At 45.8% G+C, this 71936-nt stretch overlaps 1 protein-coding gene across 1 annotated transcript; it reads right to left on the reverse strand.

The window, feature by feature from the left end:
• Nucleotides 1-32672: 32672 nt before the first annotated feature.
• LOC131095731 (extracellular signal-regulated kinase 1-like) lies at nucleotides 32673-57837 on the reverse strand. Its single transcript, XM_058043791.1, has 9 exons — nucleotides 57700-57837; nucleotides 45497-45631; nucleotides 44893-45219; nucleotides 40662-40774; nucleotides 39875-39992; nucleotides 39091-39190; nucleotides 38491-38687; nucleotides 37007-37144; nucleotides 32673-33590 (listed from the first exon to the last, which is right to left on the reverse strand). The coding sequence occupies exons 1-9, from the start codon at nucleotides 57835-57837 to the stop codon at nucleotides 32673-32675; spliced, it is 2184 nt and encodes a 727-aa protein (XP_057899774.1).
• Nucleotides 57838-71936: the final 14099 nt, after the last annotated feature.

Raw genomic sequence — 71936 nt, forward strand, 5'->3', positions numbered from 1 at the left:
CCACTCGACTGGGGTCTCCACGGTGTGTGGAGGTCCCAATTTATCCCCAGCAATCTACTTACCTCTATTACTACTGTAGCTATGAAATGGGGTCCCCTATCTGATGATACCCCTAGGAGTACCCCAAATCTGGGAATAATCTCCTGTAGTAACCACTTAACTGTTTCCTTTGCTTGGTTTGTGCAACAGGGAAGGGCTTCTGGCCACCCAGACAATGTGTCAACCCCCACTAACAGGTATTTGTATCCTCGAGTCTCTGGTAGTTCTACAAGTCTACCTGCCAATAGTCTCCTGGCTCTATTCCTATCTGAATTCTTCCTAGCTGTGCCTGTCGCCTGGCCACTGGGTTGTTTTTCAAGCAGATATCACATTTTGACATTACTGATTTTGCCATTGTTAACATCCGTACCAAAATTAAACTCTGCTTTAGCATTTTTACCAATGCCTCTGCTCCCCAGTGACATTCGTTATGTTTAATCTGTAGAACCTCTCTCATTATCAAGGGGGGGTCCCACTATTTGTCCTTGTGCGGTTACATACCATCCTTCTGAATTCTTTTGTGCATTTAGCAAAGGTGCCAGTCTCTCATCTTCTACTGAATATTTTGGTTTTGGAGGCAAATTGAATTGGGATACATTAAGCTTCAAAGGTATCAATGCCATTGTTGTTTGTACCTCTCGAGCAACCTGTCGGGCTGCCCAGTCTGCCTTTCGATTTCTCTCACAGATTTTGGAGTTTCCTGATTGGTGTGCTTTGCAGTGTATGATTGCCACTTGTTCAGGTTTTTGTACTGCCTTTATCAATTGCAGGACTGCATCCTGATGTTTAATGTGTGTACCCCGAGAAGATAACAGTCCTCTTTCTTTCCACAGTGCTCCGTGTACATGCACCACTCCAAAATCATATTTTGAATCAGTCCAGATATTTACCGTTTCCCCTTCACTTAATTCTAGTGCCCTGGTTAAAGCAACCAGTTCTGCCTTCTGGGCAGATGTATTTGGTGGTAATGCCTTTGCCTCCACTGCTGTATTGACTGTTGGTACCGCATATCCAGCGTATCTGGCTCCGTTTTCCACAAAGCTGCTCCCATCTGTAAACAGCTCCCACTCCGGCTGCTCTAGTGGGACGTCTTTCAGGTCTTCTCTTGCTGAATAGGTGTACTCTATTACTTCTATACAGTCGTGTTCTAATGGGCCTTCTTCAGTTGTGGTACCTAGGAACAAAGCTGGATTCAAGAGGTTAGTTGTTTTAAATGTGACATCATCCTGCTCAGTCAGGACTACCTGGAATTTCATCATCCTGCTGGGAGATAGCCAATGGCTCCCCTTTTGTTCTAAGACAGTGGTTACCATGTGTGGTACATAGACATCTATGTGCCTTCCCACAGTAAGTTTCCTGGCATCTTGTATCAGGATCACAGTAGCTGTGACTGCCCGCAGACATGGGGGCCACCCGGCACTTATGTTGTCGAGTTGTTTGGAAAAGTAGCCCACCAGCCTTTTCCAGCTTCCCAGACGTTGACTCAGGACTCCTATGCTAGGCGCAGCCTCTCATGTACAAACAGCTGAAAATCTTTAAACAAATCAGGTAACCCTAATGCTGGAGCAGCTGTCAGTGTTTCCTTTAATTTTAGGAAGGCTTCTTTCTGTGGTTTGCCCCAGGTGAATGGCTGTGTCTTCTGAATTTCATACAGGGGTTTTGCAATCAGTCCATAGTCCTTGATCCACAAGCGACACCATCCTGCCATCCCGAGGAAGACTCGCAGCTCATGTAAATTCTGGGGCTCTGGAATAGCACAAATAGCTTGGATACGATTAGTACCTAGTTTTCATTGCCCTTGTGAAATTTCACATCCCAGGTAAATCAAGTCTGTTGTGTGATTTTTGTCTTTCCTCTGGATACTTTATAGCCTCCCATTCCCAGTGAATTTAAAATCTCAATGGTTACCTTTATACAGGTTGTTCTTTCTTCTGTAGCTATTACTATATCATCAACATACTGCAACAATAAGTATTGGTCTCTTGGTACTTGCCCATTTTCGGTCCAAATCTCCAGTTCCTTTGCCAGTTGGTTTCTGAATAGGGTCGGCGAGTTCTTATAGCCTTGTTGGAGTCATGTCCAGGTGAGCTGGGTCTTTCTTCCATTCCCTGGGTTTTCCCACTCAAAAGCCAACAGTTTCCTACTTTCTTTGTCAAGGGGGATGCAGAAAAAAGCATCTTTTAAATCAATTACGGTAAACCATTTACATATATCCTTTACGGATGTTAGCAACGTATAAGGATTTGTTACCACTGGATAAATGTCCTTTGTTATTTTATTTATTGCTCTCAAATCCTGCACTAATCTATATTCACCATTTGGCTTCTTTACTGGAAATACTGGTGTATTAAATTCTGATTCACATTCTTCTAAAATTTGGTATTTCAACAATTTCTCAATAATCTTTACTATTCCTTGCCGTGCTTCTGGTTTTATGGGATATTGTTTGACTTGTACAGCCCTTGCCCCTTCTTTTAACTCTACATGCACTGGTTGTGCCAATTTAGATTTCCCTGGTATATCTGTCTCCCATACAGAGGGAATCACTGCATCTTCTACCTCCCTAGGGATAGAGGGAACAGGTTTTTCTTTGATCATTAATATCTGTCGCGTCTTTCATTCAGGTATTTTCATTATAAGCTCTCCATTTTCAAAGGTTATTACTGCATCGAGTTTTGCTAGCAAATCTCTCCCTAAAAGTGGAATTGGACACTCAGGTACATATAAAAATTCATGTGTTATAACCTTGTTTCCAAAACACAAATTTAGGGGTTGCAGGAATGGCCGTTTTTCCTTTTCCCTGTAGTGCCGACTATTGTCATTTCCTTGTCCCCAATTTGTCCTTGCAAATCATTCAATACAGAAAAAGTAGCTCCTGTAGCTATTAGAAATCTGACCTCTCTATGCCCTAACTGTATATTTATAACAGGTTCCTTAACTTGTTCTACCGCTTCTACGTCTAGTCAGCTGGTATACTCCCCCAGGACCATCTCCTTGGTAACCTGCTGGAACTGATTGCCCTGGTCAAACTGGTTACTCAAACTTGGGCAATTTCACTTCCAATGTCCCACCCCCTTGCAATATGCGCATTGAGTCAGACTTAACCCATGGGTAACTGGTCTCCTACCCCGACCATTCCTGTTACGCCCCCTGAAATTTGGGTTCCCTTTCTCCTGTATTACTGCCAAAAGATTCTGCTGTTGCCTTTTAATAGCTCCTTTTTCCCGATTGTTATATATCTTCCAAGCAACCTCGAGTAACTTATCCAAATTCCTTAATTCTTCCCCTTCTAATTTCTGCAATTTTCTACAAATGTCATCCTGTGATTGGCCCAAGAATATAAGAGCGAGCTGAACCTTTGCTTGGTATCCATTTGGAGGTCTGTATATTTCCTTGCTACCTCCTTAAACCTCTCCAAAAACGCAGTGGGAGATTCCTTCTTTTCCTGTTGAACCTCATATAGTTTGGACCAATTTATAGTTTTGGGTACAGCATTCTGAACTCCTATTTGGATCCACTCTCAATATTTCCATAATCTCCTCATATCGCACAATAAATTAGGGTCCCAATTTGGATCCTCAGTTGGGAAATTCACATCTAAATTCCCTGTTACCAGCCCATTTCTAATATCTTCTCTTGCCCTCTCTTTGGCTGCCTTAAGTACCATTTCTTTATCAGTAGAATCCATCAGACTATCTAATATCACTTGTATGTCATCCCAGTCAGGATTTTGAGTTTTCATAACCATTTTTACTACGCTTGCCACTTTATCAGGATTTTCTCTATAAGTTCTGGCTGACTGTTTCCAAATAACTAAGTCTGCCAGGGAAAAAGGCACTTTTACAAATACTGACCCTTCCACTCTGACACCTTGTTGCAAGGGGGCAATCACAGTCTGTTTTTGTTTCCTTATGCCATCTCTATGCACAACTGGAGCAAGCTTTGCCCGACCCTGGGTTCTATGAGCTATTGTGGTCACTGATTCATTACCATTGCTATCTTTTTCACTTGCATATCTCTTTCCCCTTTCTATCACAGTTAGATTTTGCTCATCTTCCAAGGAAAAGGGATCGGGTGGTGATGGGAGAGGAGGATAAAGAGGGAAAGGTGTACTAGATGAGACGGGCTCAGGACTAGGTGGGTGAGGAGCAGGTAGTGGGATAGGGAGAGATGAAACAGGTGGGATAGGGTTAGGTTCTCTTGTTCCTATTGGAGCTACTTGTAAATCAATATCTGTATAATTTTCCCTACTCAAGCTTTCTCTTAACGCCAAGCGTTCTAAACAACCTTCCTCACAAACCCCACACTTTGCAGATGTTTTAGCCATTAATAATCCACATTCATCCTGCCATTCTGGCTTTCCCCGTAAGTAGAAAAACAGATCAACATGTGGGACTTCATCCCATTTTCCTTCTTGTTTACAAAACGACATTAACTGCAAAATAGTGTTATATTGCAGACTACTGTATTTTGGCCATTTTTCACTGTTCTCCAAGGCATATTCTGGCCATCATGAATTACAATAATCAATCAACTTCGTTTTACGTAATCGTTCCCCAAAGTTACCCTGTTTCCAATGTGCTAATAAGCACCCCAAAGGAGAATTTTGCGGGATAGGGGTGTTACTGCCCAAAATCCCTTTAAGTTTCTCCATTTCAAATACACCACAAATGCCGAACCCACAAACCTTTCGCGATTGTCTTACGGAACGGCGCCTAGGCTTACACCAACAGGAATTCCTTTAGCCCAACCAAGCGTAGCTTTCACCGTGTCTTATAGGCAGGCATCAAAACCAAAGTAAAAAGCACGTTACCTTTCTCCCGGGGATGTGAGCGGCAGAAGCGGTCGCAGCCGATGGGGTCCCTAAGAATCCCTCGGTGCCGGCTGGAGCGTGATCAAGTCGCGAACTCGCTCAGCAGCACTCACAAGGGGCCCATCTTCGGGTCGCCAAAATGTTAGTGTTCAAAAACACATAATCATGGGGGATTATACGCGGTGCTTTTTATTAAGAGTTCTGGGAATCGGGGCATATTCAACCCAAATCTGACTCCGACCATACATCCAAAATGATCATGTTTTATACTCTATCGTTACATAACTTTCATGTTAATTATTAAACTTATATTGTTCTATTGTATGCATAAATTTAGCCCCTCTTTGAATTTCCAACATAGTTTCTTACTATTCTTCTTAGAGTTACATAATAATTACATTTAATTACTACACAATCATCAGATCTAACAATTATATAATTTATCATACTGCTTACGCAGGTGCAGTTAATCTGGGAAAGCACAAAGCCTAACATTTTAGATTCTATCTTTAACTTTTTCCAGGGTTCCACTATCACCCTGGGGAAGAGCCGAGTCACTCTGCTCCGTCCCCTCCGAGAGAGCTGTCCCTGGACGGCCCCCGGACCCTGGGAGGCTGCGGTGGGAGACCGGGAGCTTTAAACTCCCCGGAGCCCCGCGGGTGGCAGCCGGGCACAAGTTGGAGGGAGCGGGGAGGGAATGATGCTCGCGGGATGGGAGAAGAGCCCCGTCGCGGGGCATCCTGCGGATGTCCCCCGCTCTGCCCCCTCTCGCCTCGGTGCGAGGGCAGAGCGAGGTGAATTTAGGATTTTTTGTTCAATTGGGCTTCCCACCCGGGACCCACCGGGCGGCACAGTGCAATTACGGCGCGTTATCCTCTGACACCTCTGGCACACCACAGACGTGCTGCACTAATGGGCACCCTGCCCACCCTGGAGATGGTGGGCAAATGTTTATCCTTAAATACAGCTATTAATTTTGTACAATTTCTCATTTAAAAATAATTTCAATTCTTATTCTAATAATCACATGCAGGGGTCTGCACATTGTACTTTTTCAGCAATTCCTTCAATTTGTTAAACAGTTATTTACACATTTTCATTTTGCATCTGCATTTCCCCAGCCCCTTCAGCTTTATTTAACATTTCAGCTTTATTTAACATTCCCTCTACCTTTTCATTATCTTTTCACCTGCTACAAAATGCTTCTAAAACTTTCCTGGATGTTCTCTAAACGCCCTTTGCCTCTGAAACGGAACCATTTAGCATCTTCACTTTATGGCGCACTACCAGCTTTTTAACTGTAAATTTTAGCAAGCTGGTTTTAGATCTGTGCTCCAAGACTGTGCTTCGTTCCATTTATTATGGAGTGACAGATATGCCTGCCTTACTCTTCACTGGCTTCTAAAACGGGAAAATAACCAAAACATACATATGAAACAATGAGAGGAGGAAAATATTTTAAAATATCATTGCTTCAGTGTCTGACATCTCACTCCCAGGTATCACCATGGGAGTGGATATGGTTCTGGACATCTCCCATGGACGCACAGGGACCAGGGGCTGCAATCACTGCCACTGCTCTGCCAGCTGTCAGAGTAGGAGCCTCAAAAAACAGGAATATGAATGGATCCATGAGAGGGGGAAAGGGCGAGTGTGTAGTAAGTGTACTAGAAATGCCAAGAGAATATCAATAAATATTGATATAGACTAGAACACTGATAAAATGGCACTGGAACACCATTCTCTTGCTCACCCACGTTTGCTTTCTGCAACATGGTGCAACAGCAGGTCAAGGTTCACCAAAGCCAAGGCAGCAACCAGGGCACGTGGTTCCTGTTAATTTTATTTTATTTTATTCTCTGCATGGTTTTCTCAGTGCTTTCTGCCAAAAATACAATTTCTTCACTTTCCTGGACAGATGCCTTAAAGATCCCTCTGATCCATTTTTAGAGCTGTTTCTGAGGCTTTATTTAAATGTGGCCACCTCACCAAGCAATTTCTGATTCCATGTGGGTTTTTCCTGTGTGAGTGTTACCTCCAGTGGTAACACAAACTGCTTTTTTACCTCTCATTTCTCATCACTGACAGTGCAAACTGGCATGGCTTTTTTGCTGCACTTTGTGTTAAGGAACTCTGCAGAAATTTTGTCTCCATACAGAAATTAAATCAGAGTTGTATGTACATATAATGACATTTTATATCCTCAAGTCTTTAAGTAGTAGTCAGAACATCTAGATCCACAGGAGTGTTTTGAAAGTCTAGGCACCCTTTTCTAAATGATAAATACATTCACATGTGTTTGGTTTTTTAAGAAATCCTTCCATGCAGGATGATGGGCTATGTACAGAGTTCGGAATTGTGCTGGAGAATGAGTCTGTGCCACATGGACTTGGTTATGTCATCCATTCAGGAAAGATGCTGTCCAATGCACTAAATTCCCATCTAATAATAGCACAATAAATAGGAACAGCTTGCTCAGCAGCATCAGGTGGAGTCATGATAATTGTTTTATGCTTCAGAAACAATTTAGGCTTGTTGTTTACCAGTGAAATATTTATTTAGTCCCTACTGCACTCGGTGGTATTCTGAGTGTAAGATCTGAAGCAAGGCTGGTTATGAAAATATTATTTCTCCTTTATAACTTCAGTTTAACATGAAATTCAAGGTAGACCTGCTTCCAGGGGGTCCACATCCCAATACAAACCTGGTGCAGAGGGTTTTTTTCAGTGAGAATAGTTACATTCCCCAAGCAGAAATATACCCTTGTAGACCTAGTGGAAAATATTCCTTTGCACATAGGTAAGATATCCACGAATACCGCATGTAACACTGAGGATGAAATCCTAAGTTACAAGGGCCAGGAGTTTACCTGAGTGGGTTTTTCTCCCTTATTGTCAAAAGGCATGAAAATATTTGAGGCTGTAGCTGTGCTTTTGTACCCACATTTCTGATCCTCCAAAGACCTCTCCATGAAAAAGGGAGACAGGCTGGTTTTGAAAAGCCAGGTATTCACACACAGCACCCCGTTTCCTTGTTTGTTAGCAGACATAACTTATTTAAACCTGGTAATCCTTATTCAAAGTTCAAGGCCATAATCTGGAGCCCAGCTCTCTGCTGGCTGCCGTGGCACCTCTCCAGACATCTGTTCCTGGTGTGGGGAGCATCACTCTCTGCAGCTGGTGCCCCGTGGCTTCACCATGTCCACACTGATGTCCAACAAACCCATCCCTTCAGTCAGAACTGTGCAGTGGGGAAGGCTGGAGGAGTTCAGGAGCTTCAGCTGAGAAGCCTCCACCTCTGAACAGTGGCCAGAGCTCTGTGACATTTATCTCTTACAAAGGTGGGAAGCACAGGCATGAAACCCTGCAAGCTGTGAATTGAGAAAGCTGTCACAGAAATGAAAGTACCCCAGGAAGGGATAAAGTGAGAAAGATGCATTTCTTCTTCTTCTGATACATTTCTTCTTCTTCCTTGTGCATCTTGTAGAAGGGGAGCAACTGTCTTCTTGCTGAGGCAAATAAGGAAAGAGCAGAGATAAACAGGAGCAGGACATAAGGAAAACCAAAGGCAGGTAAAAGCACTGTGGCGGTGTTCACAGGGGTCTCAGGTTGAGGGAAGAAATGAGGATCTGACTCCATGTTTCAGAAGGCTTGATTTATTATTTTATGATATATATTACATTAAAATTATACTAAAAGAATAGAAGAAAGGATTTCATCAGAAGGCTAGCTAAGAATAGAATAGAAAAAAATTATAACAAAGGTTTGTGGCACAGACTCTCCGTCTGAGCCAGCTGGGCTGTGATTGGCCATTAATTAGAAACATCCAACACGAGACCAATCACAGATGCACCTGTTGCATTCCATAGCAGCAGATAACCATTGTTTACATTTTGTTCCTGAGGCCTCTGAGCTTCTCAGGAGGAAAAATCCTAAGGAAAGGACCTGAGGAAGATCAATGAAGTGATTGAAGATATGGGGCCATTTCAACCTGGACTTCCTTCTTTATCAATGATCTCAAAACACTGGCTTCTCATTGTCATTGATTTAAAGGATTGTTTTTTCCGCATCCCACTTCATCCTGATGATGGTCCAAGATCCGCCTTTTCAGATCCAGTCATCAATCAAAGCGAGCCCATACAGAGATACCACTGGAAACCATTGCTAAAAGGAATGAAGAATTCGCCTACATTTTGCCAGTATTTTGTTGCACAAGCTTTGTCTCCAGTTCGACCGAAGTATCCAAGATCCATGATTCTACACTATATGGATCATTTGCTCCTCTCAGCTCCAACAAGAGAGCAAGAGATGGAGCAAGCTTGTCCTAGTGACGTTACTGAAATCCAAAATGCTGGACTTAAAATTTCTACAACAAAAATCAAAGAAGTTCCACCCTGGAAGGATCTGGGATGGAAGATGACTGAAAAAACAATAACACTGCAGAAGATACAGCTCCGGACCAGTGTCACCAACCTGCAACAGCTTCTAGGAGAAATGAATTGGGTCAGACCTGTTTTGGGAATCACCAATGATGAACTGGGTCCACTTCTCAATTTACTGAGAGGAAGCTGCAACATCAACTCTCCTAGAATTCTAACAGCTGAAGTTCGTGCAGCCCATGACAAGGTCATGGAAGTTCTCCAAAGACAAAAAACTCATCACTATATTCCAGAAAAGCCTTTCTTTTTTGCAATTTTAGGAGAAAAAATGCAACTTTGTGGTCTCATTTTTCAGTGAGACCCTTCTGAGACAGATCCTTTGTTGATAATAGAATGGATTTTTCTTTCCTACAGGTTTCAAAAGACTGTTTTTACAGTTCTAGGGATGATAGCACAAATTGTAATTAAAGCCAGAACCAGATTGTTAAGTTTAGCAGGTCAAGAATTTGTAGTTATCTATTTACCACTGAAAAAAGATTACCTTAATTGGGCAATGCAAAATTTGGATGATTTGCAGTATGCATTGTTGGACTTCCCAGGTGCTTGTTCTGTTCATTACCCAGCTCCCAAATTATTGTAAGAAAAATTGAGTTTTAGAGAGAAACCTATGTTAGGTAAAAAACCTTTAAACGCAATAACTCTCTTCACTGATGGCTCTGGCAAAAGTCACAAATCAGTCATAACTTGGCTGAACCAAACAACTAATGCCTGAGAATCAGACATTCAAATAGTAGAAGGATCTCCTCAGATTGTTGAGCTTGCTGCTGTAGATCAGGCTTTTCAGCTCTTCCCACAACCTTTTGATTAATTAACACATTTTGCTTATGTTGCTAATGTGGTTAAAAGAATAGAAGGATCAGTTCTAAAGAATGCTAGTAATGACACTTAGATATCATTGGCTTTCATGGCTTTATACAACTTTGCAATAATGAACTAATCCATATTTTGTTTCTCACATCAGGGCTCATTCTTTGCTTCCTGGATTTTTAGTGGAAGGAAATGCGAGAGCAGACAAACTGACAGTGATTATTTCAAACACTTTGCCAAACATTTTAGAACAAACAAAACTGAGTCATGCCTTTTTTCACCAAAACACGCAAGCACTTGTGGGAATGTTCAAATTTCCAAAAGTCAAGCTAAGGCTATCATCAATACTTGCCCTGACTGTCAGCTTGTGCAGCCTCCTGTTTCTACAGGAGCAGTCAACCCACGAGGTTTGCAAAGCCTGCAGTTATGGCAAATGGATATCACTAAATAGCCTTCCTTTGGTAAATTTAACAATACTCATGTTTCAGTGAACATGTTCTCTGGTGCAGTTTTTGCTTCTCTTCACACTGGTGAAACAGGTAATCATGCCCGTCAACATTTTTTGCAAGCTTTTCCTTCATTGAGTGTGCCCCAAGAAGTAAACACCGAAAATGGTCCCACATATATATCTCAAAAATTGGCCACATTTCGAAAAGATTGGGGTGTTCGTCACATCCTTGGTGTTCCTCACTCTCCCACAAGTCAAGCAATTGTTGAGAGGGCACATCAGACATTAAAACGCATTCTAGATCAACAGCGGCAGGGAGTAGAGATTCTCACCACAGATGAGGTTGAACAAAGCATTGTATGTTCTTAATTTTTTAAACAGCTCAGTTGCAGAACCCAATCCACCAATTTTTAGGCGTTTTTCAAATAACACACAGGCGAAACTGTAAGAAAATCCCCCTGTTTAATTAGAAACCCTGGGAAAGAACCAATTGAAGGTCCTTTCCAATTAAGCCCTTGGGGCAAAGGGTATGCTTCTGTCTCTACAGGTGCAAGAATTAGGTGGGTCCCAGCAGGAAAACGTCAAACCATAATGCAGCCAAGAATGTGTTGACGAGTCCAAAACCAAAGAAGCAAGTACACAGACGTGAGCCGAACACAGGGATCACAGGTCATGCCTGATGCTCCTTGTTCATCAGTGGAACCTGTAAACTCTTGATTTTATGTTATTTATAAGTGTGTCAATTGTTGGTTTCATAGAGCTGATTTTTGGAAAAAGCGTGGGTTTTGTTTTGTTATGTTAAAGATCCTGTATTTTGGACTTTCGAAGGTGAAATCTTATTTTAAGGTCAAAAAGCAAAGTTATTGATATATATGTGAGGATTTTTGCCAAAAGATTAGCTTATGAAAAGAATGGAGCAAAATCAAATTATATGCTGGTGTTGCTGGGTTTTAGTTACTTCTTGTAGTGCAGATTTGCCTGTGGAACAACCTAAACCAAATGTTTGGGTGATCTTAGCTAAGGCAGCAGGCCCAGATATCATATGTTTGTCGAACTGGGAACCAGAAAAGCCTTTCTCAACCTGTCTGGTCAATGTACCAGTAAAGAATTTGCCTTTGATCTAAAAACAATCTAATGGTGAGCCTGGTGAAATTGATAATGGGTATAATCCTGTATTGAATTGGAACATTTGGGCCAAAGAACTTCCCAAAGCTGTATCTGAACCCCAAGAATTAGAAATCCTTGCTCCTTTAACATTGGATTTTTGCTTTACATTTACAGTAATGGCTGGTGAGAAGGCAATCCTCCAAAGTACAATGTTTCTCCCCATTATTCTGCATACCAAAATTACAGTTTTTGGTGTAATTATTCAAATAGTAGGGACCAATATCCACGACAATTGCCAAAAGGATGTTTATTCATTTGTGGAGATAGGACTAGGCAGGGCATCCCATCACACCTTTAAGGTGGCTTATGTAGCAATGGAATGCTCACTGTGGTAGCACCTGCAGCTAAAGCAGTCATTAAGAAGAAACACAGGGGAACAAGATCTGCTCATCATTATGATGAGAACTGTAGAAGTGATTTCATGTCTTGGAAGGCTGCGAAAAGGGTTTCAGCAGGTTCGTTTTTACCCCAACTGGCTTCAGCAATGGCATTGAAACAATTAGATTGGCTTGGATGTTGACTGAGTAAACAAACTAATGCCACATCCACTGCAATCAGTGATATGTTGACCGATGTTAATAGTGTTAGACATGCTACCCTTCCAAACAGAGCAGCAATTGATTTTCTTTTACTGGCACAAGGATATGGTTGTGAGGAATTTGAGAGATTGTGTTGTATGAACCTGTCAGATCATTCTGAATCCACCCACAAAAGCATACAAAAACTGAAAGATTTGACAGCTCAAACTAAAGAAGATGGTGGGTCCTGGTTAGATTACTTGTTCCAAGAATGGAGCTTTGCACCTTGGCTAAGGGAACTTTGTAAGACAGGTCTCTAGGTATTGGGTGTTTTGGTAGTTATATTAGTAGTAATACCTTGCATAATTCAGTGTGTGCGACAAATGACGAACAAAACTATCAAAGAAGTTTTTATCATACGAGAGAGAGGTAGGAAATGCATTCACAGAGAGTTCTTGAAATATCACAGAGATGGTGGATGAAGGTATAACAGCCATAAGATAGGTCAACAAAAAATTATTTAACAAGTAGAAAGGCAAGGAGAAATAGAGCAATGATCTGTATATTAATGCTTGTCTAGAATTACTCCCTAAGCTACAGAAAAGTTTATCTAGCAAGGTATTAGGAAGTTTGAAGCTTAATAATGGAGCTCTGTGCATTGTGTTTTAAGGCTTACAAGCAGGTGTTGTATTTGGAATAGGCAGCCATTGTTTTAACCAAAGATACACGTGCTTATCGTGGTTGGCTAGAACTACTGTCAATATGCTTTTCCTTTTGTGACTAGTCAAAAGACTTATAAAGTAAGTTGTAACATTAAGTTCTTGGTCTGCTGCCTGGGATGTGAGCTGCTGGCATCTGGCCATTGTCATAGCCATATAATGAGACTGATGCTGAAAAACAGAACAGCTCAAGGCGTGTTCCACAGCAGTCCCATCCTGTTCGTTATTTGTATATAGACCCTCAGCCAGCAATACTTGCCATAAAGAAAAGACATTGAATAACCAGAAACACCAGGGATTTTGCGGGAGAAGATAGGAGAGATGAAATATCTTTCATTCTTTAAGTTCTCTTGAATAATTCTGCGAGTTTGCAAAGTGCACATAGATGCAGTCACTAGAAGGAGGCCAGTACTCTCATCTGGCATCCCTAAGCCTTTGCCTCAGAGTTTGCATACAGTTTGTAAGTGAGAAAGAAATGCAAGATTGGTCTAATTAGTAAGGGTAAAGGTTCACCTGGTGTTTGATCTCTGTGGAGATCTCTGTGTGGAGATCTCTGGAGTCCCAGAAAGCATGCTGAGACAATTTCTTTGGTTTCATTCCCTCACAGCAAAAAATAAAAGGAAAAAATTGATGAGGCTCTTTCTGTGCCACACTGTGGCAGCTCTGCCCTCTCAGCCTTTGCCTTGAGCCCGTTGGATTTTTCCCTGAGCCCTGATCCTTGTCCTCGGTCAAGGGCCCCTGGAGGCCTTTCCAGTGCTGCAGGAAAAGCTCCCTTAGCCATGATCACGGCAAGAGCTTCTGGAAGAGTAGATAGTCTCTTGCTGTCTCTTAGTTAGAATTGTTATGAATCAACTTGCAGCTGTAGAGGAACAAATTTTCAGGCACTATTCCTCTTCAAATTTATTTTGTTCTAACCCAGAAGGAAGACAAAGAGGAGGTTCGGTGTTGGTGCTAAGTTATGCTTGCAAGTAGTGTCACAGTAGTTATTAAGTTGGGGGAAGCAACAAGAGCAGTGCAGCAAGCACTTCATGCAATGCAAGTTAGAACCCAGCCCAAAAGATCCCAAGCTGATGCAGTTACACAGCTTGGTTTTGCACAGGAAGTTCGTGTTGTTTTCTTTTCCTAGGAACGGCCCCAGCTCCCTGCTAAAGATCAGAAGACCCAGTCTGGGTGTGGGGCACCTGCCAGCGGTTTTAAATTGAGATGTGATGATCATTTTTCACTTAGGCTCTGTCACTTTCAGCATAGATACAAGAGGCTTTTCTTTCCTTTTAATAATGGGTATCTAGTGGACCATATTTTCTCTTTTCTTTTTCAAAGAAATCTTCCTTGAGATGAGATCGAGCTGTGGCTGAGCCAATGAAATTTTGAATTGCCACCATAGTTGCGTCTATTGACAATTTTCTAATGTTTGTGACTTATCACAAGTGACATGTTGGGAGACCAAATAGGAGTCAAAAAACTTTGTTTTATTTTTTTAATGAAAAAAAAAGTGCTGTAGGAAAACTATGGATGTATAATTTTTCTCAACATAAACTTCTACATATTTGAAATCATGTTAACCTTCCCAGCTCTGCCTTGGGAGGTTTTACAATTATTAAAAAAATGTCTGGGTACATTTCTCAGATTTCTTAATAAGGAACTAAAGAATCCTAACAGAAAACAAAAAATGTCCCATGAGGAATGGTTCTCTTCACCTTCCTCAACTCCTTTTCGGTGGCTACGCTGTCACCTCAGCAGCAGTGCCATCACAGCAGTGAGTCTGAGAGGCGGCAGCTCTCTGGCCCACACGGGGCTGCTGGCAGAGCTGGCTGCTGCCTATTCCAGGCTCAGGCAGGCACTTGAGCAGCCTTGCTGCACAGCCAGAGTCATCTCGATGCTGCAGTACAGGCCAGAGGTGCCGCTCAGCAGGAAGCTGCAGGACTTGCCGCAGGGCAGCGCCGTGAGCTGGGAGTGGCGCGACTGCGGCAGGAGCAGCCAGGCCGACAGCACCAACGTTTGCACCCAGCGGGTCACTTTCTTGGCATCCAAGTACGAGCCTGTGCAGAGGGTGTCCATCAGGTACCACTCCTGATCCGTGGGCAGCTGGCCATCAGAGGCGTGCAGAAAGCACGTGTGCCCCAGCAGCTGCTCTCCGGAGCACAGGCACTCCAGGGCCACACGGATGCGCCTGGCTGGCGGCCACTTCCTGCTCTCCAGGCTGAAAGAGTGGCCAGGGGGTGGCCGCAGGATGACCAGCGTGTGGTAGGTGCTGCTGTTCTCCTGGATGCCGCAGACTGCAGGGCTGGTGTCCATCCCAACAGCTGGGTGCAGCTCCGGCATGAAGTTCCTCCGGGACAGCACTCGGCAGACACTGAGAAGCTCGTCCACCAGCTCCTGTAGCACCTTCGTGCTAGGAAGGCCCTGCTGCAGAATCACAGAATCACAGAACAGCTGGGCTTGGGGGTGACCTTTATGGACCATCCAGTGTAACCCCACAGCAATGAGCAGGGACATTCCCAATGAGATCAGGTTGCTCACAGCCCACTCCAGCCTTATCCTGGATGTGCCCATTGGTGATGGGCTGGGCACAGCCAAAATGCTGCCGCCCCAGTCTGCACCTTTGTCCTTCTCATGCTCACTGACCTTCTCCTTGCTGCTGAACTTCCCCCTGACAATGTTCCACTTGCTGCTGGATCCCTCCTGCGTCCTGCAGCTAGCAGAGCCACGGTTCCATCTCCTGACCAGCCAGAAGGCCAGAGAGAGCAGAACAGCCTCGGTGAGCAAAGACAGCCACAGCAGCTGCTGTGCAGAAAGGAACCAGCTTTCCATGACGGAATTGTTGCCATCCATCTCCTGCAGGAGCCGAATCCTTTCCTGAAGCAGAGACTCCTCACGCTCCTGCATCCATTCAGCTTCACTCTTTTCAGTTTCTGGATTCACCTTCTGCCCAGCGTTGGTGAGCCATGGCAGCCACAGCAGCTGCCGTGCAGAAAGGAACAGGCTTTCCATGATAGACTTGTTGTCATCCACCTCCTGCAGGAGCTGAGTCATCTTCTGATGCAGAAATTCCTCCCGCTCCCGCATCCGCCTGACCACATCCTTATCAATATTCATGTCTGCTTTCAACCAGCTGGGGGTGCATAACAGGGCCAGGATGAAGGCCAGTGCTGGAGACATGGCCTGGTGGGAGAAAGGGGGCTCAGCCTGGGAGGGAGCAAGGGGCTGGCAACACTGCAATGTCCCCAGAGCCTCTCTGAGCACCTGCCATGCTGAGAGCCCCAAGCCCCACTTCTCCCAGCCCTAGGGACAGTACCCTGCCCTGAGAGTCCCCACTCTCCCTGTGGCTTTAAATCCCCAGGGCACCTTTCCCAGCCCCCATCCAGCTCAGCTGTCCCCCTGTGTGTGCACTCACTGACTGCCAGAATCCAACTGCCCAGTGCTGCCCCTGGACACAGGTGCCAGCGTGACCTGTCCTCTGTGATGTCACGGCCATCAGAACCATGTCACTCAGCTGCCAAGCTGGCCATGCCCCTTTGCAGAGGATCAGTAACAGGACATCATGCCATGATCAATATGATCAGTTGAAGCTGATTTATTATAGAAAGTAAACTATATTTATGTCGTCCTCTATTGTTCACACCTCAAGCTAATACATGATTGGTTAAATCCTTTTTACACACTCATTTTAATATTTCAGTTAATTTTGGTTAAGTCTCTCTTCTTCATGCGTCTCACTGCGGTTTTCTTGTCTGCCTTTGCATCCTGAACTGTCTGCTTCTGAGTGTGTTCTTCTCCTTTCATGTCCTTTAAGGGCATTGTGACCTTTCTCAGTTTCTTTGAAGGCTGGATTGTGCATATGTTGCATATGTCTATAGTCCTGCAAAAACTCTCAACACCCCTGCTAACAGCTCCCACTGTGACCCATGTCCTGGCATGTCACAGCCCCCAGAGCCACACCTGCCAGGCCACAAGCCCCAGCCCTGGTCCCCACTGCCGGCCTCAGCGGCTCCTGGGCATCCTCAGCCTGGGTGCAAAGGCAGCCACAGGAGCCCCCCAGAGCGCTCTGGATCCAGGCTGCAGGCACCCTAAAGCTGCCACTGAAAGGGACATGGATGGGGACTGCAGCTGGATCTTCCAGTGCTCACCAGCCCTGTCTACCCTCTAGGGGAACCCAAACCTCACCTGCAGCAACTTCAGAAGTGTAGAAGAGTTTTCGCTCTATATGTGTGAATGTCATGAAAGTCATATACCAATGTTCAATTGCTCAAACACATGCAAGTCGTCTGATTAAAAAAAAAAAGGGCAAGTCAAAGAAATACAGAAATATCAAAGCAAATGCTCTGTTGCTTTGGTACTTCTGTATTTCTCTGACTTCATCTATCATGCCTAAATGTTTTTTTCTTCCATTTTTGAACATCCTTCCTTGACACTCGCTCCCTTCTCTTTGGTCTGTCTGGTGTATCATAAATGAGAGCATCCAGGGGAAGTATGTTGTCTTCAAAGGGACGATTATACTCCTCCAGGATACGGCTCATGGAGGCCACGCAGCGGGTGTTGCTGCACCGCAGCCCCTCCTGCACCGCAGCCCCTCCTGCACCGCAGCTCATCCTGCACTGCAGCCCCTCCTGCACTGCAGCCTCTCCTGCACCGCAGCCCCTCCTGCACCACAGCCCCTCCTGCACCGCAGCCCCTCCTGCACCACAGCCCCTCCTGCACCGCAGCCCCTCCTGCACCGCAGCCTCTCCTGCACTGCAGTCCCTCCTGCACCGTTGCATTGCACTCCATCGTGTGGAGCCGCTCCTGCCACTGGAGTGGCTGCACATGAATGAGACTCTTTGTTCTATATGTGTGAATTTCATGCAAAGATATATTCCAATGTTCAACTGCTCACACACAAGTCATCTGATAAAATAAAAAAAAAAAATTTAAAAGGCATAGGTTCTTTTATATCTATTTCTTGTGAGCTTTTAAGAATGCTTTCCATTTTCAAAATTCTGTTATATTCTAACTGCACAGCTCTGTCTCCTTTTTATAATGGTAATTCAAAGATCCAAGTGAATTCGTCTTCAGAGTAAGGAGTCTTCAAAGGCATTGAGAAGCAGAGAGCTAAAACACTCTAACAGCCTCACTAAAAGGATGTGTAACCAAATACAATTTTGTCTATGTATTCTAGATGTAGCCAATCCGTGAACTGAAATTTTCAAATACTCAGTCTTTACTAAATCTTGCAGCCTATTACAATTTAATTTTTTCTTGCAGATGTATTCTATTTACAGGTTGTTTTCAAAGAAGTTACCTCCAAGGCAGCCCTGCTTGCCCATGCAGCCTCTTGGAAACTTTACTGCCCACCAGCAAATAAATGGTCCCATGGCCAAAGTGACCCACGTGACTTGGGGAGGCCTGCTCTGCCAGCACCTAACACTACCATAATTTGTGACCAAAAAGATTAGCTCAACAGATTTGTCCATCAGTTTAAATCTGGCTGCAGAAACAAAATTGATTTCGAGATAGAAAAAAGAAAATAGCAGCCTCACTATTGGTCCCTGGGGTTACTGCTGAAAAAAATGTAAAAAAAAAAAAAAAAAAAAGCTAAGAGAATTGAAACTCCTAGCTCAGGAAACAAACCAATGCGACATCCTAAGCACCAAGTGAGCTGCTAACAAATGCTAATGGCACCAAGCACGTAACACTATAAAACCAGCAGCAATAGACTTTTCACCGCTTGCCCGTGGACACAGCTGCCACGAATTTGAGAGGATGTTCTGCTTCAACCTTGCTTCACACTCAACATCTATGCTCGTAAATATCCAGGGCTGAAGGAGCAAGTAAAGGACTTAAAAGTTGAGAAGAACTCAGATGACATCAATGAACTGTTATGTCTGCCCAATTATCCCATCATAAAAAAAAAAAACAATATCATAGGTAGTAGCAATTTTGATTGAATGGGTAAAAAAATATATAAAATTGGATACAATGATTGGATACAATAAAAGTGATTAAAATAAGGGATAATTTGGTTACAATCATAGCACATAAGCAAAAGGTAGCAGCGGGGTACGGAGAGCAGGGCTCATGGACCCGTGTGCCACCCAACAAGCTTGCCAAGCGAAAATCACCCCTTATATGCCATGTATTAATACCATCTCCTCCCATTTTTGGTTCGTCATATTTCTATCTCCGCCCTCATTATCACCTTTACCGTGCATGTGCCACCACTTAGTTCGGTGGTTGCACAAGTCTTTGGGGGGTTGTCTGATGAAGATTTTGTAGTGTTCCTCTGTGTCCTTTAATTCACCTTTGGGTTACACACGCGCACCAAGCCAGTACAATGTAAGCCAGGACTAACATATCGCTACATCTACATATAAAGGCAAAAAATCCCTTATAATTAGCATTTTCTGGGACCCAAATAGGTTTTGCTCATTTTTAGCAACTGTATCTTCAGCCTCTTCCTGTGGCCCTTGAGAACATCTACCAGGAGGGGGGTGAAGCCCCTCCTCTCCCTTTCTGTTCTTGGCATTACAACTTCTAACTGTTTTATTATTCTCAAATATTAATTACGGTACCAATATTGATTACTCTTTCAATTTTATCAGCACGAATCATACCTATTTACCACAGAACTTTTTGGACAATGAGGATTGACCAGATAGGTTTCATTGTTTCTTAGAGGAACTTTTTGGAATGTAATCATTGTTTTTACCCCTGTTTCCCTGTTAAGTGCCTGCAGAGGTCCACTGGGGAAGTCTTCATAGTCAGGAAAAACAGAGGAGTTGTGGAATCCTCTGACTCTCCCCCCCAAACTCAGTATCATAGTTTTCCCCACCTAGGCTGATAGAGAAGACTTAACCCATGATGCTGTGCAGCACTACTGCCAATCTACATCAGATTGCCTCCCCCATTGGCCCGTTGACACTGCCCACCCCAATTATTCATCCCTCATCCCCCCTACAGGTTGTTGTTGCCCTTGGCCCTGCCCTTTGCCCGCCCCTGTGCCCTCAGGTCATTGGTCACTGACCCCACACTTAGGTCGTGAAAAACAGATGGTTTGCTCCTTTGTCTCTGATCCCTCTGGTGTGAGGGATGCAATAAAACCCTCCCTGGAATATCTCATGAAAAGACCTTTGCTGTCTTTCCTCCGCTGAGCTATCTGTGAGTCCATGAGTCCATGTACACATGGACTGGAAATGGCTGTTCTTGTGGCCTTCCTCTGAGCAGCTTCTGCAGGAGACACCTCAAAGAAGGCTGCAGCATTTCTACCACCCTGCAATTCTGTGAAAGTAAACAAATACACAAAAATCAACTTAAGTTTAAAAAATGAAATTTTTTATAAATTACTACACCTGCACTGCCAACATACAAATATCAATTTAAGGTTACAAAATAAATTTATTGTTACTATCATGCAATGGAAATATTTACAAATATCAAATGCAGTTAAAAATGTACTGAAACTATCTACAAACACTAACTATAAGCAAATATCAATTGAAGTCTAACAAATTTATTACATACTACTACAACTGTACAGCCCATATACAAGCACAGAAATATCAATTTCCTTCTCTAAATACCCTAGGCCTAGAATTAAAGGAATACAATTTCAGAACTATACAAATGCATATGCATTTCAATATAATAGAAGTAAACACACAACCGCAACAATGTAGAGTATAAATATATATTAGGTATTACATATTACATATAACAAGACATATATTAATATATACATAAGAATCTTATCTATAAATACAAATATCAATGTACCAATATAAAAATCCATCTAACTTTACCAGTAGAACTATACTGCTGTACAACTGTACACATATGTGAATATAAGAAAGCAGGGATGTAAAGTGAACACAGACAGGTATTATATATATAAATATAACTAGATACATAGGTACACATATAAATAACTACATACATATCTATGTTTTTATATATATTTACACACACACATATATATATGTACACATAACATACATCCATAAACGTAACTAGATATACATTCATAATATCCCCATAGAAACATCAGTCAATGTATGTAAATATCCCTACACTTGTAACTATCCAAGTCTAACTCTACACATCCATAAACAGCACGAGGTCAGGAGGGATTGCAGTGCCGATGTTCCCAGGATCTCCCTCAGGCTCCTCCTCCCGTGCAGAGCAGCTCTCCTGGACAAGAACAGCAGATGGGACATCTGACACGCAAAGGGAACACTGAGTGAGTATGGGGACGTTTCCCTTGGCAGCAGCTGCACTTCCATCAGGGAAGAGGAAATGTCAGAGCCTCCCCAGGAGGGTCAGAAGGAAAAGCAGCCGAGCGGGCCGGGCTGTGGTGAGCTGTTCACTTCTTTCAGGCATCCCAGTTGCTCTGAGGGAACTCCCTCATGTCATGTTACTGAACCACCTCTGCATTTACCAAGATGGTGGCCCCCAAATCAATCAGTATTTATGTCTCCAGCTGCTTGCACCAATGACAGGGAACGTCCTCTAACAGTGCTGGGGCACAAAGTTACCTTCCACAGGTCATCTGACGGGGCTTTGTGCTTCCTGTGCTGCCTGTCTTTCTCCTTATCTTCCACTTGGAATTTTTACAGCATTTCTGTTTCTTTCCCCTTGATCAGTGTTAAAATGCATGTTTCTCTTCCAAGCTTTAGTTTGTTCAGTGATCCTGTCAAACCTTTTCTCAGAAGCTTTTAACATGGAATTGAGGGTTAATTTCAGCAATTTTGGTGATTTTCTGTGAGATTTATGCAAGTCTCCTGTTCATTAGGACACCACTTAGGAAGGTACCAAGAGAAAAGGATGTTTCTACATGTCAGTTCACTAGTGGAATATTCATGGACAGAGAGAGTGATTAGCTGAATTTTACATCTACTCCTAACCTGAATGTGCAACAGGTAACTTGGGGAGAGATTAAAGCCAGATCTCTCCTTCTACCAGCCTGTATTCAAATGTCAACTAAATAGAGCAGAGTGAGAATGTTAGTGTTCGGTTCCTAAAGTGCCTTATTAAGGTGTTCTTAAAGTAATGGAGATAAAATCTGGGTTGGCATTCCTAATTTCCAGACACTCATTGTCAGTTTCATTGACGCTGAAAACAGCAGAGATGTGCCCCTAATACCTTATCAACCCATTTGGGGATGTTTTAGGTTCAGATTCTCTGAGGCTTTAGCTTCTTAGATCTTTAGAAAATGCTTCCAGGAATCTGAATGGCTTTCAGAAATTAAACTTTTCTCCTTTTTTCCTCAGTCTTAGCACTCCTGTGCACCAGAAACCTTCAGTGAATGGATTTCACTCAAGTACGTCTACAAGCTGAATCTCTCAGCTGTGTTTACACTGGTGGTTCGTGTGTCTCTTCTGCACAGTGCAACTTTAAAATATTCATTCCTTTCGATCTCTGCCCTTCTTTATCTGTTTTAGCTTGCAAATGCATGCAGATGTATCAGATATTATACACTTCCTGTCTAGCAATTTCATTTTATCCTGTTCTGATGTTATGCTAGCCTCATATGTTTTTTTCTTAGTGCTTCCTGTTTTCTTGAATGTGGAAGTTTTATAATCCAATGCTCTCATTCACCCGCTTTCATGAAACCTTTCATTAATATTAGCGCAAGTAACTGTGTGGTTTCCTTCTACTTTGTAGAAGATTTGGGAAACTCAAGTCCTGCTGAGCTACAAAAAAAAACATTTATGGTGCTAGTTAATTCCCCTAAGAGCTTAAATTAATGGTTAAACAACTGCAGCTTATTCACTTCACAGAAATTGGGAGAAAAGACATTGCAAATATTGAGAAATGCAGTGTAAGGTTGATGGGCATCCCTCAGTTATCCAGACAGACTGATGTCACTGGCAAAATTCCCTCTTTTCCAAAGGTTTTCATTTGCTTTGAGTGTACTTTGTATGGCTTCAGGTCACATTTCCCTGGATTTAAGGAAGTATCTTGATAGGTATTCTTGGCAATATATCTTGCTAATTCTGCCCTTGGAGGAATTACTCAGTTCTGCAGTCCTTATTACACACCCTGTTCTAAAAGACTTTTATACAATTTTTCCCTCTGTTTTCACACTTGTTCAACAAGGTTTTCTTTCTAAGAATATTAATCACAATATCCCAAAGGATTTTAAATGCTTGGGTATTTTTTCTTTAATTATTTACAAAAGAAAAAAAAATCTGCATACTTGCTGGATGTAAAATGAAAATAAAAATAAACTTGAGAATTCTCTCAAAAACCTTAAGAAAAAAACCCCATGTATTTTAAAAAACCCAGAGTATTCATCTACAGAATACAAAGACAGGCACGTTCTAGAAGAGAAAATTTGTACAATGGTTATGCACAGAACTATATGCTTTCAAGCTTTTTGCCCTTCAGGGGCAGTGCCATTCTCTGAACTGGAATGCTCTGAGCATGTTCTGCTCACCACAGCAGCTTTCTGCTCTCCCCTGGTACAGATCATCCTCCCAGCAAAGGGGGAGTGCAGCCACCACAACTCGCAGCACCTTCCCACACAGCAGGAACCTGAAGGACAGAGATGGCTTTCACCAGCTGCTGTGGGTTCTAACAGTGCCACCTCAGCTGCTGAAAGCCTGAATTTCTGTGTCGCGATGTATTAGTTTATTGACTTAAATCTTCTGTTACCTTGTGGTGTGTTCAAGCCTTCCCCAAGTTACTACAGTTAGTTTCTCCCCTACGTTATGCCCTCCTACCCAAATGTCTCTCAAGGAATCCCCTCCCTCCTCACCAGATTTTTCCCTGTCTCTCAAGACAACCCGGCCCCTTGGGCCCATCCATCAGCCCAAACCCTACCCTTTGTTCCACAAAGTTCCCTGTTCCTCACCCTAAGATCCAATCCCCACCCCAACCCTCTCTCCTCCCCTTGTTCTGATTTGATGTAGCCTTTGAAACCACACCCTGAGAGTCGCTTATTGGTTAGTATATCGTGTCCACCCCCTGTTTTGAAAGATTTTAAAAACCCGTGGACAGGGCTGCTGGGGTTAACTTCTGTTCTCCTTTGGCAATTCTTTCGTATGTGCCTTCCCTCTGCCTCTCCTAATAAATAAGCTGCACTTTACACTGCAGAAGAGCTTCCTCTGCCTCCTTCACTCGGTCCTCGAGGGGTCTCTACTGCTGGGCAGCTGGCCTAGAGGTTCTGGCTCAGGCAAAACCCCAACCTAGCCTGTTCCTCATTCTTGCCACTGTCCCTGGAACATCACAGAGCTAGCCAGGGCTTCAGAGGGCAGTGACAGTGACCCACGCTCTGGCATGTCACAGCCCCCAGAGCCACACCTGCCAGGCCACAAGCCCCAGCCCTGGTCCCCACTGCTGGCCTCAGCGGCTCCTGGGCATCCTCAGCCTGGGTGCAAAGGCAGCCACAGGAGCCTCCCAGGGCGCTCTGGATCCAGGCTGCAGGCACCCTAAAGCCAGCACTGAAAGGGACATGGATGGGGACTGCAGCTGGATCTTCCAGTGCTCACCAGCCCTGACTGCCCTGTGAGTGAACACAAACCTCACCTGCAGCACCATGAGCACATTTATCTTTCTCATCCATCCTGGAACATGGTGTTCCCACATCATACACTAGCCCTTTGCATGGAGTGAGCAGCTTCCAGCTGCTCTGCTACGCTGGCTTTACTTTCTGTTTCCCAGCAATGAACTTAGATTCACTCATGAGAATTCTAGCACAAAATCTGCTTCTTAGGAGCTCTTATGCAAAAAGCCTCCACTGATGATTAGTTTTTGCTCAGAGAAGGAGGTGCTGACAAGCATAAGGCACAAGCAGCGCTCTGGCATTCCTGATCCACAGGATTCCACCCATGTCTGTTGCCAGCTGCTTTCCTCATATGTTAGAGCCAGTTTGGGACAGGGGCTGCTGCTGACAGGGTAGGAAAATTTGGAGAAATAAAGGTGCAGGAGAGAAGCAAAAAAAAAAAACCAAGGGGGAAAACCCTTAGAAACACAGAGCAAAACAGAAGTCCTCGGAGATGGTTCAATAGAAAATGCCACCAGCAGTGAGCAGAGCTCTAGGCTGCTCACTGCCACCACAGGGGCTCCTCAGTCCCCTGCTGCTTTGTGTCTGATCGCTGCTGAGCTCTCTCTACCCCTTCAGCAGACACAGCCCTGCCTGGAAAGGGCTCCATGCTCTGGTGTTCCCTTGCTCCAGGCTACATTCTTAGCAGCACTGAAAGAAAAGGTGAAACAAAGCCACTTTCTGTCTTGCCTGCAAACTCCTCTCCTTCAGTGCCACTGCGAGAGATCATCCCTTTGTCAGCTTGGCGCTGTGACTGCTGCATCCTCGTCCCTGTTCCCTCCATCAGCTCCTGCACATCCGCACTCGCTGTCCCACATCATGAACAGAGAGCTGTGTCAGAAGAGCAAAGACTGCATTTTCTTGGCCTTTCAAACAGACGCAGGAAGCATGAGTCCAAATAACTTTGTTGCTTGTTCCTGACCTCCTTTTAGATAACTCTTTTCTGCTTTAATGCAAAAGTCTCTTTTCCTACGTGGATGGAATGTTCTATAATTTGCAGTTGTTTCAGGCTGTCAGGCACCATCAGAGTTTTCTCTTATCTCTGATGGGGATGTGGTGAATTTTCCATTGGCGCTTGTTAGTGTCACTATGGGCTGAGCTCAGCGGCCGACTCTGCTGTCCCCAGGGGATGCACTGGGACGCCAGGGCTGGAATTCGGGGTTGGGCGGGCTTGGAGCGCCAGGAGCCTGGGCCCGTGAGGAGCTGCTGCTGGCGCTGGCTGTGCTCAGCCCGCTGTGCCGAGCAGCCGCGGCCATGGAGACACGGGCGGGAGCTGTGGCCGAGGCCGGCAGGCGGCCCGGGCCGGCTCGCAGCTGCGAGGACGCCGACAGCCTGTGCCCTGAGGCCGAGGCGGTGGCGGGCGCTTTGCGGGCAGGGCTTTTCCGAGCCGGCCGCAATGTGCTGCCTCCGGTGTGGGCCCGGCTGCGGCAGAGGCAGGCGGGAGCGCGGCGGGGCCGGCAGCGGCGGGCAGAGGCCGCAGAGAGCAGCAGCCCGGCCGGGCCCGCTGCGGAGCGGCACGGAGCTGCCGGGCAGCCCTCGGCCGTGGCTGTGCGCACAGGGCAGGAGCAGAGGCCGGAGCAGAGGCAGGAGGCGCGGCAGGAGCCGGCCATAGCGGCAGCTCGCCGTGCCCGGGGCCGCTGCCGCAGCTCTCCCCTGCTGGCCACAGCAGCAGCCGCTTTCCTCCGAGGCTCCGGCGCTTCCTGAGGACGAGGGCCCCGGCCCCCAGCACAGCCTGGAGCCCCGCAGCGAGAGGAGCCGCCGGCAGCGCAGAGGGCGCAGGTTGAGGAGGAGGACATGAGGCTGACTGTGGGCTGCGCTGGGGCAACTCTGCCCTCTCGGCCTTCGCCTTGAGCCCTTTGCTTCTTTTCCAGGAGCCCTGATCCCCGTCCTCGGCCAAGGGCCCCCAGAGCCCTTTCCAGGGCTGCAGGAAAAGCTTACTCAGTGACAGAATCACAGAATCAGTGGCTTGGAAGACAGACACCTTCAAGATGATCGACTCCAATCCCTGTCCTAACATCTCAGGCACCGAGTGCCACATCCAGTCTTCTTTTAAAGGCTTGCAGGGATGGTGAGTCCACCATCTCCCTGGAAGGGTCTGTCCCAGGAGGAACCAAGATAACACTGGGGCCTTCTAACCCCCGGAGCTTGGAGTTCTGGAAGTTTGTCTTTCTGCTTAGGCAAAGGCCATGGAAAAGGACTGGGAAAAGTCGTCACAAATAGAGTACCCTACAGAGCTCTAAAGAGATGTGCAAAGAATACAGAAAAGGTAGAAAAGAAAAAAAGGCAAAACCCAAATGGCATCAGCAAAGATTTTGGGCATGAACACATAGATGCAGATGGTCTTCTCAGCCCTTTTTGTTTGTATTTCTGAGAACCAGAGGAATCCTGATTGAGCCTCTGCGGAGATGGGTTTTGGAGATAAAAGTTGATTTCTTTTTTTCTCCTTGGGGCAGCTCCTGTTCCTAACATCAGCTGAGCCTCTCTCCAGCCTGATGCTTGTTCTGATTGTTGCCGCAAAACAATTGATGGCAGACATAAGACACTGACACTGGCAGAGAGGTGACTTTTTCCAATGCCAGCTGTGAGTGGGAGTCAGAAGAAAAACTCCAGAAAGCACAACTCCATTGGAAGATTGCCTTACTTTTCATTCTGTAAAGAAGCTCTAGATCCACTTGCCAATTGTCAGTTGTTTGTTAAGGATGGGGAGTTCTCTTTCATTATTTTTTTCATGTGGTTTGGAAGTGGATAAGGCTCTCCTTCATTCACAAACTCCAGACCCAAGTGCCTTTGGAATATGGCCCACTGGGCAGTTTTTGCCCAGCCATGGTACTTGTGGATATAAGAAAGCAAGGGCAATGGTATTTGCAGCCAAAACCCAGCAAAGCTTGGCTCAGCCAAAACATCCTGGGGAGACAGAGGCCTTCAGCTGTTCCTAGAAATCAGCAGAGTTCCAGCCAAATGGTTCTAAGTGCACTCTCTTTGCCTGGATCAGAGGCTTGCTCAACTGAAGAAGCAGAAAGATCAGCAAGGAGTTCCCAAAGGCCCATCCCATTATTTTGATTTTGCTCTTTTGTAGGTTTGCAACTAAACATGTGTTTGCAGCTGAGCTAATGAGAGGAAAAATAACAGTAAACGAGGCTTTATGGCAGGGCCATGACATTTCACAAGAGGGATCACTGGTGTGCATTTCATGGACCTCTCTTGATCCTGTAAAAGTATTGTAGCCCTGATTTAAAATAGACCAGTGTGAACCAACTTGGAGAGACAGAGACTAAACTGGCGTATGGGGTTTTTTTAAGAGTGAGGAAAACTACCCAAAGGGTGTTGGTTTGTGACATTTTAAAATATACTACTTCAGAATTACCAAATGCAAAAAAATCAGGACTTAAAAAAGTGTTTTGGTATAGGAATAATTAGAAACACAAAAATGTGAAGATAAGAATGCATGTTTTCATAAAAATCATGAAATTCTAGACAAAAAAATAGATGCCCTGAACTACAATAGAAAGGCAGGTAGAACTGGACTTGAATTAGCTCTTTTTACATTGCTGGAGTATTTTCCTTCTGAAGAGGAGCTAGTATGGTATTCCTGAAGAAAAGTGACCCAGGCAGAATGGGGCAGCGTGCCGTGCTCCGTGCAGAGGCTGTGAGGGGCTGCCCGAAGAGCGCCCTGCTGCAGCCAGAGCCCTCCTGGCCTGGGGCCTGGGAGCAAAGGGCCAGGGCAGCCACCTCCTCCTCGTCCTGACCCTGCCACTGCTCCTTGCTGGTGCTGCTGCTGAGGGAAAGAGGCTCTCCTAAGGCCCCATGAACACATGCACTTACACAGCCCTGGGGATGCCAGTGAAGGAAAGCATGTGTCATGTAATGCATGTGTGACCAGAGTCACCATACCACCTCCTAAATATGGAATTGTTGCACGTCTCTAGGACAGGCAGAAATTTAAAGAATTACCTGGGCACTTGAGGGCAGAAGAGGCCGGAGGAGGAAAACAACTCTGAGGGGAAGAAACCATCATATCTGGAGGGGGAAACATCTCTGCCTGCTCAGAATTGGTTGAGGGAACATGTCTCTAATCCTCTCCTCAAAGGGATGCTTTAGGTGACCTTTGCACCTCCAGCTGCCTTGGACCACAGCCAGGAAGATTCAATTATGTCAGTGTTGTATAGATAGATAGATAGACAGACAGGCAGATCTCATTACTGAAATCTCTCTTTACTGTCCTCTCTGTTGCTACACACATCAAAACTTGATACCAGTGCCCCGCTCAGCAACAATCCTGAGATTGCTTTCCTGTTGCTTCAATAAAGCACACTCTTGGGGAGTCTGGAGCATGTAGGTCCTTATGGAAAGGGGTCAGACCCAGAGCATTGCACTGGGAACTGCACTCTTTGTGCATCTGTGCCTCGATCAAGTTCTTCTCTTGGACTCAAGCACACTGACGGTGCTAAAGGGGCTGGAATCAGAAATGCAGCCCAGCCCCTCCCAGCTCCTGTGATCTCTGAGGAGCAGCTGGAATGCAAGGGCATTGATCTCCTTCTCAATTCCTAAACACAACACACACTGATTCCCTGGGCTGCAGAAAGGCACGGGCACTGCTAAGCTCAAAGTGATTTTTAAGGCCATGCTGGCTGGCCTGGAACCACAACAGCTCCTGTACCAAGGTACCTGCACAGAATGATGTGTTCTCATGGAAAAACACTGCATTCTCCAGAAGTGACACCTTGGAAATTAAAATTCTAGCAGACCCAATCCCAGTGCTGTAAAAGGGAAGGAAATGATGAGGAAAAGCACTTTAGAAGGGAGAAAAAGAAAATGATTACTCCCCATCATCCAAGCAAACAAAAAAAAAAAAAAAAAAAAAAAAAAAAAAAAAAAAAAAGAAAAAAAAGGGGAAAAAGTCACTTCTAAAAGTGACTCAAATATTCAGATGCACTGAGGAGATGCTGAAGATCTCTCAGGAGCCTCCCATTGTCCAAGCTAAAGGTCCCTCAGCACCTCCTCAATGGCCTTGTGCTGCACTCCCTTGCCCAGCTCCCCTGTCCTTCTGTGCACACGCTGCAGCCCCTCCATGACTTTCTGCTCCCCAGGGCCCACAAGTGCACACAGCACTCCGGCTGTGGCCGCAGCGCTGCCCAGCACAGGGCCACGCTCACTGCCCTGCTCCTGGTTCCACACTGCTGCTGACACAGCCCACCATGCCCTTGGCCTTCTTGGCCCCCTGGCCACACGCTGCCTCATCTTCAGCTGCTCAAGACAAGAAGCACCCCTGGCTCCTTTTGGCCCACGCAGCTGTCCAGGCACTAAGTGCCTCTTTGAGTTCAAATGCATCATCCATCATTTCAAGTTGTCCTTCCTGTTCTACAGGTGCATCTTCTAAGGAGAGATCATTAAATTTATAGGAATAGAATTCTCAGTTCCTCTGACTAAATATAAATGAGCTAATTCAACTCTCTAGAGTAAGTTTCTCCTAGTTCAGTGTTCCCCTCTGGCTGCTGTCAACAAGCAACATTGTCTCTGCCTAACTGAATTTGTAGTTCTTCAGGGTTCTGAGATGAAAATTTAAAAATATCCACTTATGCCTTTGTTATTTGTGTTGAAGGCATGAAAATGGATTTTATTTCAGCCTCCCTAGCTGGCCCTCTACACTCTACTGCCATTGGCCAAGCTAACAGCTGGCTCTACAATTCTTAAACACCAGGAACATGTAATGTTCCTTTCTCACTCACCTCAAGATCAGCACCGCTGAAGACACTCTTCAGGTGACCTGTAGTGGGCAGGGAAGATGAACAAGATGCTGTGAGAAAACTGCTTGGGCTGCTGAATTCCCCTAAAAAAGTAAACCCAAACAGAGATGATTTCCCTTTTCACAACTTCCCTCCAAGAGACACATTTCATTCACACAGGAGATCAGGACAGTATTGTTGATTGTGCCTACACTTTGGCCTGTTTTGCCAGCAAATTAATACAAACATGCCAAAGAAAATGCAGATTCTTCTTCAACACTCCATGCTGCTGTTCTACCAAAGACATAAAACAGCTTCTAAAATCCTCTCCCTCAGGCACTTTTTTTAAAAAAATCAATTGCACGCACTAATTCTTGTTAACTTGCTGGAAACAGTTGCCCAGAAAAGCTTCCCCAAAATCCACCTGAGTTGTGGCAGTTCTGTTGTGAAATAGCACAGCAGCAGCTCCATGCTGGGGTGGTTCCCCTAGCGGGGGAGCGTCCTGTGTGGGTGTGGGCAGATCACTCCTTCTTGATCCCATAGGAGCGTCTCCACCTCTTCCACCGCACGCACAGTCCCGGATGTATATCAAAAGCACCGCCGGGGAGAAGGAGGACTTGAGGCACCGGTGCAAATCCAACTGGGTTTATTAGCAGATGGTCCGAGCTTTAAGGAGGGACGGAAAGCTGAGGTGCCACCCCAGTTGAAGGGAGCCGGTGTCTGGATGAGCTCAAGCCCCAAACCAGGGTGGGACCGGGGTTTATAAAGGGGAGAGGGTAGGCAGGGTCAGGGTACAAATCAACCAGTGGAGAAAGGGCTCAGAGGAGGGGACAAGGTGGGGTGATCGGGGGTACAACTGTAGGAGTGTGGGGAGATGCAGGGGACGGGACAGGTGAAAGTCCAATGGTGTCAGGAACCCACGCCTTAAAAAAGGAACCCACTAGGCCGTGGCAAAATATCCAAATATGGATAACATTGTAACCAGACCAGTGAAGAGATTTTTGCTTTTATTTCCAGCACATCAGTCTCAAAATACAAAATGGAGACATGACAGCTCACTGATCCACACCAAAAATGTCTCCTCCAACAGTGCTCATACAGCAATACATAAAATCATCTCAGACTAGAATTCAGCCAATCAGACACAGAAAACACGTATTGACAATCATTCTATCCAATCCCACAAAGCACACGCAATGATAGTTAAAACAAAGACTAGTTCATAAGAGACAAAGAACAAAGTTCTATTCATGCTAACCTTCTAAAGATATACATTAAATAACCTTGTTGCCATCCTAAAGCCAATTCCACAGAGACCTATTGTTATTTTGTCACGTCTACAGCTTGGGAAACTTTTCTGCTTGCATGGGAAACTTTTCTGCTTGCATGGGAAACTTTTCTGCTGTATTTGCAATGCTAACAAAACTTCAGTCTGAGGCCTACATACTTCTTTTAACCATTTCCTAAAAACCCTCTAACCTTATGGATTCCAACAGGGAGAGGGTGCTCTTGTGGCGAGGTCCAATTGGGGAGTGGGGAACAGGGAATATTCCAGAAGGGAAGGAGTGGGCTACAGCTGATTGATGTTAGAATCATCCCAGGGCACTCTTGTCCCATCTTCCCTGCCCTCTCCTCCCACAGCTCCAGGGTTCTGCAGCAGACACTCACTGATTTGGAGTTTGCACTTCCTTGCAAAGGGAATTACTGTTTTAGCATTCAGTAAAGGATCAAGTTAGACAGTCAAATCCTTTCAGAAGAAACTGTAGAAAGAAAGCAGTTTTCCCTGAATTCTGGAAACAACTGCAGAGTTTTTGGAAGGTGTTGCAAGAAAGTCTTCCAGACTACATTTTCAAGCTGTCTTGCTTGTCCCAGCAAACTGAGGAAATGACAGACTCTGTTGCCACAGACTCTCCTGTGGAGGGAACAGAAGCCCTGCAGGTTCCCTTGCAAATGCTGCCACTGCAGCTACAGACACCCCCTTTTTAGCTGAACGCCTTGACAGGAGCTTTGCCAAACCAGTGGCCTCCTAATGTTCTTTCTGTTTCAGAATCAGAAACTCGGTCACTGAGAAAGAGCAGGAAGATGTACAAAAGCCAGGTTAGGATACACCCAGGGAAAACCTCTACATACGTGCAAAGTGAGTCACATAATAGATGGAAAACCAAAGTGAGTCACAAAATAGATGAAAAGGAAACGCCATATGGAGCAAAAACTGCAGGAGCGAGATGGTGAATCATTGTAACACTGCTCTGCAAGTTTTCAGGCTGTGCTTCAAAATCAAAAAAAGCAAGGATTTTGTCAGTGTGCAAGTGCCCACCAACAAATGCCTCAAGCAGGACGGTTCTCCTGCACGGAGCACGGCCTAGGGCTGCTCTGACACTCAGGCCTTGCGTGCGCCAAGACAACCTTCTGATGTCAGTACAACGAGGTGGCAACCATGCCCCAGCAGAACAAAGCAAACGCTTTGTGTTGGTCTGTGAATTTATGCCAAGCAATAACCAACCTTCCCCACAGCAAACAGAAAATAGCCTGGGAAGTTCACCTCTGTCACAAAGTGTTGTGTTGTATTTGCTTTGCTCTCCTTTTTAAACTTCCAGAACTCCTTCCGCACGGTACAGTCAGGCATCCAGTGGCCCACATTCCCACATAGATGGCAGGGGGAAGTGCTCTTGTGAACCGATCCAGGGGTGTTTGGTCGAGGCCGGTAGTCAGCTGAAGGAAAAACAGGATCAGAGCCCACTGGGACAGCTTCTGGGATGTCAGCAGCAGCAACGCAGCGGGGCAGCGGTCTAGCCTGGTGGTCGAGGTCTCTGGAGGGCATGGTGACCTTTCGAGAGCAGATCTCGATCATCCATTGCAGGGAGATTGGCGGATCCATTGGCAGGCTCGGGATGGCATCCCTGCACACTGCGTTGGCATTAGTGGTTGCTGCTTCACACAGGAGCTGCTTCCTGGCCTCTTCTCCCTGCACCTGCGCCTCGATCGCCTTCTGGAGATGCTCAACAAAGAGTATGAATGGCTCGTCTGTGTGCTGCAAAATCTTAGAATACGAAATCTGGGGTGCGGTAGCGGGAAGCCTAAGAAACGCCCTCTCTGCTGCCTTCTGGCCTTCTTTAAGGGTCTCAGGCGGGATAAGTCTTGCCTGGATGTGCCTTTCTGCCAGGTCTCCCTTCCCGCACAGGTGCTCGATGGAGATGGTATCACCATTTAAGTTTTGCCCTGTGTGGGGATCGTCCCACAAGGAGGGAAGGATCTCCACAACTTCCTTTTCCCATGCCGCCTCCCACACAACAAACTCGGTGGGGTTGAGGAGGCATGAGAAAATGTCCCGGAGGTCACAAGGGGTGACCTCCGACCTTGCTAAAGAGGCCCTCAGGATCCCCCGGGAGTCCTCACTCTCCTGGGAGTAATCCTTTTGGGACTTACAGAGGTCCTTAATTTGTTATTGTGTCAAGAGAGACCATTGGGCACTCGTTCCCCCCCCTCCCTCGGGATGGTATGAGACCGGAGCTGCTGATGGAATACAAACTGGCTCTGGACCTTCCGTGCACCAAGGCAACCTTGTGATGTCACTACGACAATGTGGCAACCATGCCCCACAGGACAAAGCAAACGCTCTGTGTTGGTCTGTGAATTTATACCAAGCAATAACCAACCTTCCCCACAGCAAACACAGAATAGTCTGCAAAGTCCTCCTCTGTCACAAAGCAGCACAAATTCCCCTCATGGGCCAAAGCCTGTTGTTCAAGGGATCCAAGAGGAACTCCAAGAGGGCCCCAAGCACCTACAGCCTGTACCCCAACTGAGCACTCAGATGGGACCCAAGCAAAGGAAACCAGACCAAGAAAATGGCCCACAGCATTGCCCATCTAAGAAAAGACTCTTCACTTTAACCTTTTTAAAGGTTTATTAAACCCTAACAAAAGATTGAATAAGGAAAAATTGGAGTAATTGGTGGAATACAGGGTTCAGCACTCCTGTTAAAGCTAAAGGAATTCACAAGACTGAGCCCTGTTTTTTACACTTAACGCCTCTCTTTCCTGTTCTGGGAATCAAACACAAGCATTTCATCAATACACCCTGAAAGTGCTCTTGCTGACTCAAGCCACATTGCTGTGTCAATAAAGCAGGTGGGACTCAGTTTCTTCATGAAGGGAAAGCTAATTCTTTATTCACATAACTTGTTTTTATATTGTTTTCACAGACCTTGTCTTCAACTCCAGCTGGCTGGGAGTTTCCTTGCCCACAATTCGTTGCTTAGAAGGTGTTTTGGTGTGTACATGCTAAGACTCTCTCTTTTTAAGACTCACTCTCACTCAGGTGATTACATTTTTCTTTCATGGACGCTCCTGGGACAGATTTCTTGTTTATTACAGATGCAAACAGTTTTCTTAGCACAATAGCTTGTTCTGCTAACTGCACTCATTCTTATGGCTATTCCCATGGGAAGTTAGCTGGCTGCACATAGAAGTCGTAACAGGCCAGGTGGGAATTTACCATGGCAAGGCCTGAATTTATAAGGCCTTTCTTTTCTAATCCCCCTACCTGTGTGCAACACATTATGACTTTCTTTAAGAAATTAATGAAGAAAACACAAATTGCCTACTGAATTTTATTCTGCTGTCTTCCAAATCATTTCACTCCTCAAGCAAAACCCTCAGGCACTTCCCCGATTCCCTCTCTCCCAGCAGCTCAGAGCTGCTTTTGGAATTGTGGGAATTGAAATGGTAGATCAAGGACCTCCTTACTGCAAGTCCTCTGCCAGGGCTCTGCTGGGGCTCCACCCCGGCCAAGGCCGGGCCCGCTCTCACCTCACAGGCGCTGACAGCTCTGCACCACAGGAGACCTTCCCGAGCACTCTCTCTGATCTTTCTGCTTTCTCCCTTGAGCAAGGCTCTCCTTCTGCCAAAGCCATTGCACTTAGGGATACAGATCCAAGTGGTAGGAACCCAAATGCTCTTGAGTCACAGCTCAATGCCTGCATCTGCACAGGACGTCTTTGCTTCCCCACTCCTTTGGTTTTTCCTGCAAATGCCATTGCCCTTTCTGCCTTAACTAGAAATACCCCTGCTAGGCAAACACCAGCCAGTGGGCTGTGGTGGTGTTCACAGGACCAGGGAAGAGATGAGAATCTGACTCCATGTTTCTGAAGGTTGATTTATTATTTTATGATATATATTATATTGAAAGTATACTAAAAGAGTAGAAGAAAGGATTTCATCAAAAGGCTTAAAAGCAAAGGAAAAAGAATGGAATGATAAGGGGTCAGAAGAAGGGGAATCTTCCAAATGTGTTGATGTTTCAGAAACTTTATTTAATTACCATCCTGATCTATAATTCTATTCTGTAAAACCCTTCAAAAATCCTATTCTGAATCCTACTCTATAATCCTACTCTACAGAAGTCTTCAACAATCCTGTTCTAGAATCCTACTCTACAATCCTACTCTACAAAACTCAACAATCCTATTCGAGAATCCTACTCTACATTCCTACTCAAAATTGGCTATGAAGATATCATCTTGACACGATTGATACGTTCTCGTCTCCTACTTCCTCTTCTTGACTGAGTTGATGAGTAGTGCCAGGATGCATGCTGGCTTGGCTGAACGTACAAATGGATGCTGTCCACAGGAAAAAAAAAAAAAAAAAGCACACAAAGAACAGTGAACCATGACTTTCCAAGCTCAGTGCTTCACAGACTCATATCAGGATTCCTTTGGTTCTTAGAAAGACCCAGAAAGAGGACCAATGGGGCCATTTGTTCCCCATTCATCCCTATACGCAGGACCTTGCCATCACAGACAAAGGTGGCCCACAACCCCTCTCATATGTTTATAGTGATATCTTCATCTTGCTCAGATTTTTGCCCTGCCAGTGCTCTAGAAATGGTGCTTTCTGTCCCTGGCATTTCTTCCTTTCAGGAAACTCCAATGACTGACACAGGTCCCTGCCTATGCAAGACAGGCACTGTGCTGATTCCCACAGGGACAGAAAGCAGTGTCTACCTTTCCATGCCCTGCTCATCGTGTGCTGGATGGCACCTTCCTTCCCAGCAGGGCCAGCCCAGTGGCACTGGGCCCTGCAGTTCCCTCTCTGCCACACAACCTGGCAGTAACCCTGGCACAGTTCCCGTCTGCTTGAGCGTGCCAGGCAGCAGATGGGGCTGGGACAAGTCCCTCCCAGCTGTCCCTGTTTGCGTGGCAGAAACCTCTAAGGGTGGGCTGGGGGGCACAAACCAGGGCCCCTCAGAGGCTCACAGTGAGCCCCCCAGAGCCCCTCCTGCCCACAACCAACTCTCAGGAAATGCAGAGAGAAATGGAATTATTGAAGTTAGTGAAGACCAGACCACAGGGAGACTTTATTTGCCACTTTCCAAGACTTCAGAGTGGTTTTGAAGAAAGTGGTGCACGCCTTTTTTTACAGGGCCACTTAGAGTAGGATGTGGGTGAATATTTTTAAACACAATGGAGATCTAATCACAGTAGGTCTAAGGAAGAACTTGGTGACTCGGAGCATGCTGCCAACCCTGGAACAGATTATCGCGTTCCTGCAACCATTCCGGCTCCGGTGGCAAAGGGCTCTGAGCAACCGGATCTTGTTAAAGATATCCCTGTTCATTGCAGGAGACTTGGACCAGAGGACCTTCCCAGGGCCCTGCCAGCCCAGCCCAGTCTAGGATTCCTCACCATTTTCATTTGAAGAGCAGCAAGAGTAGAGGTGAGGAGGAAGGGGGCTCATCTGATGCCTTGGACTTGAGTGGAGGAGGAGCCCATCCCTCAGAGCCTGTTTCACCTGCAGCCCCTTCACATTTTACCTGCAGGAGCTCCTTGGCAGACCAGCGCTGATCCTCGTCTGTCTGCAGGCAGCGGCTCAGGAAATCACACAGGCAAGGTGAGAGGTGCTTGGCTTGTCGCAGCTTTGGGGTGCCTACTGTGGCTATCAGTTGTTTAGCCTGGATAAAATGGAGACACGAGGCTCCACCTGCTGCTTTCACATCTCTTAAATGCTCTCCCAGATCCCTTTGTTTAACTTCTGTTCTTCAGTGGCAGTTCCTACCCTGGCAGAGACCCAGAGATGACTTTCCTTTACCAACCAAAAACCCAAACCCTAATGCAGCCACAGCTTTTCCACCATCCTGCAGATCTTGCCTTGGCAGCTGATTTCATTGACTGACCTAGTTAGTTGGAACTACATCAACAAAAGCACATTTACTTCTCTGAGGACTCACACCAGCTTGACAGGCTTTTTTTTGGAAGAGAGACTTTGCTATACTAACTAATTTCAAGGATTAGTACATGAAAGGCATCTCTGCAGTGCTTGTTGGTCCCTTAAGCACAGCTGCCGTAGAACAAAACTCATAAAGCTTTTTGTGCTATTCTTGAAAACAATGGCAATTGGAAAAAAAGAAAGGAAATGCACCACAAATTCCTCAGGTTAGGAAACAAACATTTACAATCTCATCTTCAACACATACACATTAAGATGCCTGCACAAATGTATTGGGACCAAAATGCCTGCTTGGGCACACAGGAGTCACCTGCAACTCTGTCTCTCAGAAGTCTGAAAATTTCAGCTTCCCATTATGCAGCAAAAGAAAAATTATCATGGTCAAAAGAAGGAGACGTGCCATCCCTGTGGTCAGCCTCTGCTCATTTGGCTACTCAAGTCAATGCATTAACGGTAGGCTCGTCCCAGATAGTGCCGGGGAACACTGGGAGGTTTTGGCAGGCTCTCCGCATCACCAGGCTCTGGCTTGGTGACACAGAGAATGTGCCTTTGGCTATGGGAGAAAGACAGTCACTTGAGGGTTTCAGTAACACTGCACAAGAAGCAGAAGAGACTCTGTGGCCTTTACACCCTTATGCACAGGTTTCAGGCATGTTTGCCAGTGAGAAGAAACTGCACAAGGGGTTAGGTTCCTCTCTAAAAATCACAGTTTAAGATACTTTGTTGGGCTTGGGTTTCCTTCCTTCATTTCTGAAAAGATAACAGCAGTTCTAAGGTGCTTATTTGCTGTTACTGGGGACATCTACACAGGCAAAAGAGCTGGAGCCACTTATAACCCAAAGCAGAGTGTTGCCTGAGAATGGAGTTTGTTTTCATGTGGTAAGGCTTGAGTTCCCCCACTGATGCAACCAAAACCACAGCAGATGCTGATGTGTTGCAGGGACATTTTTAGGAGGGGACCTTGGTGTTAAAGCAGTTCCCGCAAATGGCAATGGGATTTTGTCCAATGTCCAACACAGGACTTGAGACAGGTGAGAAAGACAGTGGGATCAGTGAGTATTTGCTCCTTACCGAGGCAGGACTTTCATTGCAGTAAGGAGGTTCTTGATCTACCATTTCAATCCCCACAATTCCAAAAGACCATATGTCTACTTTGGGGCCATATGGTTGATCCTTCACCATTTCAGGTGCCATCCACCAAATAGTCCCGGCTAGCACGCTCTTTCTATTCTTCTCAGGTGTGAGCTGAGTAGAGAGGCCAAAATCAGCTGAGGAGAAAGCAAAATTTTGATTTTATTTTAATTCTGTGCAATTAGGAAAGAAGCAAAAGAATTCCCCAGTAGAAGTTTAAAAATGTGCTGTTGAATCTCCTGGCATTGGCGACTTAAAAAATCCCCAAGTTTTTAACACTGCCTCCAGCAGTGGCTTTTGTTCTTTGGAAGCTTTACACTTGTAGCTCCTTCCCTCTGGAAGGGACACACACAGACCAAGAGCAGTCTTGACTGCTTGTGATTCTCATACCTCTGTGAACGTTGCAACCATGTCACCAGCTCATGGTTGACATGATGTCCCTGCGCTGCCACCAGCACCATTTAGGGGAGCTGGCTGTCACTCAAAGCAGCCCCACACCCACATCCCTGGAATGCTGCACCTGACCAAGAATACACTGACCCAGCTTTACAGAACCATCGGTTCTGAGAAGGATGTTGCCGCTCTTCACATCTCGGTGGATCACATGGTTTGAGTGAAGAAAATCCAGTCCTCGCAGGCACTGAGAGAGAAACGAGAAAGAGGAGGGAAAAAATAAGTGATGGGATTTCATCACACAAGAAACCAAACAATCTAAAAAGATTTGCCCTGCAGGGGAATGGGGAGTAATGGCAGAACACAGTGCCACTGAGAGGAAGAGCTTGCTGCTCCAACACTTGCAGAGCAGGACCTTTCTGAGGAAAGGCACGTCAGCTTCTGAAAGAGCAACAGCACCTGCTGTTGTAGACTGTCCCCAGAAAACCAGCCAGGATGACTGCTGCTGCAGTGCATGTGCTCAGAAGCAAAGAGCATTTGGGCTGTGCTCCTATCCTTTTCAGCTGAGGACTGAGAGAAACGAGTCTCACTCTTTTTTCCTTTGCTGTTTGTTTCAAATCGTGCCACCAGCACCTTTGCTTTCACAGGCAAAGAGTGCAGTGAAGACAGACAAAAGTTTAGTGAGGCAAGATGGACAACAGCAAATAAATGAGACAGAGCGAGAATACAGCAGCAGGAGAGAAGAGTACTGGACCTGAGTACAGTGAGTGCAGGGGCACTGGCAGGCCTTTCACTTGAAGTGCTTTTACTTGCCCATAGCATACCAGCCACACAGAAACAAAGCTTGGCACGTGAAACTTCTCCTGATATTAGCCCCTGTTTCCCAGACAATCCTGCCCAAGTCCTCGGAAACACAGATGGGATTGCTGACCTCCCGACAGATGGCTGCCATCTCAACTTCAGAGAGGTAGGTCTTGCTAATGACATCACTCAGGGCGCCTCCATCCATGTACTCCATAACTAGCCAGAGTTCCTCACCCAGAAGGTAGCTGAAAGAAGGAAACAAGGGTGTGGAGATAGATAAATATGCATGGCTATCATGATTTTTTACTTCTGGGTTTTTTGTTTTCAGGTTCCTTTGTGACTAGGAGAGAATCAAAGGAATAGACATTCCCTCTCAGCTGTGCATTGTTTGCAGTCTGTGCAGTCTGGAGGAGAAAGACACAGCTGTGAAAAAGGAGATGTCTTAGATGAGCAGCAAATGAAAAGTGCAGTTTAGTAATAGCCCAGATAAAAATATGTCAGGCACAGTGTTTCTGGAAATAAGCACCTAGTCTTCCTGGCATGCACAGCAATGGCAACGAGTGCTAACGATCTAAGGGAAATCCACTTCAGGATGGTTCATCAGCATTTAAGAAACTTTAGAAAATCTATCTGGAAAAAATTAAGAGGCAATCTACTTCGAGGATATTGACTTAGTAAGATACAGCTGATCCAGGTTTTGAATAATTTTGGAATAATTTTTAAAACTAGGTGTGCCAGGGAAGACTCATGCTGACAAGATGCACTCTCTTCTCATCCATTGGAGATGAATAGACAAATACGAATGAATCAAAATTAACAGCTCTACTTTCTGCCACTGACCAAAGTGGGTTTTTAACCTCTCATGTTTGCTGTATGTAAATGCCCATTGATGGGATAAGACCAAGACCTCTCACCTGTCTAAATAATTCACAACACTGAGACTCCTATATCTCTTCATAATCATAATTTCATTAATGGTTAGTTGCTTCTTCCTCAGTCCTTTTAGATTTATTTTCTTTATGGCCACCTAAAATGACATTGAAAATCAGTAACTTGAGAAGTTGGTGGCACGAGACCATAACGCACACGGAGCGAGTGATTTTGCAATCACAGCTGAGCTGTGCCAAACTGCCTTGTGATTAGGCACTGCAGTAATTAGGAACTGACATTCCAACAGCCCATTTCTCTGCTCCCTTAGGGGCCAGCTACAGGACACCTGCAGCCACTGACGTTTTGCCTTGTCCACTTGGTAACAGTGGTGTCTCAACTATCACCTCCAAACCTCTGACCACAGTCTCTGCTGCTTTGTTTGGGATTCAGAAGAGGTAATCCATGCCTTAATACTCTGTGGATACATCTTGGGCCACGGGCAGGGCTTAGGGCTTTTAGGGACACCTCGCAGATCTCTCCCTATGTGCAGTTCCCAAGTGCAGCACTGCAGGTGGCTAAGGAACTACCAGTAACTTTCAGATGGATTTGCTGGCAGCCAGAAATGAGAATGCAAGACTTCAAGCTGCAGCCCCAAAGAGCAGGGAGGTGCTCTAAGGCACCACCTTTGTTTTAGCAATGGAGAGCAAGTGAGCGCTCTGAAAGAAAGCGCTGCCTTTCCTTCTCTGAAAGAAAGCGCTGCCCTCCGTGCCTTCCTTCTGGCAGCTGAGGAGGACAAAGACTGTGCCAGATGTATTTTGCAGGCTGGCACCACTCTGAGCTTCTTGTGCCTTTTCAGCACAGCTCTACCCAAAGCTCCAGCCACAGCTCACACCAGAGGGGAAAGCCCCTCAAGAGCAGCAGAGTCTGTGGGGCCTGTTGACATTTACCTCTCCTCCTGTGGCATTGTTGAGTGCTCTAACCACATGTCCAAAAGTCCTAGAAACAAAACAGAAGCAGAAAAAGGAGAAGCTGTTTAGGTCCTAAAGTGAAAGCCAGCCCACACAGGAGATCTTTGCTGGTAGTGTCAAAAACCTGCATCATGCAGGAGGGCTCTGCCAGAAGTCAGATGATGGATTTTCCTCTCAAGTGCAGGCACTGGGCCTGTTCCTGAAGAACTGGGCTTCAACTTCTAAAGAGATTTTAGTCTTTCCTCTTGGGTTTCACTTTCTAAACTGAGTGGTTCCTATCCTGACCACAGAGTATTTCCTTCTGCAAACCAGGGGAAATAAATGTTCCTGGCAACTGCTATCTCACTCAGCTTTGATAGGGGATAGGTTGCTCTTTCAGGAAAGCAAGTTTCTTCTTTTTTCATTAGTGTGGCAGCATGATTTTGAGACATGTAAAATTGCTAAAGAAATTAACAGAGAGCTGTCCCACACTTGAGAGAAAAGGAGGTCTTCCGGGTCCTGTTCTTTGATGCAGACAAGACCTTGGCAGCATAGAGATGTCTCTGACGGTGCCTTCTAATCATATTCACAAATTCTGAGCAGCACTGAGAGATGGCACCATCTATCCCCAGTGTCTGAACATGTGTGTAGCTTGCCTGACTTCACGCTGGATAGACATTCCACCAGAATAACACCTGGCCCATCGCTATGCAGGAGTATCTGCGGTAGGACTCACCCGCTGCCAATACGCTCCTTTTCAGTGTATTTCATCAGGGGATTTTCAGTGGGGTTCACCATTCTCCCTGAGGGAAATGAAATGCAAGATGCTGACTTTAAAGAAGAGATGCCAGCTTCCAGGAGATACAAAAGGCAGCCCCACTCTGGGGCTCTGAGCCCTTTGGGTTCAGCTGGGTAACAACCACTACAACAGCAAAAGGACAGGTAGCCCTGCAGTGCAGATGGCTGGCACAGAGACTGATTTTGTAATTTCCTTTCAGGAGTTCTCTTAACAGGAAACAAAGCACGGGGAGATGCATTTTCAGGAGAGAAGGACATCACTACCTTTCAGCAGTTTGCCAGATGAATTCTTTTCCATTAGTAAACCAGAGCAGCTCAAGCTATAAATGATCCCAATGGGGCTTTCAACATCAGGACGCTGACCTGTTTATGAGCAGGCTGAGCTCAAAGATGCCCCTCTCCCAGCTAAGGAAGGTTCCAGCCTCTGCAGTCCCTCCAGCCCTCAGGGACAGGGCAGCTAGCACAACAAGGCTGGCAAAGCCCAAGCATGAGCACTAAGAGGTAGTTGGAAGAAGCCACAGCCAGCCTGAGCCCCATACAAGCTGTTGTCCCCATTCAGGACACAACAGGATGGGCTTTGAGATCAGCCCCACCGAGGTGTGGATCAGTGCTCTTTTTGTCCCAACAGGTGATGGTAGACACAGAATCCCCTGGGCTCTGCTCTCAGCCCCACCAGGTCTTATCTGAGAGCACAGCACTGGCAGCTGTTATGGGCAAGAGGCAGATTCATTGGATTGTGCTGCAGAATCACAAAGGACTTGATGTGTTTTCCTAGAGACTGATCTGAGCAGGGCTTGGGCCAATACGTAGGATCAGGGGCCAATACAGTCAGGGGAAAGAGTGGGAATTGGGTATGAAAAAGTGCCATGGATCTGAGGAATATACCATGGCTGGGCTGGAGGCTCCTGAGAAATGCCTGCAGTACAGTTTTATCTGATCACTTGGATGTGTCTCTTGGACACATCTTGATAAGCATAAAACTAGAAGATTAAATAAAGGTTGTTCTAAAAGTATCTATTTTTTCTTTGGGGGCAAATGGAAAACACCTTGTGCTCTCTGTTTGTCCTGTAACCTGATCTGCTTTCAAAGTAGTTCCTATTATCAACAATATAGCATTCTCTTATTGACAAAAAATATATCATTCTTATGAAAATAAACTGCAGATGTAGTAGTGGTAACAGTAACAGTCATAAAAATGCCATCAGTAACATGTGGGGCAGAAGAGCTCTTTCAGGATGGAGAAAAACCAACTCCACCAAAAAAACTCCACAAACCATCAACCTAAAAACCCAAAACACAACAAAAAAAAAACCCCACAGAAACAAAAATCTCTACAGAAACAAAAAAACCAAAAGGCCCCCACAAAAAATAAACAACACATAAACAACCCACTCCCCCCCCCCCCCCAAAAAAAAACAGTCCCCAACCAAATACACAAAACTCCAAAATCAGTCCATTTCTGTGAAGTTTTTTTGCTCTGATGACTGGTTGGAAGTCAGGAGTCTAAGGAGAATTTAGGAAACTGAAAATTCTGTTCAGTTTGGCCACTAGCATACAGGACTTGCCTAGATCATTTGCTAGGTCACAGCCTTCTGCTGATGCAAGAACAATCCCTGCTTCAGCCTTTAGCAGAGAGGGAAGCTCAGGCAAACCCAAGCCAGTTCAAGGTGCCCTCAGAGGCAGCAGGAACACCCAGAGCGCTCTCTCGCTGCCTCAGAGCACAGCACTGCTCAGGGGAGTCCTAAATGGCCCTGTGGCACCAAACTCAGGGGGAACATTTGGTACAGCTCTGCTGACACCTGCACACAATGCACTGTCCCTGAGACAAGAAACATCCCAAACGTACCCAGCATTTCCAGGTACTTCTCCTCAGTCTCCTGTTTCGGAGAGATGAAGGAACTGCCCAAGCTTGAGGTCCCAGGTTTAATAGAAAGGCTTCCTCTAGGTAACACTGCTACAGCAGCAGGTTCAGAGCTCATGATGTGCTGGACCTGGAGCACTTCTGGTGGGCACTGTTCCTGTGTCTCACTCCAAACCTGGGGTCCTTCATTGCCAGACATTTGCTGGAAGTCTTTGCAGGCTGCCCGGCCAGATGCCAACTCTTGCTCCTCAAATGAAACAGAACAAAGGAGTCAGACACTCCAGCTTGTCCCTGTCAGCCAGGAGTCATCGACTCTGAGGAAAGGGAAAGAACAGATTAACAAGAGATACAGACAGCTTGTTTCAGTCCTCCACCTGGGTCACCATGTTCCACTGTAAAAACACCTCAAGAAACCAAGAGAGCAGGAACAGACCAGCAGGAATCAATTTGGACTGCTGGCCAAAAGGCCAAAGGACAAGTTACATTATCCAGGGCAGCAGAAGAGATTGAGCACACCAGGAAATGTCCTTCAGAGTGACTGTGATACACACTAGAGCAGGATGGCACTCAGAGGCATCACCCCACTCCCTGCTGCTCTGAGTGGAAAGGCAAGAAGGGCAGAAACCACCAGTTTGGTGACTGCAGTGGCTGCATCCCTCTTTCACTCACTTCTAGAGCCTGAGGGAGGTGATTAAGTTTCTCTCTGAAGATTTTCATTTCTTCCTCCAGCCTCTTCTCCCTTGCCTTGTTGCTAGCCTCAGAGTCCTGCAGCTCTGCCTGCATGTGTCCCTTGGTAGACTGTAAAGAAGAAGGGAGAGGACATTTCATGAGTGGAGTGGCTGCCACTCTTTCACTCACCTGGTTTTGTTGATCGCCCCTCTGCTGATGGAGATTCTCCTCTTGAATACTTCCCATGTCTTCTTTGTTATTTTTCTTCATGTCCATGATGGCACTCTGAGCTTCGGGCAGCTCTGCTTGTGGCTCCACCTTGATCTTCTGTACACACAAATGCAGAGCAAGTGACTGGGAGCTGCCATCAGCCTCAGCTTATTCCTCTTGCAGCCTCAAAATCACATTTATTCAGCCACTTCTTTCTACCTCCCTACCCACCTCTGCTTCCATTGCAAACCTCCTGTCCCAGGACTGATCTCTGCAGATTCCAAGGCTCTGTGCTTCCAGTGCCTGTGGGATTCCTGGCCTCCTCAGTCCCAAGAGCTCTGGTTTATGCCCCTCTTCCTACCCTTCCCTCTGTGCCCTGGCCAGTCAAGCTTACCTGGCCATTCTCCTGTGGCTCTTCCACCTGCTCCCTGAGCTGTTTTTCCTGCTCTTGGGCTGGGAACAGCTCTCCCTTAGTCTGCCATGGCATCTGTGTTGAAGCAATCTGCTCCTGCTCTTTCTCTAGAAGCACCTGGACAGAAAGCAAGAGAAAATGGGTTTCAGCTTCCCATACAACCTTTGTGGGCCAAGACACAAAGACTGCTGGGCTCACACGTTCCCAAAGCACTGTGCTGCTGCTCTGCTGGGTCATTCTCTGTTTGAGAGGAGGCACAGATTCCAAACTGACCCTGGCCCTACAATCAGGGGCCATCTGAGACTGAAGCTGCAAGAGCCTCTCAGGCAGCTGACAGGGAAGGTGTGGCATTTTTCTCAAGGGTCTGGTGAGGGCCTCCCTCTGCTTCTGCCATGTCCTGTTTGTCTTTCAGTAGTGACTGACAGCCCACCCTGTCTCACAGCTCCATCCTGGCTCTGCAGGTGGCTTCATTCCTTGTGAGACACTTCTGGAGTTCATACTTTCTTCAGGCCTGCACAAGCATTCCTGCCTTTCTGACATCTACACTCTTGTTAGAAAACCTGGCCATTCAGAAGATGAGGATGCATGTAAAGTTCTCTGATGGATGTCACAGAGCCTCTATGGCCACATCAGAAAAGTGTTTCTTCTCCCTCTTTTGTCAACTGAGAATTCTGACCAGCAGTAACAGAGACTCTCCTAAGGCCCCATTAAGGAATGCAATTATACACCCCTGGGGATGCCAGTGAAGGAAAACATGCGTCATGTAATGCATGGCACATATGAGCAGCGTCACCGAACACCACCTAAACCTGGAATGTTTCCATCTCTCTAGGAGAGGCAGAAATTTAAAGAATTAACTGGGGACTTCAGGGCAGAAGAGGCTGGAGAACTGGGGGAAAAAACACCATATCTGGAGGGGGAAACATCTCTGCCTGCTCAGAATTTGTTGAGGGAACATGTCTCTAATCCTCTCCTCAAAGGGATGCTTTAGGTGACCTTTGCACCTCCAACTGCCTTGGACCAGAGCCAGGAAGATTCAATTGTGTAAATGTTGCATAGATAGATAGATAGACAGACAGGCAGATCTCATTACTGAAATCTCTCTTTACTGTCCTCTCTATTGCTACGCACATCAAAACTTGGTAGACAGTGCCCCATTCAGCAACAATCCTGAGATTGCTTTCCTGTAGCTTCAATAAAGCACACTCTTGGGGAATCTGGAGCATGTAGGTCCTTATGGAAAGGGGTCAGACCCAGAGCATTGCACTGGGAACTGCACTCTTTGTGCATCTGTGCCTCGATCAAGTTCTTCTCTTGGACTTGAGCACACTGACAGTGCTAAAGTGGCTGGAATCAGAAATGCAGCCCAGCCTCTCCCAGCTCCTGTGATGTCTGAGGGGCAGCTGGAATGCAAGGGCATTGATCTTCTGCTTAATTCCCAAACACAACACACACTGATTCCCTGGGCTGTACAAAGTCACAGGCAGTGTAAAACTCAAAGTGATTTTTAAGGCCATGCTGGAAGGTCTGGAAACACAAATGCTTCTTCTGCATCAAAAAGTGTACAGAATGCCTTCCAGTACTTGATAAGCACAGTAAAGATTGTGCAGAAGCATCCTTGCTTGCTGGAAAATGAGAAAAACAACAGGGCTTCTCCTCCCAGGAAACCAACAAACCACAAGATGGAAGTGTCACCTATGTATGTGTCTAAAGCACTTGGATGCATGAGGGTATGTTTGGCAGGGAAAGAGCCTTTGTGCTGAGCACTATCATGTAGGAATTGGTGGAAGTCTGCCTGAAGGTCCCTCAAAAGCCTCCCATTGTCCAGACTAAAGCTCCCTCAGCACCTCCTCCCTGGCCTTGTGCTGCACTCCCTTGCCCCGCTCCCCTGTCCTTCTGTTCACACACTGCAGCCCCTCCATGACTTTCTGCTTCCCAGAGCCCACAAGTGCACACAGCACTCCAGCTGTGGCCGCAGCGCTGCCCAGCACAGGGCCACGCTCACTGCCCTGCTCCTGCTGCCCCTCTGCTGCTGGCACAGCCCACCATGCCCTTGGCCTTCTTGGACAACTGGCCACACGCTGCCTCATCTTCAGCTGCTCAAGACCGCCAGCACCTCTGGCTCCTTTTGGCCCACGCAGCTCCCCAGCCACAAAGGTGCCCATTTCACTTCAGATACAGCAGGCACCATTTCAAGATGGCCTTCCTGTTCCAAGCAACAGAAGACAGCAGTCAAGGACTTGCAGCTTCACCCCACTCCAGGCTCCAAGGCACTTGCCAAACCTGCAGACTTCAGGACAAAACGGATCAACAGAAACTTGCCCCTTCTGCTGTTTGCCTCACAAGAAGGCTTTGCAACTCTGCAGTTCCTTTCTTTGGCCACACGGGACAAGAATGGCCCACACAGCTCCATAGACAACACAAACATCTCCATTGCAGCTTAGCAAAAGCCAAAAGGCAGCTGGGCCAACAGGGACTCTACAAGTGAAGAACGACTCAAGAAAACTGCAGAACACTTCCACAAGCCAAACACACCTTTTCACTAAGGGAAAACAAAGCAACAAAGCCTTTTGACCTCCAGCACTACCCACATATGCTCTTGTCCATGACACTGCAGAAGCCCAGAGATGGAGCTTCCCTTAGCCAAGCAGCCAGAAGCTCGGCTGGAGCCCCCAGATCTGCACTGCCCCAACAGGACAGATCAAAGGCCAATTTCGAACTGTCACTGCCTGCAGGAAAAGGCTACATCCTGCAGGACTCCAGCACTCAGCATCCTCGGCCAGGCACAGCAAGTGCTGGCTGCTCAGAAACTTGCACCTCTGCCTTGCACTAAAGACAGCACCACACACAACGGGCACTTACTCTCTTGGAATGATCAGATTGTGGTGGGACCACAGCTGAACACTTGTGGTGGTCTTCCTCATTTTGCTCCTCTCTGGCTTCTTCTCCAGGAGCTGAGGGAGGCAGGGGAGAGATGCCTGTTGGTCTTGTCACCTGTGGCAAGAGAGAAGAATGAGGGACAGACCATTACCTACCATTTTCTAATCCCATTTCTCTTTGGATCTACAGCCACATCTTCTAAGGAGAACTCATCAACTTTGTTAGCAATGGCATTCTAAGTCACTCCAACCAACCCCAGCCACAAAGTTGCCTTTTTTACTTCAAATACAGCCTCCACTATTTTTTGATGTCCTTCTTTTTCTACAGCTACATCTTCTAAGGAGATGCCATTAAATTTATGGGAATAGAATTCTCAGTCACTCTTGAGTAAATTTAAATAGGCGAAGTCTATTTTATCAAACTTCAGTGTTCCCATCTGGCTGCTGCCAGCAAGTATCATTCATTCTCTCTGCCAAACTGTGTTTATTGTTCTGCAGGGCTCAGAGATGGAAATTAGGAAATATATGCTTCTGCCTTTTTTTTTTTTTTTTTTTTTTTTTTTTTTTTTTTTTTTGTTGAAGGCATGAAAATGGATTTTCTTTTGGTCTACCTAGCTGGCCCTCTACACTCTACTGCCACTGGCCAAGCTGACAGCTGGCTCTACAATTCTTATCACCAGAACATGAAATCCCCCGTTCTCACTCACCTCAGGATCTGCATCACTGAATACACGCCTGAGGTGACCTGTAGTGCGGAAGAGAAAAGGAACAAGATGCTGTGAGAAAACTTCCTGGGCTGCTGAATCCACAGAACAAGTCAACCCAAACAGAGATGATTTCCCATTTCACAAAATCCCTCCAAAAGACACATTTCATTCACACAACCAGCAAAAGATCAGGACAATATTCTTGCTTGTGCCTACACTTTGGCCTGTTTTGCCAGTAAATGAATACAAACATGACCAAGAAAATGCAGATTCATCTGTAACACTCAATGCTTCTGTTCTATCAAACACATCACGCAGCTTTTTTTATCCCCTCCCTCAGGCTGTTTTTAAAAATCAGTTGCATGCACTAATTCTCGTTAACTTGCTGGAAACAGTTTCCCAGAAAAGCTTCCCCAAAATCCCCCTGAGCGGTGGCAGTTCTGTTGTGAAACAGCACAGCAGCAGCTCCAGAGTTCTGGAGCAGACACTCACTGCTTTGGAGTTTGCACTTCCTTGCAAAGGGAATCACTATTTTAGCACTCAGTAAAGGGTCAAGTTAGACAGTGAAATCCCCTTTCAGGAGAAAAATTAGAAAAAAAGAAGCTTTCTCTGAATTCTGGGAATAACTGCAGAGATTTTGGAAGGTCTTCCAAGAAGGTATGCCAATCTACATTTTCAAAGCTGTCTTGCTTGTCTCAGCAAAGTGAGGAAATGACAGACTTGCTGCCACAGACTCTCCCGTGGAGATAACGGTACCTCTGCATGTTGCCTTGCAAATGCTGCCCCTGTGGCTACTGACACCCCCTTTTTAGTTGAACCTGCTGACAGGAGCTTTGCCAAACCAGTAGCCTCCTAATGTTCTTTCTGTTTCAAAATCAGAAACTCAGTCACTAAGAAGGAGCAGGAAGAAATACAAAAGGCATCGTTTTGGTTACACCCAGGGAACACCTCTACTTACGTGCCAAGTTAGTCACAAAATAGGCACCATAAGTAACACCATATACAGCGAATAGCGCTGGGGCAATTTGCTCAATCATTGTAGCACTGCTCTGCAAGTCTGCAGGCTGTGCTCACACAGTAGAAAAAAAAAGGCTCCTGTCAGTGTGGAACTGCCCACTGACAAGTGCCTCAATCAGGAGGATTCTCCTGAACTGAGCAAGCGCTAGGGCTGCTCTGACACTCAGGCCTTCTGTGCACCAAGGCAACTTTCTGATGTCACTACGACGAGGTGGCAACCGTGCCCCGACATCACAAAGAAAACGCTCTGTGTTGGTCTGTGAGTTTATGCCAAGCAATAACCAACCTTCCCTACAGCAAACACAGAATAGTCTGCAAAGTTCTCCTCTGTCACAAAGCAGCACAAATTCCCCTCATGGGCCAAAGCCTGTTGTTCAATGGATCCAAGAGTAACTTCAAGAGTGCCCCAAGCACCTACAGGCTGTACCCCAACTGAGCACTCAGATGGGACACAAGCAAAGGAAACCGGACCAAGAAAATGGCCCATATCTTTGCCCATCTGAGAAATGACTCTCACTTTTAATTTTTTAAAGGTTTATGAAACCTTAACAAAGACTGAATAAGGAAAGATTGCAGCACTGGGAGTCTCCATGATTAGCAGCCACGTGCTCATCTACAAAAGAGGTGCTCTGCCTTTTATACCCTTAGCATCTCCCATTGTTTTGTCAGTCAACTCTTTCCCTGCTGTCCATTGGTGGAGATTACATTCTTGCATCTTGACTGGAGGTCAGGTGTTTTTTCTCCCTGCCTGCTGGTCACAAGCCAGCCCTCCCCAAATGCCCTGACTACCAAGGCCATTACAAGGGGGATAAGAAAGAGGACTATGGGAGGACATATTTCAATACCAGCACTTTACATTTGAACATAATATCTATTCACAGAATATCTATCTCTTAAATGTGAGAGCCAACAATTACATTACTCGCCTATAGTGCGCACTGTGGGATCTCAGCACCTCAGGACTGATGTGCCGAGTCACCGAGACCACCCTTGGGGGGCTCGGAGGTCCTGGAATGTTGCCAGAAGTGTCTGGTGGCTGGACTTTGATCCTGCACAGGAGACGACACCTGTATAAGGATGGGAGGATTTCACTGGGGTAAATGGTGAAGGGATGAGTTAATTAGAGAGTGAAACACAGGGTTTAGAATTTCTGTACAGGAGGGGTCTGGAGAAGTAAGATGGAGGAATTGGGGCGTGTCCTGTCCTTCTTCTTCTTCTTCTTAGCCTCCATCTTCTGTGGTGATGGTGGCACTTTGGGATTGGTTATTACTAAAAGTGCACTGGTCAATAAGGGTAAAAGGTATTGGGGAAAATAGGTAAATATTGTATACGTAGTTTTGAGTATAAAGATAAGTGACCGCCCCGGGGGCTCTCAGTGTGCTCATGGCTGGCTGCTGTGCGGACCTCTGTCGGGCCGAGAGAAAATCTTTTAGATAAAAAACTAATAAACACTGAAGACCGAGAAAACACCTGAAGCCTCTTTTCGTCCTTTGGAGCGCGGGCTGCCCAAGGCCATCCCCGAGCCTTTCCAGGTCATTAAAACAGCCGAGAAACCTACAGTGCACAGAACCAGGAGAGAAGGCACTGTTGACATAACAACTGAAATCATTCCTAACAAATCTCCCCACATATTTGCACATTTATTGGACATGGCCAGGACATCTCTGGATGTACATCTCTGCCTTTCTTCCCCTTGGAAGCAGTCAAACTGGCAACTTGTGGGGAAACCAAGGGCTTTCTGGGGGCTGCATTGCTTTGCACACACCCAGGCCACCCGTGGCACAGAGCTTTGGTGCCTAAAAAGATCAACCAGAGGGAAACAGCTGGAAAAGGTTTCATTTTGACCTTTCTTACCTGATAATAGAAGTTGCCAAAATGAAAGTTACCAAGCAGGGCCTGATCCCTGCTGCCAGCTCAGGGTTAGAAAGGAGGCGTTACTTTATTTCTGCATTGGGTTCATAAGGAATGACTTCCCCAAGCCCTGCACAGCCAGCAATCTCACCTACCAGTTTGTATCCATGGAATTAAGACATGTTCAGTACTTTTTGGAAACTCCCAAGCTAAACATTACTCCAGATTTTATGAAATATTTCAATAACTTATCAGAATTTATTGACATCATAGTAGGAGTGTCCTGTAGGTCCCTGGTGGTTGTTTCCACAGGTTCAGGAGGAGACCCATGAAGAAAAGAACCTAAGACACAACTGGGATTGCAAAGCAAATTTATTCCATTAGTTGCAGTATGCAATAGCATACTGACCTCTGGATTCCCAAAAATCTGGTGAGCAGGAGGAGATGGAGCATGGTGCTCGGCACCAGGGGCAGGTAAGCAGTGCACTTCCAGGACATCCCCTTGACCAAAACATTGTGCATCTCGTCCTTCTCACCCCTCCACCCCAGAACCAGGCCCTGTATCTCCTGCTCAGGAGGGAAATTTTACAGCAGGAGTTAGAGCAGCAGCTCATACATTCCTGGTGTGTGAGATGAGGCAATGATGGCTCAGGACACCGACTCCCTGCTACCAAGGGCTCCATTATGCACTGTTCCCCTTTCAAAGCTTCACTGCCCACTGATTGACCAATACATTGTTTCTCCTTCAAAGGTCAAGGTCCCACCTGTTAAACAAGACACTTTCCTTCATTGTCTTGACAACCTGTTCAAACATGGATCAGGTATGGCAGGGCCTGGGACATGACTCCGGTTCCTGACACAGTCATTTGGGAAATATTCCCATTCTTCAAACTATCATTTGGTGGTCAGGAGCCTCCTATAAACACTTTCTTCCCTTTGAATGCATTCCCGCTACCTTCTTAGCAGGACCACTCTCCTTATTCTCAAGGCCAAGATAGCCACTTGCACACAGTAAGCACTGCAATGGGTGAATACAGGGTTCAGCACTCCTGTTAAAGCAAAAGGAACTCAGAAGACTAAGCCCTGTTTGTTACAGTTAACGCCTCTCCTTCCTATTCTGGGAATCAAACACAAGCGTTTCATCAATATACCCTGCAAGTGCTCTTGCTGAGTGAAGCCACATTGCTGTGTCAGTAAAGCAGGCGGGACTCAATTTCTTCATGCAGGCCTTCTGTGCACCAAGGCAACCTTCTGATTTCACTACGACAATTCTTTATTCACATAACTCATTTTTATATTGTTTTCACAGACCTCATGGTCAACTCCAGCTGGCTGGTAGTTTTCTTGCCACTTAATTCATTACTTAGAAGGTGTTTTGGTGTGTACATGCTAGGACTCTCTTTTTAAGACTCACTCAGGTGTTTACATTTTTCTTTCATGGATGCTCATGGGACAGATTTCTTGTTTATTACAAATGCAAACAGTTTTCTTAGCACAATAGCTTGTTGCGCATGGGAATTCTTAGCGCAATAGCTTGTTGTACATTGGAATAGTCATAAGACTGAGTGCTTGCTAAATGCACTCATTCTTATGACTATTCCTATGGGAAGTTAGCTGGCTGCATGTAGAAGACGTAACAGGCTAGCTGGGAATTTACCATAGCAAGGCCTGATTTTATAAGGCCTTTCTTTTCTAAACCCCCTAGCTGTGTGCAACACATTATGACATTCTTTCAGAAATTAATGAAGAAAACACAAATTGCCTTCTTAAAACACTACTGCCCCCTTCCAAATCAGTTCACTCCTCAAGCAAATCCCTCAGGCACATCCCCGATATCCTCTCTGCCAACAGCTCAGAGCTGCATTGCGCATCGCTTGCTGTGTGCCGGAGTACACAAAGTAGGCTGGCCCGGTGGGCCTGAATATTCCTGCAAAACACTCTGCATCCCACACCTTTGCTCTGGCTCAGTGCAGAACTGCAGGATTGTGAGCGCTTCCTCCCAGAGCTGCGTGAGGCGCTGACTCCTGCAGATGTGCCCTGCCAAGCTGTCCCTGCCTCACGCTGGCCTCGCTTCCCCTGGCACAAGAGCCGGGCCTGAAGGAGGCTGCCCTGTGCTCCAGCCTGCCGAGCAGCCCGGCTCCCTGCCCCGGTGCCCAGAGTGCTGCACACACTGCTGACCTTTGCCAGGAGTTGCAGGGCAGCCGGCAGAAGAGGAGGAATCCTCAGGCAGCCCAGCGGCCCTCGGCTGCCCTGGGCCTTTCTCTGCTCCTGGGCACACTCCAGACGGCCAATGCCTCCAGGCTGGGCTGTGCCCAGCACGGCTGCGCTTCCCCTCAGCAGCAGCCAGCTGCCACCTGGGCTCTGAGAGCGGAGGATTCGCCCGCTGCCAGGAACCGGCACCCAGGGCCTGGCTGCTGCCTCTTGCAGCTCCAAGGGCCTCCTTCCAGCCTGCCTCTGCCGGGGTCTCACCCTGCTCCGGCCTCTGCCGGGGCTCTGCTGGGGCTCCACCCCGGCCAAGGCCGGGCCCGCTCTCACCTCACAGGCGCTGACAGCTCTGCACCACAGGAGACCTTCCCGAGCACCCTCTCTGATCTTTCTGCTTTCTCACTTGAGCAAGGCTCTCCTTCTGCCAAAGCCATTGCATTTAGGGATACAAATCCAAGTGGCAGGAACCCAAATGCTCTTGAGTCAAACACCATGCACACGGTATTTAGGTTTTGCCTGCAACTAGAAGTGCTCCAGGTATGCCAAAAGGGCACAGTGGTCCATATTATAAAGGCAGTGTGGTCTGGAAAGCATGAATGAAGAGGGCTGTCCCCACTTTCAAACTATACCAAAGACACTATAAATCATATAACAATTCAGAAGGACGGCTGAGCTTATTCACAGAGTGAAAAAGAAAGGAGTCTTCCAGATAAGCCAAAGTTTCAGAAACTTTCTCTTCAGTCCTAATCTATAAATCTAGGCTATAATAGTATTCTTCAGTCCTACTCTAAGCTGGTTATGGAGTAAATGGTCCTTCACTTTTCTCCTCTTCAGTGAAATGGTGAGTGGTGCCAGAGTGGATGCTGGCTTGGCCGATTCACATGGATACTACTCACAGGAAAAAAACAACAAACAACAATGAACCATGACTTTCCAAGCTCAGTGCTTCACAGACTCATATCAGGATTCCTTTGGTTCTTAGAAAGACCCAGAAAGAGGACCAATGGGGCCATCTGTTCCCCATTCATCCCCTATACACAGGACCTTGCTATCACAGACAAAGGTGGCCCACAACCCCTCTCATATGTTTATTTTGATATCTTCATCTTGCTCGGATTTTTGCCCTGCCAGTGCTCTAGAAATGGTGCTTTCTGTCCCTGGCATTTCTTCCTTTCAGGAAACTCCAATGACTGACAAAGGTCCCTGCCTCTGCAAGACAGACACTGTGCTGATTCCCACAGGGAGACAGAGCAGTGTCTACCTTTCCATGCCCAGCCCCTTGTGTGCTGGATGGCACCTTCCTTCCCAGCAGGGCCAGCCCAGTGGCACTGGGCCCTGCAGTTCCCTCTCTGCCACACAACCTGGCAGTAACCCTGGCACAGTTCCCGTCTGCTTGAGTGTGCCAGGCAGCAGATGAGGCTGGGACAAGTCCCTCCCAGCTGTCCCTGTTTGCGTGGCAGAAACCTCTAAGGGTGGGCTGGGGGGCACAAACCAGGGCCCCTCAGAGGCTCACAGTGGGCCCCCCAGAGCCCCTCTTCCCACAGCCAAATCTCTGACTGCTCAGCTGGGACCGGCTTCCTTGGGTACCTGCACCACCATTTCATGTCTCTGTACCCTGCACTGCTCTACTTCAATTCTTTTGCCATTAGATAAAAAGGAACATGACACCAAATTAAAAAAGAGGGCGACAGAAACAGTCAGAAAACAGAGCACCTCTCCTCTCAGGAAATGCACAGGTACTTTCCAAGACTTCAGAGTGGCTTTGAAGAAAGTGGGGGACACCTTTTTAACAGGGCCGGTTACAAGAGGATGTTGGCGAATATTTTTAAACACAAAGGAGATCTAATCAGAGGAGGTCTAAGGAAGAACTTGTTTACATGGAGTATGATGCCACGCTGACACAGGTTGTCCCAAGAGCTTGTAGGTGCCTGTGAAGGTCCGCCCGAAATGAACGGGTGACAAATGATTTTTGGGTGCAAAAATAACCAACAAAGGCACAGGGGTTTTTCAGTAACAAATCAACAAGATGAAATTTTATTGATGATAACCACAGCTAAATATGCGTTTGGTTAGGGGATCCGGGGAAGAGAAGGGTAGGACAAGGGAAAAAGGGAGGAAAGAAGGTCAGGGAATGGGGTATAGCTACCAAAACGTGATGTCTTCGGGGTCCCGCCGCCGAAACTCGCTGGTACACGTCTTGGGGAGATCTCAGAGAAGCAGTCAAACCGAACCCCAAGATATACTGTTCTTGGTTGGGGGAAGGGTGACTGAAATTAGGTTTCCATGGAGGGGAGAAGAATAGGAACAGGAGGAGGGGGTGAGCCATTGTTTTCAGGGCTGAATGCTCACAGGTACATTTACTCTAGGCAGGTTTTTCCCCCCTCCCTGAGTTGGGAGGGGGTACAGTCCCAGTCTCTGGAAGGAGGTTGCCATGGGGGTGCCATGGGGGTGCCAGAGGGGTTCTTGGTTCCTTGATGAGGGGATTTGCATCTCCGTGTGTCCATCACGGTGGTTGAAGACAGGCAAGAGGGGTCTTCTCATGGGGTGGGGGGGAGCCACCCCAGAGCTCAGTCAACCAGCTCAGGAGTTTGGAAGAAAGTCCAGTTCAATTGTCCAGAAAAGGGCAGCATGCCCCCTTCGAGTACAGCATGGCGTGTTCTGCAAACATCACTTGTGAACACACTAGATAAGCATGAGACTTTCTTTCCCAACTGGCTCAACAGTTTTTAACCCTTCGGTGGTCTTTTTCTCATGACAATTGTGAGGCAAAAAATGAAGGATTTTCGGATGGACTTCTACACGACCCCGTGACTCATGATTGTCTTGAGGAATCTTCATCAGCAGAGCTCTAGAGTGTCTTCGAAACTCGTTGCACGTCGGTAGCATTACCCCGGAAAAGTAGGGATGACAGCAGAGAGGGGATAAAAGGGGAAGAGGAGGAAAAAAAAGAGGGAAAGGGGAACCAATAAAAATAAACATAATTAATATTGATCATCATAACAATTTCACACATGGTTATTTGTTATAACAATTCAAAAAATTATGATTAATTTTAACAATTTCAAAAATATTAATCAATTAAAGCAATATAATTTGTTTAACAATTTCAAAATGATTAAGACAAATCACAAATAATCAAAACAACAAACAAATCATAATATAATCATTGTCTTTTAAAATTATTTTCTAAAAATTAAAGTAACTTCTGTAACATTCTTGATATTTAAGAAGTTGTTCTAAAGCACATATGCTTGATTCATAACTGTTTCGTATCAAGTGTTTTGGGGACATCTATTGTATAGAGTACATCAGCAAAGCGGTGTGCATTGACTACAGTTAACAGTCTCTTAAGCTTTTTCATCATTTTCCAATTCAGAATGAATAGGGCTGCTGACAAGATAAAGCCAAGCATAACTAGGATCAAAAGAACAACAATTGGATGGCACACACTGTTCAGAACACCTGTGGCAGTAGGTGACCACCCAAAGAGAGTATCCCACTACCTATGCCCAGCATCTTGCTTTACCCTCTCCATAACCCGGTGTATTTGTCTCACGTTGTGATGAACAGTCACCAGAGTCTTCTGTCCGCTCTCCTTGATTTTCTCAAGGATGTCAACCAGGTCCTGATGGAGCAACAGTTGTCTCACAAGGGTGAGGTTCATTCCGATAGGAGTGGGCATCAGCTTCTGGATCAGCGTGTAGTTGGATTGCAACAGGTGGTGAGAAGTAACTGGAGCTTTGTAAGAGAAATCACATCCTACTATCTTAGTAAAGTTACAAGCACAAAAGTTTGAATGATTCTTTGTATCTACTACAACATCTTCTACAAAGACAGAATCACATGTCATTCTAAAGCATGCACAGCCATTGCCTATGTATATAAGAACTGTCTGGGTATCCTCATGTGGACGAATCTCGAAATGACAGATGTTTTGCTCTGTGTCCAAACAGATATCCTGAGCTACAATTGCATTGCTTTCACAGATAAACCCTTGCTGTTCTCGGACAACACAAGTTTCCAGGTTAACAGTTTGCCATTTGTCATCGACCTGACGGGCCCATCCCCTGTGTTCAGTAGGATAAAGAACAGCTCTGTCATGGTTTAATCCTAATGCAATAACAGGGAAAATCAAATTTACAGAGGCATTGCCTATGGTCAAGACAAAAGCAGTGGCTGTGTTTGAAATGGGATCATCAGTGGCACTGTCCCAGATTATCTTCCGAATTTCTGTGGGGAAGGTGCCTTCCTCGCCCTCTCTTATAATTGCAGCAGAGGCTGATTGCATCCACAGTTGTGCCTGGATACAGCTGAGGGCTAAGGAAACATTGTTCTGTGTAGCACTAAGTGCATCAATTCCCAATTTGGCAAAATGTTTGACAGCAGCCACTGGTGCATCCCTAAGGCTGACAGAGATGACCTCAGTGGTTGCTGCAATCTGGTCAGGTCTCTAGTTGTAGCAGCCAATTTGTTCATTAGTACTTCAGAATCAATGCTATTCAGAATTCCCAATCCTGTACCCACAACACCGGTCACATCCCTTGGTGTTCTAGTTTTAAAGGAGCTTCGTTTCCAAAGCCAAGTGGTCCAGCCTTCAAAAGAGGTTTGCAGGAATGGAGAACAGGCTGGCTGGATATCTGAAACATGGTTCTGCATTAGCAATTTTATCTGTTTGAGAGACCATGCCAGATTGAACAATATTTGTTGTTGGCCAGTTTTCCTGATCACATAAGGTCCAATCTCGAAAATTATCGGGATTAGTATGACTGGTGGTATGGGTGAAGTGGTAACAGTGGTGACAGTGGTTTCAACATTAATTACAAATTTAAAAGAAAGGCCTTGAGTATCCTTGGCCCAGAGACAAATTACTTCTGTAGTGTCGGTTAATGTGAAGCTGTGCCAGCAATCCTGTATGCTTGGGTGTGTGCAGATTTGCTGCTGTTCATTTTCCCGATCTGTGGAAACACTGATTGACATTGCTTTGCTGTAAATAGACCCATTAACCATTCAACACCCAACACTAATTAGTTCACCCACTATTCCTTGAAGCTGCCAGGTTTTGCGTCTTTCCCATTCTTGTCTGGTGTACAGCATATCCTCATGTGTAACTATTGTTAGCAAGTTCAGACCCGTGACATCTCCCATAGATCCAGTGGATTGCAGGCAGGCAGGAGACCAGGGCCACTCGAAGGAGTTCCCTGCTGCTCCTGCCATTCAGGATGTGAAGTTAGAAAAAAGGCTCTCACTTAGGGTCTGAGAGAGTGTAATTACAGCACTTGGTGTGGGTTTTGGTACTGTGTTTATCTTAAATGTGTAAACCAAGCCTCTTAGTCCTAATGGACTAGCTGTGTCATTCTCCCAATGACATGTCACATAAGTGGGTTTGATCAAAGCAAAACTGTACCAGCAATCAAGTGATGCATAATTACAATCTTTTGTAATTGCAACATTGGTGGTTTTGGTACTTGAAACATAACTACCAACATGTTCCTGGCGGCAACACAGAGTAAGGGGACTTTCTATTTTGGAACACCCCCATTTCTTTGTGGGACACAATTTTGCTGAGGGGATGTCCAGATGATTCTTTCCACCTGCTTCCATAAAATTTCCAGCAATTATGATGGAGGTAGCCTTTTCATGGAGGGTTCCTTCCACCTTTCTGCATGTTACCGTAATTGACTCACCAACCGTTCCCGTAAGGGTTCTCATCAACTCATTCTGATCCCACCTCTACTCATTCGGGTGGTACACCTTGGAGTCATGCTGCACTAGAGTTGCCAGGCTCGGGTAACGACCCTTGGGATAGGATCCAAGAACATTGGTGTGCTGAACGATGGCTGCAGGCCACAGCTGCTCACCAGGGGGTTGTCCATGAAATCGTGGTAAAATGCAGAAAAGTATTAGAAAGGTTATCATGTTTTCAGATGATTCTCATGTCCCTCGGGGTTCTCCTGTAAAAGCAAGAACAACAAAAAATCCTGCCACTGAGAGGCAGAAAGGAGTTTAAAATGAAGGGATTAGCCAGTGTGTGTGTATGTGGTGCTCTTTTCCAAGAGTGTCAGAGGCTATCCATGCATATTTATTCAGAAGGGTTTTCAGCACAAGTGGTACCTCACCCACCGTGGGGAGGTCCACTAAGACAGGTTGTCCAGGGTAATGTGATGGATTGTTTGCATCGTCGGGACCTTCCAGCGAAGGGATGATGCTTGGAGGTATGGGGTAAAAAGCAGTGACTTTGGGGCAGCCATTCATCCCCCACCTGCTATTTACCCCTTTAACAGCCTCCCACAGCCGGCAGTCCCAATTTGCTTTCTGGGACTTAAGGAACCGTTTTAAAAGGCCATTTGTTATTTCCACAATCCCATTAGCCTGAGGGTAGTAAGGAGTGTGAAAGGTCCACTTTATGCCTTCGGCTCTGGCCCAATCCTCTACCACCTTGGCAGTAAAGCGAGACCCGTTGTCAGACTGAATTTCCTGTGGCTTTGGAAAAGTTCCAAACCACCCCTGCAAAGCTTTGACTGTGTTATCTCCTGTGGCCGTTTTAAAAGCATCAGCTTGTACCAACCCAGATACAATTTCCACTCCTACCAACAAAAAATGTTTACCTCCTGACTTCTTAAAAGGACCAACATAATCTACCTGCCACGCTTCCCACAAGCCTTTACCTTTCCTCAAATGCAGAGGGTCATTCTCTAAAGGATGCCTTTCCAGTTCTTTGCGGCACGGTTCGCAGGCCGATATGCATGTTTTACACATTTCCCTGGTGACTGGCCAGCCGCGGGCGTGTGCTTCCTGATACAGATCTTTGGCACCTGTGTGCTGCCTTTTTACATGTAACCATTCTGACAGTTGATTCCAATCCTCTGAAATAGTTTCTTTTTTCAGGGGGCTAAGCCTTGCTAGTTCATGAACTCTGTTGTTCCATTCACCTGCTTGATTCCCATCAGTTTGATGAGAAGCTACCCAACCAACCAGAAAGTTTCCTTTACTGGCGATTTCTAGGATTTCTTTCCATTTATCTTTCTGCCACACTGGGATTCTGTTAACTTCCCAGCCATTCTGTTGCCAGAAAGGGAGCCACTCAGTGCAGCCTTTGTATACCGCATATGAATCAGTATAGATGTAAACAGGAGAAGTGTTTTGTGCCTCACGCTGGAAAACACTCCAGAGGGCTATGAGTTCTCCTACCTGAGCGCTGCCCTCCCCTTCTGTGATAATTTTTTCACCAGATGAAATATGTAAGGCAGCCGCCTTATATTTCCAAATTTTTCCTTCCCGCTTTGAGGAAGCATCTGCAAACCAACAGTTTGCTGCTATTTCAGGTGAGAATGGTGGTGCTATTTTTATTACAGAAGCAGGTTTGTCTTGGCTGCTATCCAGGCTCTCAGTGTCTTGTATTGCCAAGAATTTTGCAGCACCTTCTGTGACAGAAAAGCTATTGCAGTAATACTCTATTTGAGCATACCATTTCCTGACTGACGACTTTTGAGCTATGCCGTCAGGTGGAGGGGTCTCATTTGTGACAGCTTTAATTACCTTGAAGGGACCTCTCAAGATGATAGCTTGCTGCCGTGTGATTTTTTCTATTTCAATGAGAGCTAAGCTAACAACAAACAATCCTTTTTCCCAAGTAGTGTATCTTTTCTCAGCATCTTAAAAACCACAGGAAAAGAAACTGACAGGCCTTGTTGGACCCTCAGGACCTCACTGCCAGATGTGTATTGATAGCCCTGAGGAGGCAAATCCCCATTCCACTTGGAAAGGGTCTTTAGGGTGAATGGGCCCCAATGTCTTATGTGCAGTGGTTTCAAAAATCAATAACTGCAGTGCTTCCTCCTGAGAAGGAGTCCAATCCCATTTGATTCCTTTCCTCAGTAAATTGTAAAGGGGCCTAGCAATGATTGAGAAATCTGGGATGTGTTTCCTCCAGAATACTAACAGTCCTAAGGCTTGCTGGAGGTCTTTTTTGTTTTCAGGCATTTTCATCTGCTCTAGAGAAGTCAAAGTGTCAGGTGGGATGCATGTGCTGCCAGATCGCCACCAAATTCCCAGGAATTTTACTTCCTGAGAAGGCTTTTGAATTTTCTCTGAGGGAATCTTTAAATCAAGGCTCTCCAGATGAGAGATTATATTCTGCTGGAGATCCCCCACCTCTTTAATTTCCTCTCCTCCTACCAAAATGTCATCAATGTATTGGTACACAGCTACAGTGTCAGGTTTAGGTATTTTTTCTAATTCTTTTGCTAAAGCATGATGTGCTAGTGTTGGAGAGTGTTTGTATCCCTGAGGGAGTCTGGTGAATGTGTACTGTTGTCCCTCCCATGTGAATGCAAAGCGATCCATGTCTTCTGGCTGTATAGGTATCATGAAGAACATGTCTTTAACATCTATGGTTGCCATGATTGTGTGAGCCTTTTCTTGTATTGATGTTATCAGTTCAGCTAAATTTGGAACTGCTGCAGTCAGAGGGTCAGTGTTGGCATTCAGCCTACGGTAATCAACCGTAAGCCTCCACTTCCCGTTTCGGACTGGCCACACGGGTGAATTGTATGGGGAGTGTGTGTTAATAATTATTCCTTGATCACGCAATTCCTGAATAACTGGTTTGATGCCTTCTCTGGCTCCAGAAGGCAAGGGATACTGTTTCACATTGATTGTTTTACTATAAGGCAGTGCGGGTGCAGTCTGAAGCAGTCTAATGTTAAGTGGCGGAGTGCCAAAAGACCACAGAAAACCCTTGGTGTCTTCCCACTGTCTTCCTGAGAGGACATCCATCCCTAGCAGATTATTCGGTATGTCCCCAATTACCATTTTGACAACCAATTGATTTTCTTCTCCAGAGAGTGTTACTTTGACTAAAGCAACGTTCATGGGTTCTATGGTTCCTAAAGCATTAAGAACGCAGCATTGCCTTTTTGTTGGAACAACTCCACTCTTCTGGGCATCTCTGTGTGTTAGTGCAGAAATCTGGGCTCCCGTATCAACAATGTAGGTTACCAGAACTTTTTTAGGGCCTGTGATTGCTGTAATTAATATGTCTCCTGATTTATTTTTTGTGAGCATTTGTAAGTAAACCCAACCTCCGCCCCTTCGCTCACCTGTAAGCGGTGGAGATACTAGTTTGCCGAAAGCTCTGTTGGTGAAGATTCACTGTTTGTGTTTTGGGGCACGGGCGGGTGGGCAGTTATGTTGCTTAGGCTCTGTGAAAGAAGTTGCGAAAGAGTTACTTCCGGCTTACTGCTGGTGCTTTTCAGGAGACACGCAGCCAGGGTTTCACTGTCCAAGTTCTGTGAAAGAAGCTGAGAAAGAGTTAATTTTGGCTCACTGGCTGTGTTCTGTGGGAGAGGCTGAGAAGTAGCCTCACTGCCCAAGGGCCGAGGGAGAAACTGGGGAAGGGTTAACTTTGGCTCATTGCCTGTGTTCTGTGAGATGGACTGAGATGTGCTGTGTGTACTGAACTGTGTATTGGTGGGAGTGTTTGTTAGTTTCTGGTGAGGGAGGGGGATCAGGGCACTGGGCTGGGTATTTGTTCTTCTAAAATTCCAGTTAGTTATGATTTTCTGCAATTTTTCAAGTGGTAAACCATCTGTTATGTCCCGGGGAACCCCTTTCTTTATTCCCAGCATCCACCAGCGTTGTCTGTTGGAAATCTGTTTTCCTGGTTCTGTGTTTTCAGTGTTAGGGGTTCCCATAAACTGGACACCTTTTGTTTTTTCTGATTTTCCTTCCAGGGTTTTTACAGGCCCATATTGTCTACAATAGTTTATTAAATCAACTGCTACCTCACCCCATGTCCAAGTCTTGCGGCTGCTGCTAGATGCGTCAGATGGTGTTGTGGGAGCCTGTGTTGGTGTGTAGGGTGAAGGTGCAGTGTCAGTGGACTCAGACTGATCAGTGGAGTTGTTAAGAAGTCTTTCTAATCTATCTATTGGGCTTAGAGCCATAACTGTTTTCTGAATAGTGATTGCTGTTGATTTCAATGTTTCTGGAAGCCCACGAACTAAAGGGGTCATAATTTCAGGCTCCACAGGCAGTTGCATTGGGGATTCAAAACCAGGAATTAATTTTTTCTCATGAATCATTTGCAAATATGCAGCCTTTTGTACACTTTCTAGGATTTGGTCAGGGGTAGTGGCAATTGCTAAGGGATCACCCCTTTCCAGGGGATTTATTTCCCCGGCCCAATAGGCTGCACGTTGTGTTAGAGACCAGGCATCACACTTATCTCCTGTTGTTAGGAAAACACCGTGTCCCCAGTAACTGCTGGCTTCTTGTTCAGTTAACTTAATCTGGTCTCCACCAGTTAGAGAAACACAGAACACATATTCTGTTTCTGATTCGTGGGGGAGGCGACCGAATTCCTTTTTCAATTTGGCTAATTCAGTAGCGCTGAATGGTGTTTGTTTGGTTGTTATGTGGGGATCCATGTCTTCATCATTAATGTAACTATATTCAGTTTTAATAAAAGGTCTCAAATGAGGGCAACAATTTTCCCCACAATTTTTAGCTGCTTCAGATTCTTTGTAAGGGTAGTTTTGTTTTGCTGCCTCAAGTTCTTTGTAAGGATAAATCTTTTTAATGCAAGGTGTTGCTTTTTCTTCCTCCTCTGTAGAGGAGTTGATTTTGTGTATGGCTTTGGTGTGTTCTTCCCTAAGGGCAGCTCTCAGCATGTAAATTTCATTTCCGTCCTCATTTAACTGTTTTTGCAAAATTTCAACCAAATTTTGAAGGGAATCTATAATTACCATTTCCTCAGTTCTCCGTTTACAGCGGTTTTCTATGGCTGCAGTAAGACATGCTCCAAGAACTGAGCCAAGAATGTTTTTATTTTTACCCATTTTGAATTTTGATTCATGTTGCAGAGAACATATTCTATCAATGACATTTTCCAAATTAAACCAATTGTTCTCTGCCCAAGTTTCTCCGCCAGTTGATGGTTTGGCATTGTGTTTAGCAAGCAATGTGTAAAAGTCAGCTTTTGCTTTAGGATTGAGATTTTCACTCATTTTGCGTGAAGGGACTAAGACTATACCAGGGAGCTGATTTGCGAACTCAAGTTACACAATCATACAGACTTTTATTCCACTCTATCTCCCTAGATAGCTGAAGAAACCAAATCTGTCTGGAAGGCACTGTTTTAATTGCTTCAGATTGTCCCTTCCTTTCCAGACAGTCCAGATACACACTCTCACACACACACACAAATGTTTTCTTTGTGAGGGGACCAGAAACCTAGAACAGGGAAAAGCCACTCAGCCTTCGCTGCCCCGCCCCTCACTCCCTGTGTAGGTGAAGGGACAATATCTGTCTAAAAGGCACTGCTTAATTACTTCAAGTCTGCCCCTCCCCTTTTAGACAGTCCAGGTACACAAAAATACAGCAGTAAAAAAACAGTAACAGGTTCAAATTCATCTCAAATACAACAGTAACAGGTTCAGATTCAACTCAAATACAACAACAACAGTATCAATATCAATATCAGTAACAGTAACAGCATCAATATCAGGATCAGGAGAAGTATCAGTGTCAGTGTCCGTGCCAGTAAGATCAGTAACAGAAGTGACAGTAACAATTTCCCCTACTTTTGCAACGAAAAATCTTTTGTGTCAATTCCGGAGCCTGTGTGCTCAATCGAGCGTGAGATTTGACTTTGGTGTGTGCAGTCTGTGAGAGGTTACAGACTACACAAAACCTGCAAAATCTCACTGGCTACTGGAACCCTCCTGTCCGTGACGCCAGTTATGTGAAGGTCCGCCCGAAATGAACGGGTGACAAATGATTTTTGGGTGCAAAAATAACCAACAAAGGCACAGGGGTTTTGCAGTAACAAATCAACAAGATGCAATTTTATTGATGATAACCACAGCTAAATATGCGTTTGGTTAGGGGATCCGGGGAAGAGAAGGGTAGGACAAGGGAAAAAGGGAGGAAAGAAGGTCAGGGAATGGGGTATAGCTACCAAAACGTGATGTCTTCGGGGTCCCGCCGCCGAAACTCGCTGGTACACGTCTTGGGGAGATCTCAGAGAAGCAGTCAAACCGAACCCCAAGATATACTGTTCTTGGTTGGGGGAAGGGTGACTGAAATTAGGTTTCCATGGAGGGGAGAAGAATAGGAACAGGAGGAGGGGGTGAGCCATTGTTTTCAGGGCCAAATGCTCACAGGTACATTTACTCTAGGCAGGTTTTTCCCCTCCCTGAGCTGGGAGGGAGTACAGTCCCAGTCTCTGGAAGGAGGTTGCCATGGGGGTGCCATGGGGGTGCCAGAGGGGTTCTTGGTTCCTTGATGAGGGGATTTGCATCTCTGTTGGTCCGTCATGGTGGTTGAAGACAGGCAAGAGGGGTCTTCTCATGGGGTGGGGGGGAGCCACCCCAGAGCTCAGTCAACCAGCTCAGGAGTTTGGAAGAAAGTCCAGTTCAATTGTCCAGAAAAGGGCAGCATGCCCCCTTCGAGTACAGCATGGCATGTTCTGCAAACATCACTTGTGAACACACTAGATAAGCATGAGACTTTCTTTCCCAACTGGCTCAACAGTTTTTAACCCTTCGGTGGTCTTTTTCTCATGACAATTGTGAGGCAAAAAATGAAGGATTTTCGGATGGACTTCTACAGTGCCCCATCCCTGGAACCATTCCAGATCAAGTGGCAGAGGGTTCTGAGCATCCTGATTGCTTTAAAGATGTCCCTGTTCATTGCAGGACACTTGGACCAGAGGACCTTCCCAGGGCCCTGCCAGCCCAGCCCAGTCTAGGATTCCTCACCATTTTCATTTGAAGAACAGCAAGAGTGGAGGTGAGGAGGAAGGGGGCTCATCTGATGCCTTGGACTTGAGTGGAGGAGGAACCCAACCCTCGGACCCCTGTTTCACCTGCAGCCCCTTCACATTTTACCTGCAGGAGCTCCCTGGCAGACCAGCGCTGCTCCTCGTCTCTCTGCAGGCAGCAGCTCAGGAAGTCACACAGGCAAGACAAGAATCTTTTGGGCTGCCACAGCTGTGGGGTCCCTACTGTGGCTATCAGGTGTGTAGCCTGGAGAAAAAGGAGACACGAGGCTCCACCTGCTGCTTTCACATCTCTAAGTTCTCTCCCAGATCCCTTTGTTTAACCTCTGTTCTTCAGTGGCAGTTCCTACCCTGGCAGAGACCCAGAGATGACTTTCCTCTACCAACCAAAAACCCAAACCCCAATGCAACCACAGCTTTTCCACCATCCTGCAGATCTTGCCTTGGCAGCTGATTTCATTGACTGACCTAGTTAGTGGGAACTACATCAACAAAAGCATGTTTGCTTCCCTGAGGATTCACACCAGCTTGAGAGACTTTTTGGAAGAGGGACTTTGCTATAGTAACTAATTCCAAGGATTAGTACATGAAAATCATTTCTCAGTGCTTGTTGGTCCCTTAAGCACAGCTGCTGTAGAACAAAACTCATAAAGCTTTTTGTGCTGTTCTTGAAAACAATGGTAATTGGAAGAAAAGAAAGGAAATCCATCACGTATTCCTCAGGTTAGGAAACAAACATTTACAATCTCATCTTCAACACATTAAGATGCCTGCACAAATGTATTGAGATGAAAATGCCTGCTTGGGTGCACAGGAGCCACCTACAGCTCTGTTTCTCAGCAGTCTGAAAATTTCTGCTTTCCTTTTGTGGAAAAGGAAAACTTCCCATGGTCAAATCAGAAGGAGAATTCTCATCCCTTTGGTCACCCTCTACTCATTTGGCTGCCCAAGTCAGTACGTTAATGGTAGGCCCATCCCGCAGAGTGCCAGGAAACACTGGGAGGTTTTGGCAGGCTCTCCACATCACCAGGCTCTGGCTTGGTGACGTGGGATAAAGTGCATTGGGCTAGAGAAACACGGTCACTGAGGGTTTCAGCAGCACTGCACAAGAAGAAGAAGAGACTCTGTGACCTTTACACCCTTATGCCCAGGTTTCAGACATGTTTCCTAGTAAGAAGAAACAGCACATTGGGTTTAAGTTCCTCTCTAAAAATCACTGCCTTAGAAACTTTGCTGGGTTTGGGCTTCTTTTCTTCATTTCTGGAAATGTAACAGCAATTCTGTGAGGCTTGCATGTGGTCTTAGGGGCATCTTCACAGACAGACAAGTGGAAACAACTTGAAACCCAAAGCAAAATGTTGCATGAGAAGGGTTGGGGAGTGTTTGCCTGTGCTAAGGCTTGAGCTTCCCCTTCCATGATGTGCAGAAACATCCAGCTGCTCTCCAGAACTCAGTCCCTCAGGGCACACAGGCCTCTGGAACCACCTGATGATTCCAGCCTTTCTCCTGCTCAAGAGCATCTAACGTAAGCTGAGCTCCAGTTTGTTCAGCAAAGCCAAGGATGCTCACTTCCATGCAGCTGACAGTGTCCATGGAACTCAGCAGGTCTTCCTGATACTCTTCAGGGCAAGGAATTACAGTGTAATTTGGCAAGATATCAGGGGAACAATATCCATTGTGCTTCATGCAGAACCAAGCTCTAACATGCTGACAAGTCAGAGGGAGAGAGCTCATTCTACTTTTGCAAGATGGTATTTAGAAACAGACTTGGAACTCCTCAAACCTCAGCTTGCAGAATCCACCTAAAATAGACAAAAATAAAAATGGTAAGAGGCCTTGGTGTCTCTATAAAAACACCCACCGGGATAATTATAACTCCACGCTAGTGGCAGTGAAATAGTTGGTGGCCAAAGAGACTTTGTTACTTTCCTCTTCCACAAAGGAAAGGAAAAATTCCAAGCCTAAAATGGCCAATGCACTCTCCTTGATTAAAAGCAATTATCGCAATTCATTTAAGTATGCAGACGTGAGCAGAACAGAGGGATCACAGGTCATGCCTGACGTTCCCTCTTCATTGGTGGAACCTGCAAACTCTGATTTTATGCTATTTAGAAATGTGTCAATTGTTGGTTTCATAGAGCTTTTTTGGCAAAAGCATGGGGTTTTGTTTTGTTATGTTATAGATCCCCTCTCTTGGACTTAGAAAGGTGAAATTTTAGTTAAAGGTCAAAAGCAAAGTTTTTAAATTGAAGAGGATATGGGAGGATCTTCTGTCAAAAATTAGCTCACAAAAAGCATGGAGCAAAATCCAATGATACACTGGTGTTGGTTGGTGGGTTTTAATTGCTTCTTGTAGTGCAGATTTGCCTGTGGAACAACCAAATCCAAATGTTTGGGTGACTTAAGCCAAGGCATAAGGCTTGGATACCATGTTTGTCTAATTCAGAACCAGAAAAGCCTTTCTCAACCTGTCTAGTCAGTGTGACAGTAAACGATTTGCCCTTGGTCAAAAAGCAAGTCAGTAGTAAGCCTGATGAAATTGACAATGGGAGCAATCCCCAAAACCATTTAGGACAAAGAACTTCCCAAACCAGTATCTGAACCCCAAGAATTAGAAATACTTGGTCCTTTAACAATGGATTTCTGCCTTACAGCTAATGATTGCCAAGAAGGTCATCCTCCAAAGTACAATGTTACTCCCCATTATTTTGCATAGAGAAATTCAAGGTTTTGGTGTAAATATTCAGACAGCACCCGTGTCTGCCACAGTTTTTTTTTAAGAAAAGTCTGCCACTTTTCTTAAAAAGTGGGGTGTCAGACACACATTTGGTATTCCATATTCCCCCATGGGTCAAGCAAGCATTGAAGGAACACATCATGCTATAAAATCCCTTTTGGATAGATAAAAAAGGGGGGAGCCAGAGGCAACGCCTCACATGAGGTTGAACAAGGCATTGTATGTGTTGAATTTTCTCAACAGCTCCTTTTCAGAGCCCAATCCACCCATTTCAAGACATTTTTTGAACAGCACTCAGGCAAAACTAAGGGAGAATTCTTTAGCTTGATGAGAAACCCAGAGACAGGACAAATAGAAGGTCCCTTCAAACTAACTACGTGGGGCAAGGGTTTAGCTTGTGTTTCCACAGGGCAAGGTCTGAAGTGGGTGTCAGCATGACATGTGAAGCCCTATCGGACTTGAGAGCAAGAAGATACTGATCCCGGAAACAGAGAAGCGAGCACGCAGACAGAAGAGAACCAGACTCCAGACATCAACTCAGAAAAGACCTAAAAGTTCAAGGACCAGGGGGTTTCTTTGGGGGTTTGGATGTCAAAAACATGGCAAAGCTTCTCACCAAGGGTGAAGCCATGAGCTTGGTAAGTCTTGTTGTGCCTCATTCTTCCTCCTGTTGCTTTAAGCAATGAGATGGATTTTTCCATTGTTCAACCAAAACAAAATGTTTGGGAAGCTTTGGCTCAAGCAGCAAATCTAGACAGCATGTGTTTGACACACTCAAGGCCAGAGAAACCATTTTTAACATGCATGGTAGGTTTGCCAGTGGATGAATACCTGATTCCAAAACACATCCTGTAAAAGATTCACAGTCATGACGGATCCTGTGAATGAGTGGTGTTCTGGGACACAACTTCTTGCGGCTTCCTCTGAACCTCAGGAATTGGAAATTTTTGGGTCCATGACAACTGAACTTTGCATGAAATTCAAAATTTTGCATGGGACAAAAAATAAGACCATTGATGTCACTCCAAATCATGCTTTATACAAAAATGCATCAGCTTAGTGCAAATACACCAAGATGACAACCAAAGCATCGCTCCAAGTTCCAGCACAATTGCCACAAGGGATCTTTTTCATTTGTGGAGACAGAATTTGTCATGGCATCACTGCAAATGTCAAAGGTGGTCCATGCAGCATTGGAAGAATTTCATTGTTGTCACCTGATTTGAAATCATTGAAAGAGCAAAAACGCAAAGGGAAAAGATCCTTGGAAGAGTATAGTCCAAATTGTGATGATGAGGTAAACACTTGGGACAAGGCTGGGAGAATTGCCATTGCAGTCTTCTCACCTCAGACAGCATCAGGGGTGGCCTTAACTCAACTGGACCACATGGGTTGTTGGCTGAGCAAACATGCTCGAGCTGTTTCTCTTGCACTTAGTGACATGTTAAAAGACATTGACAGTGTGAGACAGGAAACTTCAAAATAGAGCAGCAATCGATTATCTTCTGCTGGCACATGGACATGGATGTGAGGAATTTGAGGGAATGTACTGCATGAACCTGTCAGATCACTCAAAGTCAATTCATGAGAACATCAAAAAAAGAGAAGGAAGTATAAAAAAGCTTGGGGAGATCAATGGATCAATATTGTGGTTGGATTTTTCAGTCTTTCTCCATTGTGGAAAGAGCTTTTTAAAATAGGGTTTTATATTTCAGTAGGACTTTTGGTTCTCATGCTCATCGTGCCATGCATCTTTTTGTGTGTGCGGCGAAACAAAAAGGGGAGATGTCGGTATTCAGTACCTCCCTCCGGGTGTCCAGAGTTGCTGAGGACCCCACCAGGGGGCTTGGAGACCTTTGCATGCAGTCCAAAACACCTGGGGATTAGATTTTGACCCCTGGAGCAGGTTCCCAACTTTGTATGAGGACCTGAAAGTCACAGAAGTTGGAATAGTGTAATAATAAAATTATCACAGTGTGAAAATGTAGATTTTAAGATTTTTGATTTGGGGGTTATGGGGACAAGATGGAGGAACTTGGGCGTGTCTAGCCTTTCTTCTTCTTCTTCTTCTTCTTCTTCTTCTTCTTCTTCTTCTTCTTCTTCTTCTTCTTCTTCTCCATTTTCTGCAGTGCTGTTGGCAATTTGGGATTGGTTTAGAGTAGAAGTGCACTGTCTAACATAGGTGATAGGTATTGGGAATTAAGAGTAAATATGTTATACATAGTTTGTAGTATAAAAGGACAAC

This window comes from Melospiza georgiana, chromosome Z (assembly GCF_028018845.1).
Source record: "Melospiza georgiana isolate bMelGeo1 chromosome Z, bMelGeo1.pri, whole genome shotgun sequence".
In the NCBI taxonomy this organism is placed as follows: domain Eukaryota; kingdom Metazoa; phylum Chordata; class Aves; order Passeriformes; family Passerellidae; genus Melospiza; species Melospiza georgiana.

Excerpts from the sequence above, each read along its gene's own strand:
- LOC131095731 (XM_058043791.1), bottom strand. The coding sequence starts at position 57,837 with ATGAACCTCACCCTTGTGAGACAACTGTTGCTCCATCAGGACCTGGTT. Across the intron at positions 39,993-40,661 it reads GTTGTGAATTATTTAGACAG|CTACCTTCTGGGTGAGGAAC; the intron begins GTGAGAGGTCTT and ends TCCTTCTTTCAG. Across the intron at positions 39,191-39,874 it reads TGGCAGCCATCTGTCGGGAG|TGCCTGCGAGGACTGGATTT; the intron begins GTCAGCAATCCC and ends TTTCTCTCTCAG.